At 43.4% G+C, this 72,089-nt stretch overlaps 1 protein-coding gene across 1 annotated transcript; it reads right to left on the reverse strand.

Annotated features, from left to right (window-relative positions):
* Positions 1 to 22,850: 22,850 nt before the first annotated feature.
* Pthlh (parathyroid hormone like hormone) lies at positions 22,851 to 34,241 on the reverse strand. The gene is made up of 4 exons (XM_034512379.2): positions 33,780 to 34,241; positions 33,465 to 33,590; positions 27,771 to 28,187; positions 22,851 to 23,346 (listed from the first exon to the last, which is right to left on the reverse strand). The coding sequence occupies exons 2-4, from the start codon at positions 33,563 to 33,565 to the stop codon at positions 23,337 to 23,339; spliced, it is 528 nt and encodes a 175-aa protein (XP_034368270.1). The 5' UTR covers positions 33,566 to 33,590; positions 33,780 to 34,241; the 3' UTR covers positions 22,851 to 23,336.
* Positions 34,242 to 72,089: the final 37,848 nt, after the last annotated feature.

The following is a 72,089-nucleotide window of genomic DNA, read 5'->3' on the forward strand; positions in this document are numbered from 1 at the left end:
AAATATTATTTGAACTTTACTTCAAGCCAAAACAAGTTTCATGGGGGAAAAAATCCTTTCTTCAGCCATGGGCAATAAATTTGGCCAGGAGGATCTGGAAGCAAGAAATCCAACAAGCTAAATTCTAAGTGGGCATTCATGCCAGTGGACGCCTTGATGCAGGGCCTGCTCTTCTGTTTCTTTAAGTGAGAAACGTTCTTTAAAAAAACCCTCTTAATTCTTGTTTATCAATATTTTTCTGAGCATGTAGTGCTCTCTCTCTCTCTCTCTCTCTCTCTCTCTTTCTCTCTCTCTCTGTAATCAGTAGTTAATGAAAAAAACCACTCGCTGGATAACTTACCCACTGTTTCTCATTTTTGGTGGAAAGAAGAAAGACACAGGAAGCTAACAATCCACTTGGAATCCACACGTCTCCCACATCCAAGGTTTCTCACTCCTGATGGGGTAGGTGCCGTGTCTCTCTGGGTGTAGGATTGAATATTAGCTAACCAGTTTTACTTCCTTTCCTGTAACTGAGATTTCTTTATGTTTCCGTATTGCTTCCCATGGCAATGAACCAAGACCTTGAGGTAGAAGAAAGGATCCCAGAAGATTCTTTTCCACCAAGGAGAGTACTTACCTTTGATTTAGTAATTGCTTAGGTCAGTGGAGAGGGGACAGCAGAGGTATGTCAACAAGAAAAAGAGAGCAAGAACAAGAACGTGGGAAGGTGAAGGGGTCCCTTGGTCTCCCTACAGCCAACCCAGTGACTGAGCTGACACGATGTCAGCTCAGAAGCTAGAGAAGAAAATAAAGTTACTCTGTTCTCGGTGAACACAGCCTGGGGTAAGGACATAGCTGAGCTTCAGCCTGGTTTCTTCCTGGGTGAACTTGGTCAAGGCGCTGAGCATCCTTGAAACTATGGTATACTGACCAACAGCTGTGTGACTCTTCCTAATCCCAATCTAATTACAATTCTCCAGCATATGGCCACTCAGAAGTTGTATGGGCCATGTGCTTCATTGAGAAGCACGTTTCCCTCTACTAGCAACAAAGATGGGTCAGCATTTCAGTCTTAGAGCTGAAGATGAGCTAGGATAAACTTTTTAAAAATCTTTAGGGGGCTGAAGAGATGGCTTTGCAGTTGAGAGTACTGGCTGGTCTCCTGGAGGACCCAGGTTCGATTCCCAGCACCCACATGACAGCTCACAATCACCTATCACTCCAGTAGCAGAGTGTTCAGTGCCATCTTTGGCCTTCCTGAGAACCAGGCATGCAAGTTCACAGGCACACTTGTAGGCAAATGCACAAACAAAAAGGTCTGCATTTCCATGGGGTGCAAATCTGGTTGCATAAAGCTCTGCACTTTACCATGGTCAAAAACTGTTAGCAATCAGCTGCCCACTTTCAATTAATATTTGTCATTTAGTAAAAGACAAACAATTATCTTGAGCAAATGAAATAGTTTACTACATATGTATTCTTTCAGTCAATAAGTATAAAAACTTACTATAAGATAGACAAGTTTTTGTCTCATGAAGGTTACACTGTAGGTATGTTTTAAAGGAGTATCTGGAATGTGTGTGTATGTGTGTGTTCGTATGTATGTGTATGTGTCTTTAATCTGTAAAGATTGTGCTACTCTTACGTATGGTGAAATTTGATAAGAATGAGTTCTTATGGGTCGTACCTACATAAACTTGTGTATAGATGTGAGTTGGCATTTAACTGAATACATATCTATGGTTAGTACATGCAAGGAAAGAGCAAGGACATTCTCAGGTACCAAAAGGCGGCAACCATGTGCTTCAGATTCTCTCATGGTAGGAATATCCACCAGATTAGTTGCTTCCAAAGAGATCTCCTCAGGGAAGGCATTGCTGCCACTCTCATCTCTGAATGCAGTGTATCTGGGTCCATCCTCTATTGGCAACTGAGCATTTCCTAGTCAAGAGCCAGGATCTGCCTTCCGTCTTCCTCTCTGTCCTCTCTTATTCCCGTTTTGTTCAGATAGCTAACAATGAGTCAGATAACGGAGTGCAGAGGATGAATTCTCGGTGCTAAAATCCACCTCCTGGGGTCAGGATGCTGTTCAGCTAAACAACAGCCTAGCAACCGAACAATCCCACCCCAGATTGTCATCCTGCCCCAGGAAATCCCAGCTATTGAGGGGGATGAGGTGGAGGGGAGGAGGCGTGGTGCTCTCAGAGATGGAGATGTGTCAGAAAACCTGTAAATTATTTCCTTTCTATTCTATATAGAATCAGGAATAAAATCTCTAATTAAATATTGTCAAGAGACAACTTCCTATAATTTCCTTTTTACTTTTGTGTGGTCTATTTTTGGAGCATGGGTGTGGTCCCATGATCCTGTTTGTGACCTTTCCAATTCTGTTTTCTGTCTCAGTTCATCAGAGCTACTATAACAAAGAACCACAGGCCGGGTGACTTATAAACAGCTTAGACTAGGGTTTTTTGTTTGTTTGTTTGCTTGCTTGCTTGCTTTTCCCAGTTCTGGATTCAAGATGTTAGTACTTTGTTGTTTGGTGAGAACATGCTTCCTGGTTCATTGATGGTGTTCTCTCACTGTGTCCCCCAGGGGTAAGGGAGCTCTCTGGGGTCTTTATTTGGACACTAATAAAACTTAACCCTTATGAGCAACTGTCTCTTAAAAGCTCCACCTCCTCATGCATCAGGTTGGCTGTTAGAGTTTAGGAAGAGCGTGAGTATTCAGTTTGTAGTCTTCTAAAACTCTCCGGTTTTTTATTTTTGAGAACTTTATGCATGAATATTGTATTTATATTATTTCTCTCTACCTTAGTTACTTTTCTATTCAAGTGATAAAACACCATGACCAAGGCAATTTGTAAGAGAAAGTGCTTAGTTTGGTTTATGGTTTTAGAGAGTTAGAGTCCATGATGGCAGAGGGAAGAAACAGCAGAGAACTCACATCTTGATCCACAACCATGAGGCAAACAGAAAATGGTGTGGTCTTTGGAAACCTCAAAGCTTGTCCTTAGTGACATACTTCTTCCAACAAGGCCACAACCCCTAATCCTTCCCAAAACATTTCTATCAGCTGGGGACCACTTGGCTTTTGGATACTTATTCAAATACATGAGATGTTATAGGGTGTTCTACAAACCACCTCACCATTTTTCCTTCTTCCCCTTTACAACTCCTTCTGTGACCCCTACTCATTCAAATTCATTCTCTTATTTTAAAATTATTATCAGTGCGCGCACACGCGCACACACACACATACACACATATACATTTGTAAATGACAACCTCTTGAGTTCATTTAGTTTGTGTGTGTTGTGTATGTGTATGGCTGTTTGTGTTTATGTTTGTGTGTGTAAGTATGTGTGTGACTGAATATGAATGCCTGTAAGTATTTATTGTGTGTGTAAGCCTGTGAGTGTTTGTGTTTATTTGTGTGTGTATATGACAGCGAGTGTTAGTGTTTATTTGTGTGTGTGTTTGTATGACTGTGTTTGTGTTTATTTGTGTGTGTGTGTGTATGCCTGTGAGTATTTCTTTGTGTGTGTTCAGGACTGATTGATTAGGATAGGAGAACATATCAGAGGTTTTGTCACTAGAGAAGACTGATTCTTCCCTTTTCAAGTTTCTTTAATTGTCTGTAGTTCTTTAGTTAGGGGTGAGACTCTACGAGATTTACCCCATCCGCACTTGTGTTGTCACAGCTTGTGATGTCATTGTGCAGGCCTTGTGTAGGTAACCGTAGTGTTGGCATTTCATGAGTACACAGCTTTCCTGTCAGGTGTAGAAGACCTTCCTCTCTGCAGGTGTGTTGGTCCTCTGCTCTGACAACCTTTTGCCCTCTCTTGCATGATGTCACCTGAGCCTTAGGTGTAGGGATTATATTGTCTCAACTGGGGATGGGTTCTTCATGAACAGTTGTGTATTTCTGTGATCATCTCTGCTACAAAAGAAGCTCATTTCATGAGTGGTAAGAGCTACATTTATCTGCGAGTATAAAGATAAATATTCAGAATGAAGTTAGAAATTATACTTGCTTAATAAAGTGGCAGCGGTAGATGCCTCTCTAGGGTCTATGGACCTCTCCAGTCATGTGTCATCGGCTGAATTTATAGTCAGGCACGGTTGCTTTATTATTGAATGGGCCTTAATTCCAATAGAGCTGTTGGTTATCCTAAGAATGTTACTGCTTTTGCACACTTGGGTATATCTGGTGTGGTGGTCCTTGTTGTTATTAGGCCTCACCTCTGTGTAGGACTATTGATAGATTCTCTCTCTTGGCAGCTTGCATAGCAACTTCAGATGAAAACTAGTTTTCAGAGAGGAGGAGGAGTCCAGGTCAGTCCCAGCTCAATTCCTCCAAACCCTCTGTCCAGAATATGTGGTATTCTGCAAGTCTTACCATATTTCCCTCTGGACACCAAAGAGAGAAAATGGACATGTTAAACTGCAGGAAATGGATGAGTACAGCTAATTAACTAATTGCTTTGTCTGGTTACTCTAAGTGTTTATCTAGCACAGGGCAGGTGAGTATCATCCTAGTTACAATAGATGAAGTAATATTGAAGGGTTGAGTCACTTGTCTGAACTGTCCGGCTGCTGAGTATCAGTCCAAGTCCTGACAGAACGCCATATTCTCAGCCATTCTACCATTCCACTTTGGATGTTTCTCCTCCTCCCTGGCACCATAGTGGTTTTTTTTTCCTTCTGTCCCATTCCCCAGTTTTGTTCCTTCCTCTCCATCAGATAATTATAGAAACCAAAAGGTAACGTTTCATTAAACTCTACCAGCTAAAAAGGTAAAAGCTAAGAATACCGACAGCACTAATGTCTTCTTCTCTCTCATGTGTTTGGAAACGGCCGTGTCAGTTTTATGACGGCTCAAGAACTGAGCCAGCGCTCTCCCTTAGGCATTTTGCACAAGGCCTCCTCCAGGTTTAAATAGTGACAATATTTCTTGGACATCCTCAAAGATTCCAGGCATGGCAGAGAGCTTGCATTTTATTAGAGAGCGGGTTCCTAATGGCTCGCCGCCTGCCAACAACAGCACCATCGGTGGTCCTCGGCAGCTGCAGCGGCAGGGCTTCTCGTTGCTGCCCCTCCCCCAATGACAGAGAGCAAGTGTCCAGAGATGTCCACGACCGGGACTGTTCAGCAAACAGTGATGAATGCCAAGGCGTTTGTAGAAGTAGATGGAACAGGTCTAATATCACCGAAAGGAAGGGGGCAAAGCGTCTTGTGTGTGTAAATCATGTTCTCAGTGCTCTGTCAAGCATTGCTTCCGTGGAGGGAGGTGGAGTGCTTCAGCTGGTTCTCCTGGGTCAGGGTGGTCTGTGGAAGAGAAGGGCCTCCAAGTTTCAAAGCTACATGGCTGTGTGAAGCGCATGGCTCTGGTTGAGGGACCGGGCAAAAGCAACACAAATTTACAATGCGCTAATCCCACCTACAGACCTTTCCCTGATGCCAGGCCTGTGTTAAATTAGGTTGGAAAATTCTGACCCGTTCAGTTCACTGCAACTCTTCTGTGTGGGGCATTTACAGTACACGCCTGGCAGATGTGTTGGGGCTGTTACTAGGGGTTTTCTTGAATATATAATCTCTATCTAAAATACTAATATTTAACCTTTTCCCCAGCAATATACTGGAAAAGTACCACTCACCAAGCAAGAGTTGAGCCCAGTGTTTTACCTTCTAGAAGCTTCTTCTCTACAGGAGTGGGTAGAGGCCTCCCATACGCCGCAGCCTCCAGACTCCACCTCAGGTGTCAGCTCTTTCCTGTTGCCTCTTTGCTTTGCCAGCTCTGGTTTGGATTCTTGCATTGGTTTCCACGTTGGGACAACTGTGTAGGGTTTAGTGCTGCTGCCGAACCCCTTTAAAGAGGTCATTGTGAGCTTGGATGTAGCTCAGTAGTAGAAGGTATCAGGCCCTGGCTTCAATTCACAATGCAAAATAAATTAAGAAAAAAATATAAATGATACATAAATAAATTCTGGTTGTTCTTTTCTGTGTGCCTCACAGTTAGAGTTAATCCTGCCTCTTTCCAAGACCAACTCTGGGACTTCCTTAGATGTATGTGTCTGTGGGTGGGTATGCCACATGTGTGCAGGGACCTTGAGAAGCCAGGAGAGGATGGCCAATGTCTTGGGGCTGGAGTTACAGGTAGTTCGTAAGCCTTTGTGTGGGTGCTGGGAATGAAACTCAAGTCCTCCACAAGAGCAACACATTCATTCTTAGCCACAGAACCACCTCCCCAGTTCTTAAAAGCATTTCCAAAAGCAAACTTCATTAAAGCATTTAAGGGCCTTGCAGAATACAGGGTTACTGAAACAGATAACATGCTCAGAAATCAACAAAAGGCGATTGCATGAGAAAAAGGTTAGTTTACTTATTTATTTATTTTTTAAAAAGCAAGCAAGTGAACTTACATAACAAACAGTGCAGGCTTAGCCATTTCTCAATATTCAAGAGAATGAGTCTGAACCCTGACTTCACGCTATATGCAAAATGAACCCAAAATGGCCTTAACATACTCATAAGAGGTAAAAGGCTGAAACCACTAAAAGAAAAGGTAGTGGGTGTGTTCCTGCTGTCTTGCATTAGGCAATGGTTTCTCTGAAATGACATAAACACCTGGAAAAAAAGCTAAATTGCTCTTCATAAAAAATGGGAAACATATTCCATTTTACCACTGCCTTTTTCATATTAAACAAGCTGATTTTCATGACAAATTTGATACGGATTTTTATACAGCAAACTCTGGCTCATGGAATAAAACGTCAAGAACAAGTGTAAAATGACCTAAGAGGCACATGGTTTGTAAAGGAGAGCAAAAACTGTCCTTGATCTCAGGTCAAGAGATAGAAATGGAAGCTCAGATAGAGGGAAGATTTTAGTTGCCTTTGTCAAGGCATTATCTTTTCTTCACAGAAGCAGGAAGAGAAACCAAGGCAGTAACTAAACCACATCACACAAAGATGAACTGTCACAGAGGAAACATAAGTGCACACTTCAAAGCCAATCAAAAGGCAACAATTGGATAAATTTAACAGTATGATATTCCAGAAGAGACTCAATCCCAGAGACAGTGAAAGGATTCTTGCTTTTCTTGATGAGGAGGTAAAGATGAAGTTCGGCCTGAGAAACTACCCTTGGGTGACTCTTGGGACACACAGAACTAAACACCAATGATGGCTGATAATGCGGACTGTAGACTCTGCCTCGATGAGGCTACATCACTGCGGTTTCATTACGTGTGACACACACCGTACTGCGGTGGGGTGGAGGACGCTAGTAAAGGCAGAGGCTACTTATGTACATGACAGGCATACGGAAAATCCTTGTGACTGCTCAATTCTGTGGTGAGCCCAAGATTTCTCTGAGGACATAAAGCCTACTAAAAATAAATCTTCCTGGTCAGATGCATCTGGGAGCTCATACAAAAGGCTCTGAAAAGACCAGCAAAAGATCCAGCGTGGGTCCACCTCGAGCACACAACCTTTCTGCATCACCGGTTATTCCCATGGAACTGAGACTCCGAGGCATGGGAGGGGTCAGGGGGAGTGGTCTGGCTCATGTCGGGCCTCTATATCTAAGGGAACCCACACACCAGCACCAGTCAACTGGGACCTCGCGATTGATTGTTAAACACTCGAGGCTTCCTCATCGTATAAATAAAAAACAGAAAGATTTTGAGCAGCAGAAACAGGGTCATTCTTCTGTTATCGGAAATTCTTCCCCTTTGAAGGCGGAGGCTCCTGTATGGGATGGACAGCGCTGAGCAGTAGACGGTGCTCTGGTCTGTCTGTTGCACCTGAGGACGGACTGTGCTGAGGGAAGATGGCTCATAGCTCATTTGTCTGTAAATTGCCACTTTTTCTTGGTTTTAACTAGAAACTTTGAACACATAGGGTCTCATCTTCACAACTAAAGCTTAGCATGAAAGAGGAGATAATCTGTAGAGGGCAAAGGATCCTTGTGTATATATGTAGCAAAGGTTAGTTGTTGGTGGTGCCTGCAGGTTTCTGGATGGCAGGAAAATGGTCCACGAAAAGACAAGAAGGAATAAAACTCAGTTCAGCCTAACTTAGAAGCTGATGCTGAGACAAACTTCTAGAGTCTGACACCAGTTTATTTATTTGAGCCATATTTAAGCACAGCACAATTTTGGGGAAAAAAGTTTTGTGATAACAATTAACTCAGTCCCACTTAAGACGTGTTCACATTGAAGCTCTTTGCAAAGTGTACATAGCTTCTTCCATAGAGGTGGGTCCTGCCGACTTAAACACAATGCTCAAGATAAAGGTCTAGGGAGACTGACTAAGGTAACATAATTCCTGGTCCTAAGAGAACACATGAGCCACTTAGGCTGTTGTAAAGTACAGGCGACATATCTCACAAGAACAAGTTTTAAGGCCTTCCTAAAACTTAGATGCTCAGGTTTTAGGAAGAAAGGGTCTGGGATTAACTAACTTAGTATCCTGGAGGATAAGGACAGAGCCTGGTCCAACAGCAGCGAAGAATCGCCATGCCATAACCTACGTTTACCCAGAATTCCAGGGGAAACAGTCAAATATCTGCTCCCTTTGGAGATATCAACTGCGTGTTTACCTGTGTACACAAGACCATTTGCCCCCTCCAACTTCCCATTTCTGATAAAACAGTCACGATTTTACACAGTGGTGGATTTGCAAGTGCCCATTTATGGTTTCACTATACATTTTAAAACAAAATATAGTGAAGAGTAATTTTGCCTCTGACTTGAATTTTCCTGTTATAATTTTATTGGGCTTTGTGATACTAATGTGATGTGAATCCACTTAAAGTGTAATTATAGTTGAACTCAAAAGGCCAGACAGCATTTAAGTGAAGCTTTTGCTGTGTACATTCTATATATTACACATGTATGTATGTATGTATGTATGTATGTATGTATGTATTTATGTATGTATCTACCTACCTACCTACCATCTGCTGTCTTCATGCCTCAGCTCCTGAGTGCTGAGTTATAAGTATGAGCTAACATGCTTGGCCAAGAATGATAACACTATTAATCATTCAACTGTTTAAAGATCACAGCTCCCTATTTGTAGCCAATATTTTGGGTTCCTAATCTAATGTGGTACAGGTACTCATGGGATTGTTTCTCCTCCAGAAGACAAGTTCATTTTATCACAAGGCAAATAATAGGCCAAAACACATTTATCCCGACAAACAGGTAGATCCTCAAGCAGAAAACAGTGAAATTACTAAGCTGAGCTTTCCCTGCATGCATTGATCAGCTAAGGTGTTAGAGGAGAGGGGCCAGCAACAGGCAAGCAAAATGAAGACATTCTGTCTTCAGTGGGCTTCTTCAAGAAAGAAAGTGAAAGTGGAAAGAAATCCAGGCAGATCAAAGAAATCCAGGCATTATCAAAGGATAAAATTATCAGAGTGAACAGACAGCATGAAGATGGGAGATGGCATTTGGAAATCACCTATCTGACAAGGGGCTAATAGTAAGACAAACAAACAAACAAACAAAAAACCAACAAAGAATGCTACAACCCAGGAACAGAAAGATGACTTACCTGATCTAAACATGAACTGAGGAATGGATATTTCCCTAGATGTTATACAAAGGGGTAACAAACATGTGAATAGGTGTGTAATATCTTTTCTGTAATCTTAGAAATACAAATGAAAATTATAGAAATTCATTGTCCCTATTATCAAAAAGTAAAATATAAAGTTGATGAAGACTTGGAGACACTAGAATCCTTGTGCTGTGTTGGTGGGAATGAAAATGGCACAGTTGCAAAGGAAAAGAGTGTGGAGGTTCAAAACAAACAACGACAACAACAACAAAAAAGAAAACCCTGACTGTGACACCACAAAGCTGAGATGGTTATCTGTAATTATCAAGTTCATACAACTTAGGGTCATCTGGAAAAGAGTCTCAATTAGCGATTGTCTTTATTGAGTTGGCCTGTGAGCATGTCTATGGGGGTTGTCTTGATTATGCTAACTGAGATGGTCAAGACTCAGCCCACCATGGGTGGCATCATTCTCTAGTCAGGGTACCCAAACTGTAGGAGTAGAAAAACAGCTGAGTGCAAGCAAGCAAGCAAGCAAGCAAGCAAGCATGTGTGCACTTGTTTCTCTGCATTCCTGATTATGAATGTGATGTGACCAGCTTCCTAAAGTTCCTGTCTTGGTTTCCCCCCAATGGTGAACTGTAACTTGGAGATATAAGCCAAATAAGCCCTTTCTTCCCTGAGTTGCTTTTTTGACTAAAGTGTTTTATCACAGCAACAGAAAGAAAACAAAAATGACAGTGTACACACACACACACACACACACACACACACACACACACGCGCGCGCGTACATACAGGGACTGAAAGTGTGGTAGAAAGCTATTGGCATACCCAGGGTCACAGCAGCAGCACTAGTCACCATAGACAGCAGGGAGAAGCAACATAGTTGTTCACTGATTGATGAGCAAATAAACAAAATATAGCAGTTGGATACAATGTTTATTCCTAAAGTGGAAGGAAACCCTGACACTGCTATAGCCTGGAGGACCTGAATGTGTTACATAAAGTGAGCCAGTCACAAAAGACAAATGCTGCATGACTCTGCATGTTTGAGGAACCTAGAGTCATCAGAATCACACAGAGTGGAATGGGATTGCCAGGCTCAGGGGCAAGTGTGATGGATGGAAGAGTTTGAGGGCTGTCAGATTTACCTGTTCTGGAATTTTTACACAGAAACAATGAATAGGTTGCATACTTAGAAATGGGTGAGATAGTTAAAAAGTGTTACATGTTCACTACAGTTACCAACTAAAAAAATACCTAGAGAGGTCAGACCGATACAAATTGAGTGCTTTTGAATGCAATGTGAGAAGAAGGTGCTAAAAAACAGAAGGCTGGAAGGGTCCATCAAATCGCACTGGGGGGGGGGTGGGGCGGGGCACAGAGAAACCTTAGGGAGGCAAGGTAGAACTCACTTGTAAAGGTCTGCCTGACAGCAGTGCTGGAAGGATCAGAAACAAATTTTATGTCTGTTATAACTAGGAAAAATACATAGGAAAAACTACAGGGAACAAGCACATGAGGGGTTTTTATCCTCACTTAAACATTTTCTTGTTTTTGTCTTCTCTAAGTTTCCTTAGTGCATGGCTAGTAAGAGTAGGCACAGAAATCTACCATGGTTGGGTCTTTCCAGGCTGGCTGACTCCAGTGCTGCCACCTACTGGTCACTCTCAGGCCGTCATGGATTTAAGCTTGCCCAAACCATTCATGCCAAATATTACACTTTCAGAATATGACTGAAATTATTAAGCAATTAATAATTATCAAATTACCTAAAGATGTATCTCTCAGAAACTGGCCCTGGTGGACTCTGCCTGTAAGCCTGGCTGCCCCAGAGGCTGAGATGGGATGACTGAATGTTCATCACTTGGCCTGGACAATAGAGAGGGTAAGGCCAGCCTGGGCAACTTTGCCAGAGTCTGTCTCAAAACTATAAGTAAAAATGGAGCTGCTGGTGTAGGGCAGAGGTGGAAGACTTGCAAACATGTGGAAGGCCCTGACTTGCTGGGTTTTGTTTTTATATCTAGGTAACATGTAAATCCAAAAAAAGCAGAGAAATGTATAAATGGACGTCTGCACCCCAGAACCACCTTCTTAGAATAAGAAGATTACAGAGCAGAAGCATCGTCCATGGCTTGGATTCTGACAGGGGTCCTTTGACACATTGACAGGGAACAGAATGGAGAAAAACCTCGGGGGTGGGGTTGACTTAAATTAGTTTGGAAAGTACTGGGTTTTAAAAAGTAAGGCAAGGTCATTTTCTGCAGAATTCCTCAGGAATTTCCCCAACTGAACACAAGGCCTTTGCACCAGGCCATGCCTTTTAGGAACATGTGTCAGTTAAGACATTTTTGGGAACACAGACACTGATTCACGTCATCCTGCCTGAACTGCAGAAAAATACCAGTAAGTTTTATGTCATTTCACGAGGGCAGATTAACCCCAAATATTAGGTAAAAAAAAAAAAAAAGGGATCAATAATTGTAGTGGCAAATTGATTGGAGCCAATGGGCGTTTCAACTTCAATAAGCATGAAATCGTCTGGATGGATTATGCATATGCTAATTTTCTCCATAATATTGCTGTGTGACTCTGGCCACGGTTTTCTTGATCTTGGCCATTTTCAATTGTATTGTGGCTGTGTTGTTGCGATCTCTCGTGGATTCCAGAAGGAACAAGGCAGAGAATAAACCTATTTAATCTCGAGTGAACTGCTCTTAACAGTTTGCAGTGCTGACCCAGTAACTATTGGCCATTTCTTTTGGTTCTTTCTCAAAGTTAACATTGATTAATTCTGAGATTAGGCGTTTAGTATTGACGTAAGCCAGAAATTGAACTACAGCCACCCCATATTTATAAGTCCAGTCATTTCAAGGCTGTCCTGTGGTACAAGGCTGGGTCGGTGATGATGTGATGGATTGGAAGATGGGAGGGAAAAAACGTTTTGAAGCAGCTGGACCTTGAGCGTGATTCAGAGGAGAAGGCTGTGGTTGGGTTGTTTTTCCAGAGATATGGAAGAAACTGAGCAAGGGCCCAGAGCCAGGAGATGAAGAACCCAGAGCAAAAGGAGCCACACAACAGCAAATTTAGCTGGTCTGGGAGATGAAGGCCAGGACAGAGGGGGATATGAAGGCAGCCAGAAAGAATTTTGAAAGAAAGACTCGGATATGTGGGCTTGGCTGGAGGTGTAGTCACATAAAGCTCCAGGTCATTAGAGGATAAGGTCGAAGTGATAAACATGGGAAAACAGAGAGAAAAAGAGAAAGATAATGGCTGTGTAAGTATACAGTCCTTCAAACACAGTGAGCACTAATACATTTATAGTAGACTTGAAATTGGGTAAGTGGGTATTTGTTGCATGTGTGCACAGGAATGGGTGAGGATTGACCAAATAACGGAGAATTACAGAATTAGTTATAAGAACCTATAATCAACCCAGAGTCTGTCAGAGACTTCCTGGGGGAGACCCAAGGGGAATGACAGTAATTGCAAACACACGTGTGGGAATGAGGTAAGTGCAATGCCAGCCACTCCTGTGATGAAGTCACAGCAAAAGAGAGAGTGCACATAAGATCCTTGCTTAGAAAGAGGGAAATGTATAACAAATCCCTACTGCGTGCCATGCTATTGTAAAGATACAGTTCCTGAAAAATGTGCAATCTCTCGTGATATGGAAATGGGGGAAACAGCCAGCAGTTAACAGTGCAGGAGAACACCTGTGGAGAAAACCAATGCAGAGCCAGCCTAGATGGATGGCAGTATGCCCAGTAGAGAACAGTCCTCAGGGAGAGGTGAGCCACAACATATGCAGTGAGGTAGGCATGCCTAGTAAGTAATATCCAGGGCTGGAGAGATGGCTCAGCAGTTAAGAGCACCAATTGCTCTTCTGGAGGTCCTGAGTTCAAATCCCAGCAACCATATGGTGGGTCACGACACTCTGTAATGAGATGTCTGAATACAGCTACTGTGTACTTACATATAATAAATAAATAAAAACCTTAAAAAAAGAAGTAGTATCCAATCACATCGGAGAACCCTGGCTCTTTCTCTAAGGAAGGCTGGTTTTCTTCATGGCTTTTCTTTAGCACAAGTCTGTTGCCAGAGGCTAACTGGTAACTGATCTGGAAGAGAACAGAGCTCCTGATGGCCCCAGAGTTTCCCCCTCTTTACTTCCCCCATGTCGAACGCTTGCTTGCAGATTACTGATTTGAGGAACACCAGTAGTTGGTGCATTTATATTTTAGAATATTTTCATGACAATTATATGTTTTCTTGGGGAGGTCAGAGGATAACTTGTGAAGGTCGATTTTCTCCTTCCATCACGGGGATCAAATCTCAAGAGAGTGGCATCTCATCAGCCACTCCCCACTCGATGTCTGTGGTGGACACATCATTCTCAGAATACAGAGTCCTCTTCTTCCTCTAGCTCCTATGTTCTTCCCACTGTCTTTTCCATGATGTTCCTTCAGCCTTGAAAGGGGATAACAGAGAGATCCTACACGGCTAAGAACTCAACAGTCCAGTCGCTTCTCAGCACTTTAGTCCGTGATGAATTTCTGTAATAACCACCCGCTCCCCAGCGTTTCTTATCAGAATACTGTCAGCAGCATTGAGAGTGGGTGCTTTTGATCATGTGACCATCCCTAAGCCAATTACTGTGGTTGGGCATAAAGCTCTTCCTTCTGTGACTAAGGTCAGCCCATTTCTTACTCTGTAGCCTAGAAGGTTTTATGGAATGAAAGGTTTGTTATCTGACTTTGAAAAGTGTATGGAATGAGAAACAGGTAGATCCTTTGAGGGGAAAGTATTAATTAAAAAAGTAAATCATATCCTATACTGACATATAAATGGACCTGTGTTAAAGATTTATCTTACTCAATAACCAGTGAAGGACGCAGGTGTTCACAAATGAGAAACTAACTAAAGATATTGAAATGAATATTTAAATGAAGGTGCAATGTTTTTCCTCTCTCTCTCTCTCTCTCTCTCTCTCTCTCTCTCTCTCTCTCTCTCTCTCTGTGTGTGTGTGTCTATTGAACTTTGCCAGGCAGGAAATAATGTGGCAAGAATCATCTACAAGTTGCAGAATTGTGGGATAGCCTGCATCATCTGATCATTCTGGCAGTTTTCCTGCAGAGCCCAGGTACACCAGCAGACACACACCGCACATTCATTAAACAAGAGACCCAGCTTTTGGAGGAGAAATAATTCTTTCCTAACTCTAGGAGGCACCAGCAGACAGTACACAGCACATGTAAATTTGGGTGCCACCGTGAATCTACTGGTGCTTGAAGTCATATCAGCGCATCCGGAGCTTTCTTGAGCCCTGTGGGCCTTCCACATGAGAAATGCTTGTTAAAAGCTCAAGATGCCTGCTGTCACATCAGACACCTGCTATGTGTACCTTTTCTACAACAGCAAGGGACAGCCTTACCTTTGTGTTGCTTGTACATGATGCGGAACACTTTACCCTCAGCTACAGAGAAAGACCACAAGCTTTCAAAAAGGAGATTTATGTATCTGTCTATGTATGTATGTATGTATGTATGTATGTATGTATGTATGTATGTATCTATCTATCTATCTATCTATCTTTCTATCTATCTAGTGTATGTGTGTGCCTGAGTGTACTTATGTGTACTACATACATGCATTGCCCTTAGAGGTCATTGGATACCTTGGAACTGGACTTACAGGCAGCTGCCCAGTGTGAGTGCTGGACAGCAAACATGGGTCTTCTGGAATTAACCCCTGAGTCATCTCTTTGCCCACAAAACTTACTGCTAAAAAATAAATTGCCAAGGGCTAGAATGATGGGTGGAGAGAGCTAAAGTGCAAAGTGCATGCCACTATGACCAACAACTTGAGTTTGATCCTCAGAACCCACATGGTAGAAGGAAAGAGCTACCTACTACTCCCACAAGTTTTCCTCTGATTTCCACACATGCACTGGACTTCTAACACACACACACACACACACACACACACACACACACACACACACACACACACAGAGAGAGAGAGAGAGAGAGACAGAGAGAGAGAGAGACAGACAGACACACACACACACTCTCTCTCTATCACACATACACAGAGACTCTAAATAAATTTATTTTTTAAAAATTTGTGTTGCCTGTCCACAGCATGTAAGATATTGAATATTTGGATTTTTATTATGAATTTCTTAGGCTAACTTTAGTTCTACATAAACATGTGTCTGAGGTGCTTGGCTACACTTACACCGAACATAAATGCTGGGGTTACAATTACAACTTCTTGTTACTACATAATGACAACATGTCACATTGTTCCTATGGTAAAAGCAACAAAAAGTAAAGAATGAGGGAAGCGGAGATTTGTAACACATTAGGCTCAGCCTGGTTAAGATGCAGCCAACTCCCAGTTCTAATGAGCAGGGCAATGGCTGTTCATAGGACAGCAAGCTGCTGTGGAGCATCTCCCTAAACCAGCCATTAATGCAAGAGTAAGTCATGGCTGGAAAGGCACAGACAACAAGAATAGATAGATATTTGTTTATTCAGTGTAGTAGAAAAACCAAGTGTTAGCTTTGGAGTATCTACTCATCAAGCAAGCTGAGCAGACCTGCTCGAACCTCTGATGTCCTGGAATTCCATCTGGATGCAGTGAAGACACAGTGTCAGAGGCTTATCAATTTACTCTCTCCCCCACCCCTCTTCTAATATCTCAACGCCCGTAATCAGCTTGAAGAAGTTAATGAAGAGTCGGCATCTCTATTCCCTGGGCTTGGGGACTAAGGTGGTTAATATTGGGCTGTCTTTCTAGGGAAAAGTAGTGGTTTGTTGGAACAGAGAGGATTAGCTAGGATTTATTGCATAGCCATAACCTATTGGTAGAAATCTGTATAATTATTATCAAGATGAAGTTATAATTTCTTAAATAGTACAAAATTTACTTTGATTTCAAATTAAAAAAAAAAACGAAAAAAAAAAAAAAAAGAAAGAAAGATCAAGTGTTATGCAGATTGTGCTCCAGGAATCAAATAATGGTGGGCAAGACACGTGAGTTTCATTTAATCCACATTGACATTGCTTTGTACACCATGGGCTGTTGCCAGTGACACTGTAAGAGGGTGTGATATGGCAATGTGGGAAGACCACAGGAGCAGCAGGAGCCTTGTTGGCTTTAGTCTCACAGGTTTCCTGATTCAGCAGGTAGACTGTTGTGACTCTTGAGCAAAAAGAACTGTGACAAAGACAAGCTTGTCTGATGGGTGCTATTGTTTCCCGTGGTTAGAAGCACACACATCTCCCCCATGTAGTCAATACAAGCCTAATCCTCCATTTTCACAAGTCTCTGGGGCAGTGGCATCTATGTGGGCCATCCTTTTAGGGCCACTTAGTGTAAACTGGGAAGACAGACAGCTTTGTACAGCTCGAGTCCTTACTGTACATGGGGAGTGTGCCACGATTTTAGAGCTGGGAGTTTTAGGTTTTCCCAGGAAAATCTGGAATGATTCAATCAACTCTTCTACCACAGGACACTTTCAGAAACAGAGTCCAGTGTTATCTGATCCCTGGCTGATCTCCAAAAGGAAAAATGTCCACTCCCCCCCTCCCACCCTGATGACAGAAGGTGGCCTTTCCCCTAAATCAAGTAGATCTGAATGGAAAACTTTCACCTTAATTGAATGATGCCTGGGGACACCAGGGGTAAGAGTGTTTTCTACAGAGGTGGACAGACAATACAATAGTAACCAACACCTTTCACTCTCTTTTCTGTATCTTGTAGAAGTAAGTCATCCAAAGCCAATTCAAAAGTAGAAATCCAGCAAAAAAGAATGTTTGATCTCATGGTCATTGTTTGTCCCTGTGTGGCCATGGGCACACACATCAGTTGTGTGTGGAAAGAGTGATGGCCAGCAGCATTTCTAAGTGTCCGCAGAGGAGTGAAAGGGCTCTGCAAGAAGCTGAGTGTTCAACAGAAAACCAGCCTGCCAGGGGAGGAGGGGGCAGGGAGAGCCGGCCTTGGAAAAACTGAATACTGAAGTTTTGGAGCAGGTTGAGAGGTAACAGGAGGGGAACGGTCTCCTCTCCAAGGTGGTCCCATTTTAAATATGTTTTAACCTTCTTACAAAAAGTGGCTCTCTGTGTATGCTTACATACCGCCTGCCAGCCAGCGAGCGCTCCCGCCCGCCCTTGCCACCTCCCTAGGGCAATAGCTGCTCATTCCTGGGTTCTGTAGACACCTGGGCTTCCTGGCTCTCTGTCTCTCTGTCTCTCTCTGTCTCTCTGTCTCTCTGTCTCTCTCTCTCTCTCTCTCTCTCTCTCTCTCTCTCTCTCTGTGTGTGTGTGTGTGTGTTGTAGGGAAAGACACACAAACAAAGTCAGAAAAAGAAAGAAAATGAGAGAAAGACACAGAAACACATATAGAGACTGAGATAGTGGTAGAAAGACAGGGAGAAATAAACAGTGAGACAGACATGAGAGACAGAGACAAACAAAGAGACCTTTAGAGACAGAAGGAGTAAAAGCAAAGTAGAGACAGAGGAAATCAAAAAGAGAATGAAAAAGATAAAGATAAAGATACACATATACAGACACACTCACACATGTACACACATACACAAGTACATACACATGTACACACAGACATATACACACATGTACACACATGTACAGATACTCTCATACACAGAAAAAGAGAGACAGAGAGAGACAGAAAGAGAGCAAACCTTGGAAGAGGGGTCCCCTCAGGCCAAAGAAGCTGGTCGGACAGAGCCCTGGGGAGCAGGAAGCAGGGAAGTAACTAGAAGTATAGTTCTTAGAACCCAGAATTTCCTTGAATGCACTGACAAGCAAGCAGCACTCAGCTTTCCTGTGACACTGGTGAGCTTTGCTAATATGCTAGTGTCGGGTAGAGCTTGCTGTGAACACTTTTTATCTTCTCTGACTGGGCAAGCTCTCGTCTAAGGCAGAATTGTGTAGCCTGCAAAACAGACTAAGAATCCCATTTCTGTGGATGTTACACATATGCTGAGGGATTACAAGTCAAGCTAGTATGTACACACACACACACACACACACACACACACACACACACACACACACAGCAGGTGCCCAGAAAACAATGAATATTCAGTCCACAACTAGGATACTTTGTTCTTTTTGACACAGTAGTTTTTGTAATGTTGCAAAATGCTACAAAGTATAACTTTAATTCTAGAATAAGATGACAGCTATGGGTAAGTCAGCTCACTCTCTTCTTTCATGTTTAGGGCTAGTCAGGCTACTGCGCTCCAGTACTTGCAGTTGGTGTTGACACCTGGTTTCACCAGTCCTTGGGATGAGTGAAAGGAAGACAGATGGGAGCTTGGAGCTAAGTGCGTGGGGCTTGGCTTGTTATTGTTTTGCATTTATTTTGTACAACATGGACCTCAACAGAACCACTTCCCAGCAGTTTTTTAATGACAACTTGGTGATCCGTGACCACCACTTATCTTACTCAAATGGAAGATGGCTGGACTATTTTTCTTTTCAGACCCCCAAAGCTGTGTGTACTCGGCAGGGAGTAGGAGTCTCTGTAGTAGCCTCTAGCTAACAATCCATTTTTCAAGAGTGACATACCTCGTGTTTATTCCAATTTATAAATGTCCTCCAGCTCTTAGGAAGATGTTTTGAAGTTTAATTAAAATGCAATTTAAAAACATAACACATCCCCATCGCACTCGTGTTAGGAACTTACACAGAGACGTGAATGTTCGCATCCTGATGCCGGTGGGTCTGGTTAGGAACTCTGTACATTAATCTTCTGTCAAAAGAGCAGCATGGCTTGTCTGCACACTGGGCCCTGTGGGTAACTTCTATGCCGTGTATTCACGGGAAGAGAACCTGATATTTTAAATTCTCCTCCCTTCCTGTGGGAGGTTGCTGTACCCTCAACACAAACCCTTACTTCTTATGCTTATGGAGCTGGAGAAGTCCCTGTGAAATCAGAGGCTGAGGAACAGAGGGCACTCTGGTGCACAGTGGAGAGCATGGTGTTACTCCCCAAGCTTCCTGTTACTGGAACGGGGGAAGGGCTCGAGGTGGGAGTCAGAATCCCCTTCTGTCTCCAGAGGCCTTGTTTAATCTTCTCCATATTTTGAAATCTCAAGGAGAATTTGTCCAACACCTATTAGACAGGCAGCTTCTGTGATAAGGCTGCAGCGTGGTGTTGGGCATTGGACATAGGCATCTACAAGGTGAATAGGGAGGCAGCAAGGGTTAGCTGTTTCTCTTGAGGAGTGAGCCCTGTCACATAAAGGCAGAATCTATTGGAAGAACACGTTAGCCCCTGGCACTTAGAGTTTTCATTTTGCCTTTGAAGAGCTCACTTGAGACTTCACGAGTAAGATGGAACCTGGCAACTGTATAGTAGACTCTTTCGTGGTAGTCTTGTATGTAAAACCTTCTGGGTCAAGAAAGGAAGGGAAGCAGGAAGGATCGGCACTTGAGATGACCTTCATCCTTAGTTTCAGGAAGTGTTTTAGGAACACTTCCTAGTTCAAGTTCCCAATACAATCTCCAGCACTTACAGAAGATAAAGGTCCTGCTGGCTTGGCTTCTGTCCATAGTGAGTTCTGAATTACAATAAACTTTGTGGGCAGAGGGGAAAGTAGCAACTAAGCTATCAGGAAGCTGCTCTAGAACTCAACTGTAGATTATGCAACTGTAACAGCTTGGGATGAATAAGAATTCTATCTAGAATAAGGTCAGACATGTGAAGGCTGGTTGGACGCCAGTGATGGACAGTTCATTGTTTAGTTAATGAACAAATACAGCATAGAAATTAAAGTCACACTTGACTCTTGTCTTCCTCTTGGTCCCATTACATAGTGTGTTAGAGCAACTTGGACTTGAAAACATTGGCTCTTTTTGTCCTTGTGTGAAGTAGGCATCTAGTGCTTGAGGGGTCTTTAAGTTGCTTTGTGTAGTCAGCACACCCTAACCATCACTGTATGCAGTTATGCCTTTTCAAAAAATGTTTAATTTCTTTACATTTTCAATTTAATATGGCCAGTAAGCCAAACTAGCATCTGTAATGAGGAAGGAAGATGCCAGTGTTGACATTTAACTTTCAAAAAGATGATACTGTTAACCTGAGGCTTTGCTGATAATGTAGCTCAGAATATCTGAACTGCGCTACAAAGTCATGTTTCACAATGATGGCTAAGACAGCATAAGTAAAGTATTATAGTTTTATATACAAGTGTCATTATGTATGTGCCCCTTGGAACTAACTCCACATTTATAAATATATTAGGTGTTTAATTAACACAAGATCTCTGTATGAATAAAGATTAAGTGGCCCGCTGGCAGATTTAGCTTCTTTTGATTAATTTCTGAGTATTCAGGCCAATTCATCTTATTTAAATTGCTATTGCTTGGGGAACATTGTCTAAATCTGTTGCAATATAGGATATTATTTGCTACATTTCTGTATGTTGATTTTTTGCTTTAATTTTATATTTGTGTTTTTCTGAAGGTTGTCTTGTTTCCTTCATATTCCTATTACATCATACTACAGTCCTTTTTGCACCACTGCCAGGGAAGACAGGGAGTGTCTAAAGTTAATGATAGGATCAAGAATGTTTTGGTAAGAATTGGTGACAGAAGGTCACACAGTTCATTTTTCCTACTCCTAGCATTGGGCTACTTAGAAAGATAAGCTTAAAGATGGCTTGCACTTAAAAGATCAAGCATGCCTCCCATTATCTGAGTTTTTTTTTTTTTTTTTTTTTAGAGACATTAAGACAGGGTTCCTCTAGGTAGCCCTGGATATCCTAAAATTCACTTATGTAGAATAGGCTGCCTTCAAACTCATGGAGATAAATTGGTCTTTAACTTCCAAATGCTATAATCAGAGGCAAGTGCTACCACACCTGACGTAGAAACATATCTTTCATGGGAACAACTTATAAAGCTTGGATACAGTCTTTCCAAGGTTTAGACTTTCAGATGGAGTTTTACATAACAAGCTGTAGCGGTTTTTTGAGGTGCTCCAAAGTACTTGAGTATACAAGTCTAGATTATGTATGGTACCTTAGCTTCTGAATATTCCTTAGCTATGAAAACCATCTCTACAAATCCATAAGAAGAAGTAAGAACAATGTCTCATATTTACCTGTCAATCTGAAGGTCGAGACCCAAGAGACAATGCTTATAATGTCAGTCCATGCCTGTCTTCTCCCTGCATTTCTTCCTTGTTCTTTTTAAAAATACACACGCGTCTTGCATCATTTCATAGTTTCATGTAGACACTGTTGTGTTGGTTCATGTAATCTGCATGTTGGTGTGGAAGAACCCTGGAGGAAGTTACTGCATTTTCTTCCTAAGTGCTTCCAATAATCTGATAGGCATCAGATAGGGTGCTGAGTATTGACAGAACATTCCTGAGCATGGGTGTGCTTGACTCGTAGGGTTTGGGTTGTACTGTTGTGTCTTATGCCGAACACACTTAAAGAACACAATTTCAAGTCAGGAGGAGGTGGGGGTGGCGCGCCCCTTTAACCCCAGCACTTAGGAGGCAGAGGCAGGTGGATCTCTGATTTTAAGGCCAGCCTGTTTTACACAGTGAGTCCCAGGACTCCACAGAGAAACCCTATCTTGGAAAGCCACGAAACAAAACAAAACAAAACAAAACACAATTTCATCAGAAGGTTGACAAAGAGTGTGAAGTTCACAATGGAGATGGGGTTCCCTGTGGTGCTAAGAGTGTGCTGTTGTTGACATTAGAGCCCCTGCAACTGAGATGCAGCCAAGTGACCCTCCTCTGTCAACCTTTTGACTTTTCCTGCAGCTTCTAAACCTTTCTCTCTTCTTCCTCTAGGATGAAACCATAACCAGCAGAATTCCTGAGCAGATCTTTTATTATTGTTATGAATGAGAGCAAGCACTTGCAAACTAAACTTTACATTGGCAAAATTTATTCAGAGTCAAAGTCTTGGGTCCAACTCTCCCTCTGGGTTTTAACTCTGGACAACCCTCTTTGACCCTTTCTCCTGACTTCTCTGCTTATTTTATTTATTTTTTTCTTTACTTTTCTTGTCTTTATTTCAACTTGAAGTACAGGCTGTTCAGCCATTCTATTGACTTGAACTAAAATATTGGAAAAAATATTTTTAAGTGGTTTTTAACTAAAAGGTAATGTGGACACATTGGAGTAGATGTCCATATAAACATATTAAGCTTAGGATTATATTCAAGTAGAATTAAAAAAAAGGTATTGTGTTTCTCTGATTAGAAACTTTAAAGAATAAAGTTCACATTGTGAGTCGTGGTGTAATTAGACTATATTTTATTAGACATTCTTTACAAATTTAAAATACTGCCATTTTTACATGCACAGAAGGAAATCGGTCTAGATAATTATATTTCAGAACTCATTAAAATGAACCACAAAATAGAGACACTTTTCTGTGTTAAATTTATCAACATACTTGATATGTAGACCTAAAGTGCGTTATGTTACAAAAAAAAAAAAAAAAAAAAAAAAAAAACCAGTCAGCAGCACCAAGATACATTTACAAATAAATACATCAGTTGACAAAATAAATTATGGTAACAGTGATAGTAATAACTGGATTAGCCTTGGCAAAAAAGGAAAAATATTCACATGACCCATGTGCAGTTTCCTGGGGAGACAGTTTGACCGTAATGCATTTACAGTATGTACAGGCAATAAATATGTCTAATACTCTCCATATGTTTACTGTTACAAAATCCCGTAACGTGTCCTTGGAAGATCTTCGATGAAAATTTCAATGCGTCCTGTGAAGACAAAGGAGGGGAAAAAAGAGATTAATCTCTCTTGCGGAAAGGACAACAGGCAATAAAGATGTGAAAGAGACAGGCAGGATCTCAGTGGGAAGAGATGGCGGGGACTCAAGCTGTACTTATGAAAAGTACCTCTTGGTTGTCCACCCATCTCAGGAACCTCAGCTACGGCGGGAGTTCTTGATCCAACTGAGAGGTCAGAGTGGCACAGACAGATAAGAGGGCCTGGATAGCCAACCATGGTCAGCTAGGAAAAGAAGAACCAGGCTGCCTGCTAGTGACATGTCAGGAAAACAGCAGGGTGCAGGATCTGGAGGATGAGGCAAGGTCAGGGCCTCAGACATCAGTGTTCCTCACTTAGAAGTTTATTTCTCGGCATATCTGATGTGAGTGGTCCAAAGTTTGTTTATTCTGCTTGGGTGCTCATTTAGCTGTGGACTGTGATGCTGGGGGGGGGGGGGTCCGGGATGCTGGACACACATTGGAAGAGGGGTTGTTAAACAGAACATGCTGTGTTCATGTGACGAGGCCTGTCATGTTTTTAAGCTGTCTTTGCACACTCATCATGAGGCTGATACTGGCCTTTAACTTCTCAGACAAAAGCAAGAATTATTTCTCTCTCCTAGTTTGGTTTGAATGGATCTTTTAAAGAGAAGCAAAAAACGTTCTCTTAAAAGAAAGACTCTCACTGGATAGCCCAGACCAGTCTCAAACTTGCAATCCTCCTGTTTCAGTAAAAAGTCTGTTTTTAAATGACCAGACACCTAGGAATAAACTGAGCTACCGTTGCTCTGTCTGTGTGATTACTCAGAGGTTGTGCTGGGGTGGAGACTGTAGTGATAGGGCCAGGGCACTGAGAGCTCCCTGACTCTTCTCTTTGTAAAATCTATTTCAGTGAAAACACACTCATTTATAAGGAAATTGGAGTAGGAATTGACTGTGTCATTGAATTAACAGTCGGATGTGTGGGTGGAGCCTTATGCTGCAGACATGTGTGGGTGTGGGAGTCAGAAAGTCTCGACCACTTTGGCGTGTCACATGCAACTTAAAGAAAAGTTGCTAACATGTAAGGAGTCTCCCGAAGCTGACTCTTGCAGTAGTTTTGATTGGGTTGGAATACTGAAAGAGCCCTAACTGCAGAGAAAAGGAGAGCTTAAGATGAATATTTGAGATAGATAGATGTTAGCAGTAAAGCAAAGTAATAATAATTCACTAATTTGTGAACTGCATCTACTAAAATGTGTCTTTCTAAGTGGCACTTATTAGATTGAGTTCAAGATAACAAAAGTGGAAATTAATAGCATTTTGAACAATTATTTTTCTCAGAAAGAAAGGAATAAATTTTCACCCTATCTAGGCTTTACTTGGCTCTTTCTGAATTTGTCTTTATTAAAAGGTACATACTAGAAAAGCCAAGTAAAATGTATCAAGTAGCTAGCATGAAGGGAGGTGTGTGTGTGTGGTATGCAGTGTGTGGTGTGTGTGGTGTATGTGTATGGTATGTGTGGTGTGCAGTGTGTGTGTGTGTGTGTGTTTGGCATGTGTCTGTGTATGGTGTGTGTGTGTGTTTGGTGTTTGTATGTGTGTGGTATGTGTATGGTGTGTGTGTGTGTTTGGTGTGTGTATGTGTGTGGTATGTGTATGTGTGATGTGTGTGTAGTATGTGGTGTGTGTTTGGTGTGCGTATGAGTAGTGTGTATGTGTGTACATGTGTGGTGTGTGTGGTATGTGTATTATTTGCGCCTGTGTGTGATAATACTTAAGAGTTTTAGGTTTTTTGGCCACTGAAAGGCTTTCATATTTTTCTAACTCAGTATTTTCTAAGCCAAAACACAATTTTTAGAAATGACTCCCTAGATGATTCGAGCTTCTTATAACAAGCATCACATTTTTTAATGCAATCATAAGGCTAAAAGTTATATATATTTCCTTTGATCATTTTATAGGAGAGGAAACAGGTAAATTTCCCTGTTCGTTTTCCTTAAGAAACTATATAATAATGTATACTAAAGCTCACACCTGCCACTTAGTTAGACTTCTGAAATCATTAGATAGCTCAGACGTAGAGAAATGATGTTCTTAAAAGGGCTGGTCACTTACAAACCTTTAAGATCTTTAATCTAAAGATTCCACTTGGGCTTCTCAGTCTGCATGTCTTAGCACATTGTGAGCAGCACACTCCTGGATCTCACCCTTCGTGATGACTTTCAGCCTGTGCCTGTCTTTGCTTAGGACACTGCCTCATTGTTTTTGCTAGATGCATTTTAATGGAGGCTTAGCACCAGACATAAGAATTGGTGAATGTTGATTATCAATATTTTTCAGACACCTCAAGACGAGTACAAACTTTAGAGGAAAGAAGTGTTTGTGAAAATTACTTATGCTTCTGTTTTTATAGTTCTAATGTAGACATATGTATACTGTAAGATAATTGATAAAGCAGGACTTAGCAGGAGCTTTTGCACTAGCTATAGATATATACATTGTATTTACCTCTTAAAGTACCCTTGGTATGTCAGTGAGTCAGGTCTGGTTAACTAGTTGCAGAATAGAGCACTGCTGTTCTTGGGAGTTCTCAAATGCAGTTGCACATTGAGTAAGGAATCTATAATGTATTCAATGTAACTTCTGTTTTATTTACTGTTTCTTAACAAATTGAGAGAGGGGGGATGAAGTATTGCCGCTTTGGACTCCCCCTTTGAGCTCTATAAACCTGTCTGTATCAAGTCAAAGAGCTGGAACAGCCATGGGGACTTTAAATAATGAGAATCATGAATTGCATACGATGTGTTCTTGTGTGGCTTTCCTCCTTCTTTCAAACCTCACACAAGTTCCATACTGAGAAGTAAAATGCCAAACAAAGCAGCAGATCCTATCAGTGGGTGTACATGGAGAAGTCTGTGCCAATGCAGCACTGGCCTGAGCACCAGGGAAAGAGGAACAAACCTAGCCGGGGTGGGGGTGCACAGTCCAATTCCATGAACTGACTCAGGTTCTCCAGTTGTGAGGTGTTTTGGTTTTATTTGTGGTAAAATGAAATTAATATCTGTCCCCCTTTTGCCTCATAGAAACTTGGCCACTTGCCATATAAAATACATAGCGAACACATACATGTATATGAAGTGAACAGAACCAAGTCTCTAGACGCCACAGCAAAGGCTTGAAATCATGTAATTGCATGTAATGTTCTCTTAACTCCCTGAGCTTGGTACTTTGTCACAGAAGACAAAAGCAAGTCTGACTCTTCATTTGCTTAAGGTGGTGGATGTTAATCTTAGACCCAAGACCTGAATCTGAGTTACTGAACTCTGTTACCTGTGAGTGCTCTGAGCCTCTGCTTATGTGAGAGAAGGGTAAACCAGCTGCAAGATATGACATCTCCTTATTTCTTACTGTATCAGTAGGGGAAACTGGTGCCAGCTTGTTATGCAAAAGTATATGAGAAAAACTGAAATCTAAACTAAGACTGAAAAATGTCAGAAACAGTTGCTTTTGGGGGGGGGTGGTTGGTAGAAACCAGCTCAGTTAATTAAATGAAATTGAAAACAAAATAAGTACAAAGCATGTGTTTCAAAAAAAAAAAACCCTTAATTTCTTTACATTAAAATAAGATGGAAGTGTAATAAAATACACTTAATTGAATAATGTGTGAATGTCTCAGAAATTCTTATGTGAGATACTGCCTGGCCATGTTGGTGGGGATTACCAAGGCCTTCTGAGTTCCTCTTTGAAAATAAGGAATGAAAAGCAAGAAATAAAAAAAAAACCTATCAGGAAAGTCTTCCAAGATGTTGACCTGAGGAACAAGTATAATTTCCCAGCAAACCATGGTGAGGCTCACCAGGTTCAGAAGCTCAGGTAAGGATTGAAATTACTAACTCTGTTGGTAGGAAATGCTTATAATTCCAGCATTTGAGAGGCTAAGGCAGGAGGATTGCTTTGAGTTCACAGTCAGCCTAGGCTATGAAGAAGACCCTTTGTGTGTCTGTGTCTGTCTGTCTGTCTGTCTGTCTGTCTGTCTGTCTCTCTCTCTCTCTCTCTTTGTGTGTGTGTGTATAGGAGTGAGGAAGACAGAAAGGGGAGTGTAAGGAGGAGAGGAGGGAGGTAAGGGAGGAAGGAGGAGGGGGAGAGGATGGGGAGGAACAGAGGAAGGAAGGAAGGAAGGAAGGAAGGAAGGAAGGAAGGAAGGAAGGAAGGAAGGAAGGAAAAACAAAGGTAGGTAGGTTGGTTGATTGGGCTGGCGGGAGGGAGGTAGGGAAATTAAATTGTTTAGCGGAATAATAAGGACTAGGACCCGGAGTGCGGCCTATACTGGTTTTAAATCATGTAGTCACAGATCAAGATACAGAAGATTCTGGGTCTCTGGGACCAAGGCAGAGGGAGCAAGGGGAGCCCTGCAGAGCACAGTGGACCAATACCTTGAGCTGGGCTCCAGTGAGGTCCTGGAAGTGTGAGGCAGGGGGTCCTCAAGCAGGCCACTCTCAGTTGTGCCTGGCCAGGCAGACCGAGTCCTTCGCTTCTTTTTCTCCTGCTCTCTGCGTTTCCCCGGCTTGCCTTTCTTCTTCTTCCCAGGTGTCTTGAGCGGCTGTTCTTTATATGTCTCTACCTTGTTGGTTTCCTGAGTTAGGTATCTGCCCTCATCGTCTGACCCAAACCGCACGGGGTGGTTTTTGGTGTTGGGAGCAGGTTTGGAGTTGGGGGACACCTCCGAGGTAGCTCTGATTTCGGCTGTGTGGATCTCAGCAATCAGATGGTGGAGGAAGAAACGGCGGCGCAAGTCTTGGATGGACTTGCCCTTGTCATGTAGTAGCTGATGTTCAGACACTGCACGTTTGCTGTCAGGGGAGAAGACAGTTGTCAGCAGAGGGTTCCTTGAAGGAATAAGCTGGTGAGTAGCTGGCTTCTAGAGTAGGGAGGGGAGAGAGGAACTGGAGACCTAGGAACCAGTCCCCAAGTCTCGCCATGGTGGGAACAGGAAAATTCTTGGGGCTTCATTTGTATAAAGTAAAGGGGTCATCGCACTCAGCTCCCATGCTTGCTGACAACATGATTCAGTTATGCTCAGAAATTAGGTTCAGTCACAAAACCCTAGCTCAGTTCAGTCTGCAGCACTGAAAATATATAATAAAGAATAAAATAAAAAATAAGTTGCCCTTAGGTCTTGCTGCAGAAAATCTAGCTAGGAGATGGACCCTCACTATGAACATTCTGTCACAGTTTCCAGAGTTCTGTTAGAGGAACAAACTCAGCCGTCCAGCTCCCAGGAAATGCAAATGAAGTTGTTCCAAGCTTACACACACACACACACACACACACACACACACACACACACACACACACACGGTGAGACCATGATAACACAAACAGCTGAAATAGAAAGTAAAGCAAGAAGACTGAGGGAGGACTGAAGGGAAGGGAAGGCAATTTAGGGAAACATCTGACCAAGATGCAAGAATGTAACATCTATGAATACTACTCCTCGGGAACCCTTTGTGAAGGCGGAGGGAGAGGCGGCCAAATAGGTAAATTTTCCCCTAAAGTAGTAGCAGCAGATGGTTTATTTCTGAACTCTGCCTTAATGAGATCTCCCAATTCCTCTTAATGTTTTCTTTTCAATTAAAAAATCTGAGAGGGACATAGGAAGATGGTGAGCACCCAGAATTTCAGTACTTAGAAAGCTGAGGCATGTGGATTGCTTTGAGTTTCAGAGCGTCTATGTTTTACACCAGTCACTACCCGTTACACCAACCATTGGGCTTGCTTCAACTCATACTTTCTCTTCTCCTTCCTCCCCCATCTCTTTATCTCTCTTTCATTTTTTTCTGTCCTTGTTTTTAGATTCCCAAGTACTGGGATCATAGGTGTGCACCACCATCTAAAGCTTTTAATTAAGTTTAGACCAAATTCCAGTTTTCACCAGTAGACCTAGCCATTTGAAATGGTTTCTCTTCAGAAGTATCTGAGTGTATTTCACAGGCCCACTTCCTGAGTGTTCTTATTTTATTTTACAAGACTGTCTGGGGCCCTTTAAATAGAACTTTGCCAACTCCTCAGAGAAACAAGAGAATAATGAACAATATCATCAGGCCCATTTTAAAGATGGGGAAAAGAGGGATGTTGATGAGATGACTTTTCCTAGTTTATATGAGGAAAGTCCAGAAAGCAAGGTTCTGATTCTCAAAAGTCCCCAACATCTTCTCAAACCCAGGTAAGGCAGAAGTGAGTGCCACAGCAAGGGGACAAGAAACAGCAAAGTATAGTGAGCCCATGATGATGGACCGACCAACTTCACCCAAAGTTGTTTTCCGCAGCAGAATGAGGAGGCAGGATTCTCAGAGCTCGGTTTACTGTGGGCATGGGGTGAGGTCAGAATGCCAGTCTCCTTGTAGTAGTCTGGTATGAGGACTGACTTTAAGCCATATAGCTGTTTTTTTTTTTTTTTTTTTTTTTTTAAGACATGACTTCATGAAAAGGAATTTAACAGGAGCCTGGTTTAAATGAGGCATGAAGGAGTCGCTCTTCCTTTCTGAAGGTGCCACATGTGAATAGATTAAAATTCTCTTACTCTGGTAACAGTTAGTAATCTGGAAACTTTTAATAATCTACAAATTTGAGGTTTGGGTACAATGTATTTATATCCTCTAATAACATTTTAAAGGACACAATTACTCTAATGGTGGCTTTCAGGGCACCACAGTTTAGAATATTTTACCAAAATATCCCATTTGAAAGAAACTTTTGCTGATAATTAATTGTCCTAGGGACTTCTATTTCCTTCCCAATTTCTGGCTGATGTACTTCTTGTCTTCAAGTTAATTTTCAATTCTATCTGAACCTGGAGCCAAACTTTTAATGGGTGGTCTATTTGAATCAAGTCACCATCGCCCCTGCCTCTGTCACTGGCATGGGTGTCTGTCATGTTGTCCAGCCCGTCACTATGAGTCATGGCACCCTCTTAGAAGCATCACAGCTTAGAAGCTGTACTTTCCCAAGATGATTCTCATGAAAAATGCAACAATAGTTTATCCTTGTGTTTTATAAAATACAAGTAGCATGGTGTTTGGTACCTCTCCAGTGGGGTACATGGTTCCTATCTTATGTACTCTTAAGACAAATTACTTAGTATCTTTAGGACGATTGCCTTTAAACTACTGTGGAGAACACATATATGTTTGGGAAATTGCATTAAAGGACTGGAAGAACACAATGATATCTTTATAATCAGTGGGAAATAAGCTTCATGAAATTATCCAAAATATTATAAGAGATGGTAGAGAAAATTGGATATTAGGGTTTGCCGGTAACTTAACATGAGCAAACAGGATAGATCTTGGTTGTGAGAAATAAATGAAGGGATTTTTCAACATAGATAACGCTGAAACATTTTAGCTGCAAATATGGCAACAATCATTATCTGTAAACATTTCCTAGCACAGTAGTTCACAAGGATCTTATTACAAACCAAAGTGCCAGTATGGAAAAAAATAATAAGGGCATTAATGCTTTATTGTCTTCTTTGATTATTGTAAAAAAAGAAAAAAGAAAAAGAAAAAGAAAAAGAAAAAATGGTCGAAAGTTTAACAGAGATAACTTGGACTTCAGTTAAAACATAGTTGTTCTGCTAGGAAGAGAAACATTCTCAAGGGAGCTTTCAAGGAGGAAAATGAAGTATCTCAGGAGCTGTCAAGGAAAGGGCAACAGCAGCCATGGAAAGTTCTCTGCCCGAGTTTGTGTGTGCTGATGTGAGGCTCGGGGGACACACTAGGAGTTTGGGAAAAGCTCTGTGGTCCACAGAGGAGACAGGGTTAGGGTGTTAGAGTTAGCATGACTCACAAAGCTGCCTTCCAACCCCCATGACTCAGTAGAAAGTTATTCCTTCATTATGTGGAATAGACCCAATCCGGTCTCAGCAAGACAGCCAATGGTGCCTCGGGCTTCTCCATCATTCGGGGTTCCCTTGCTATGGCAAACATGGAGAGCCTCTAGCCACTGTGTTTGTCTACACAGCAGCATCTACCCACCCCAACTTTCCAGTAGGCAATTGGATCATGACCTTAGTCATTACCATTCACCTTCCGATGGCTTAGGAAGCACACTTACTGTCTCTAAAAAAGGTAGCAGTCTCTAGCTTTAAAAAAATCAATACATCTTAAGCAGTGTCCCTAAAATTGCATATTAGGGTTTGTCGGTAAGTTAGAATTTCTTTTAAGGAGCTAGCCTCGTCTTGGGAAGTAGTCCATAAATGTTTTGTTCAGCACGTGTGCAAAAATAATGAGTTAAACAAACAAACAAACAAACTTCCATTTGGCTATGATAATTTAGACTCCCTCTAAAAACCACAGTTATTAGCCATTAGGTATGGGAGTGAGCATCTCTTAGTGTTATAACCATAGCCAAGTGTGAGCATTTTAACTACACTATTGTATTTCATCTACACACAGAGCTAGAACGGAGTCCCTAGCTACCAAATGGTTTCTGAGGAGTAGTTCTGTAAGATGCAACAAAGAAAGAGTTAAAAACAGCTGTAAGGACAGCTTAGTGCTATTTTATGCCGTCACTGTAGACTCAAGCACGGTTCATTTACTCTCTCTCAAAAGAGAAAATAGGTATTAAGCAACTTTAAAGAAAAAGTTGGCTCTGTTCCAAGACAGAAATTCTTATCCAAATAAATACAGTATGTAAGTGTGCTTTTTAAAAAAAAAAAAAATTCAGCTCATCTGTATTTATATTTGGATGTTAGGTAATTGAATTTCACACAAGTCTCGAAAATGAGCAAAAAGTCTGAAGACAATTTTGAGAAGTGAGCCAGCAGTACACTCACTCTTGGGACAATGCTGCCTTATCTCCAGTACAATGCTCTACACAACTTGCCTTAGGAGATTCATAATAGAGTTTCATTTTGGTGCCAAGATCCAGACATGTCTAAAGTAATTTCATTTAAAGATTTTTCTGCCGAACTAATAAGAATAGACCAGAAGCAGGCGCTGAACAGTTGCCTTTTTGTATACCCTCGGGAGTTTACAAGAAGCACCAGGAACCTGACTATAAATATTAGGTAGATATTGCTGCTTCTATTGTGAGGTGAGCAAGTTCTCCTAATGCCTTCTCCAGAGCCAAACGGCTCAGTTCTTAAACTTCATGGTTTTCCCATCGACCAGAGTCTGTGCTAAGAGAGCGGTCCTAGACGGTATTACTTCTACATTGACGAACATTAATAGTCTATCAAGACAGCAAGAGCCAAGCATGCCTACTACTTCCCAAAGACAGCAGCTGGTGTACTTAGATGTATGCTTATCTCAAAGTCAAAATTACTCTTATTAAAGAAATAAAAAAAAAAAAAAAAAGCAAAACAAAGACCAAACCACCAGCTGAGAATGCCTAACTCCAATCTTTCAGTCTACAATGCAAATATTTCGAGTCTGGATTAAAGAACCGTTAGCAATAATTCCAGGAAAAAGAAAGTTTCCACGCCTAAAGTCCATTTTGGAGGCAAGCACACCCGCCTTCCTGAATGGTATCGATACTAAAGTTGGACGTTTGCCACTAAAAAGTTGTTACTACTAAATTATATAATATGCTTTGTTATGTAACGCAGTCATGTTTTATATGCTTAAAATTATGTCATTCATAATAAAACTAGACAATTTTTGCTTTTCACACACAAACTGCCACCCACATTTAGACATGTGTGCGCGCGCGAACACACACACACACACACACACACACAAACACACACACAAGTGCACAGACAGTTCCTGAATTCCTCAGTTTCCTGCTGAGTTTCAAAACCTCCCGGTGGGTAAAGTAACTTTGGTGGTTCCCTCCAGGCAGATATCTTGCCAGTGGAGATTCTGAGAAAGACTGCCTCTTACAGAAAGGCACATCAAACTTGTCTCTTGCCTGTCTATTTTGGGGTCTCACTAGTTCTCTAGATGGCTCTCCTGGGCTCAGCTCCTTGCTAGCAGGTACCCCGTGACAGTGTCTAACTTAGGTTGGTAGCATCAGGGAAGGCTCTGCGCCCTAGGCTTCCTGGGCATCTGCCGCCTCAGCTTGGCCACCTCTGGCGCTGGTCTTCCCCACCCCTGACCCTAGGAGGAAGACCCGGTACTTACAGCCTGCGGCCAAGCCCCTCCACCGAGCGCCCGCGGGAGGGCACGGAGTAGCTGAGCAGGAACACCAGGACGCTCCACTGCTGAACCAGCCTCCGCAGCATCGTGCCGCTCGCTGGCTCTGGGGACCTGCAAGAGTGGAACCCGAGAGTCAGTCTTGGTTCTCCATCTCTTCCTCGTACTGCCCCGTTCCCTTTTTTGGAACCCCGTGGCTTCCCAGCAGCCACTCCAATGTCGAGGGCATCTCACAAGTTACGAGGAAAAAAGAAAACAAGAAAAAGAAAGCAAAAAAGTGTCTCCGAGCCCCTGAGCACTTACTTTTGTAGGAATCAGCGCCTCCAACTGTGCCTCTCTCAAACCGCACAGGCAAAAAGGGACCCGAGAGGGGAAAAGCAATCAGAGAGCTTCCTCTGAAAGAAGAGCGAAAACCGAGCGTTTTACATAGGCGTCGGGGATGCGTGGCGCGTTGCTGTGGCTCCCATAGCAGTGTCTAATTCGTCTTGGCGGCAGCGCTCTGGGTCCTGGGGCAGGGCAAACTTCTCTTCAAACGCGAGTGTCCCGCAGGAGTCAGCTGTCCTGCGCACCGGGCCTCTGGGTGCACAGCCACTTGCGGCAGAGCGCGTATATATACATAGCTGTTGGTCTACCTCCTCCGGTGGGCTGGTTGCTTCCGGAAAGTTGATTCCACAACGCCCTTGAACAAGTTGCAGGCGCGCGTGTCGTGGATGCGAGGGCCAGGTGGCCGCGAGGGCGGGTTCCGGCGGCGGGGCGGAGCGGCCCAGCTGGGGCGGCGCAGGTTGGAGACGAGCTGTGAGCCCAGCCCTGGAAGGTTCACACGCTCCGGGGCCAACCTGCTGAGAAGTGAGCGAGTCGCAAAGAGGTGGCGCCCGAGGAACGCGCGCCGGCGGAGCAGGCAGGGGTGAGCCGGCCGGCGGGGGCGGGGAGCACAGGGGAGCCGAGAGCCACGGAGCCCCACCCCAGTCCCAGTCCGCGTGGGCCGATCTGACGTTCTTCTCCTTCTGAACCGGCCTGCTGCCGCCTGAGTCGCAGGTCCAGGAGCCCGGTCCCCACGGGCGGCAAGGAGGAACCCCGGGTGGCCTGCGAATCCCAAGAGTCCCAAGCTCTCTTGCAAGCTCGCACTGCTGCGAGCCAGCCTTCCTGCCTGGTGTGGCCTTCTCCTGGGGAGGGGACTAACCCTAAAACCCAGGAGAGCAAAGGCGATTTTTGGCCTTACTGTTTAGGGAGGACTAGGGACATCACATCTGGAGCAGATCCTAGAAAGGGTGTGTGAGCAAGGATGAAGACCCACTCTGTGATCACAGAGGACTTGGAGCGCACAAAGTCCTTCTAACTCACCCTTCCTCTGATAACCTACTCTCTGTCCTGCTATAGATTGACTGAGTGAGCTTATCCCAGTTGCTTCAGTTTCTCAGCGCTGCTGGGCGGGGTGGGGAGAAAGTTGTGAGTTACTGGTTCTTATACAGGAAAGGGAATAGAGGTGTGTGTGTGTGTGTGTGTGTGTGTGTGTGTGTGTGTGTGTGTACGGGTTCCCCCAGGTTCTAGATCCCGCTGAAATGAACATGGGAACCATTCAAGTTTGCCTTCTAGACAATCCTGCTGGAATTTTTCATCTGTCTCTCTAGGAGGCTAGTGTCACTCAAAGACCTTTGTCAGGCCTGGGCTGTCGCCCTGATGCTCTACAGACTTCTGGGGGTGGGTACAGCTAGGACTTCTCACTCCTCCCCTTCTGAAGCCTTGCTGCTGGCCAGCAGTTAAGCTTTCAGCTGTCTTGGGCGGGGTCCCCTCTCATCAGAAGCCCTTGTCTCCTTCCCTTGATTACTTTAAACTTCATACTTGTTTTAAAAAAAAAAAATTGGCTTCTTCCCACCTTAAAAAGAAACCCGGGAATTTCCATAACGTCCTTTAAGCGGTTAAGAATTTGCAACTGTTTGACTTGTTTGCATGGCACGAAAAGACAACGTTTGAACCTGTGACACTGTGATAACCCTTCCCCAAAGATGCTGGGACCCTAATTGATCTGAAGTAGGGAACCCTGTAAGAGGAAAAGAAGGGACTCGCAAAGCAACCATTCTGCTGTGTTCCCTGAGACTTGTTTAACATTAAAAATGATATTTGCTTCACCACCAAAAAAAAAAAAAAAATTCCAAAGGTACTTTGCCAAGTCTCAAATTACTCTGACTTAAAAAGAAAATAATCCCCCAATAAAAGGTTGAAACAAAAACTAGACACACTATTCGTTAAAAGCTGGAATTTATACACTACTTTGATTTATGTTGCTATTTTCCTAATTAGACAAAATTGACCCTCTTCTCTTTCCTTCCTTTCTCTACCCCATCACTCACCATCTTTTCTGAGGCTAATGGAAAAACATTATCCATTTTAAAAGAATTTCCTCTCCTGGAAACACAAAGAGAAACTATAGAGAAAATGTAGAGAATGAGGAATAAGTAGCTTTATCTCCTCAGAATTAAACACTTTCTCATGCTCTGTTGCTTTACTTTTTCCTTGAGTTACAAACTCCTCCATGTTCTGGCCAAGGAAGGGACATCCTGACAGTCTCATTCAGAAATATTTGTTTTGTAAAATCAAGTCTTTAATGAATAAAAAGCTTTGTGTAAGTGGTCTTTTCCATTATGAGGAAGCAGGCCCTGCTCCAAGGGGACTGTGTTCCTTAATGTAGAAATTACCTTTAGTGTCTATCTACCCAGCCCCTGATTCTTTGCCTTGACTGCAAAGGGTGTTTTATGACATCATAATCTAAGTTCTGATCTTGCTAAGGTCACAAGGCAGCAAGGAAACAGAGAGGGAACCCAACCCCCAGATTTATGAACAGGTCACATGCTTGATCAGGTGACAAGTTTGCTTAGGCTTTCTGTCACACAAGTGCGCCTTGGCAAACATGAGGTTCTGAAGGTCTGTCCCTGCCAGTCCACATTCATGGAAACACTGAACTCAAGAACAGTGTCTAGGCTCCCTGCTCTGTAAGTGACAGTTTTCCAAATCCAGCTTTCAAGGAGGGGCCCCGCACGCACAAGTTCATGGTGGTCACCAGTTTATAGGTGTTACCTGGGTGTTTCCTCTTTGGAGAGAAGCTAATGGAAAACTCAAAGTTGTCCTTGTATTCTGTACTTTCTCTGTCTTCCTTTTGGGTCAAATGATAAGCAAAGAAATAAACATTTGATTTATGTGTCCAAGTCCTACTTAGGATTAGCTACCAATTCTCACGTCTGCCAGTAGCTCTAGGTCAAGTCTCCAAAATCCCACAAAACCAAACAAATGTCATCGTCCTTTGTCTCCTCTGGCCACTTTGTCATTGATAAAAGTTACCCCTTCGAGTAGTGTCCACGCTTGATTCCGTGGGATCACAGCTCCGATGACTCGCCCACTGGGACAGGAGGAGAAGGCGAGGGCCCTCAAAGACTGCCCAGAGGAAAGGGAACATGAGGCTTGAGCATCCACAGAGGAGGAGTCACCTGTGAGGATAAAACTCTGCTAATACCTGGAATGCCACTCCAGGGAGCGGCTGAAGAGTGTGCCAGGCTGATGAGATCCTCCTGTGATCAGAAAAATGGACCCCACACTTTTTCTCATCCATTAAAACCCTGGAAATGCTCTGCTTTCTTCAAACATGACCGGAAGACCATCTAGTAGACGCCTTTCAGAGCCCAACATGATGCAAGCTACCACAGTCTTAGGAAGATGGGGTTTCAAGGTCCCACACCTGTGTACCCTCACACCCATGGCTAGCAAGAAATATCTGAGGAGAGGGAGGGAAGGAGGGAAGGAGGGAAGGAGGGAAGGAGGGAAGGAGGGAAGGAGGGAAGGAGGGAAAGAAACAGCATCATTTGGGCTGCTGCTCTTTAGAAGCCTTTTGCTGAGTCAAGTTCTTGGCTCCCTCGAGCAGACAGCTCTGGACTTGCATGTGACCACAAATGGGATTCAAAGACACCCCCTGTTCAAAGGACAGTCTCTTGCCATGTTGCAGAAAGTTCTAGCTGTAGTCCAGTTCCATGTGAACCTGGCAGGCTGCCTAGAAGGCCTCATCCCCAGGTGAGGCTGGACCTTGGAGCATTTGCTTCCTTGTCCCCATTGTCTCCCCAGTCCCCAGGTAAAACCAGGCACTTTGCAGTCTCTCCTTGGGGCAGCCCGTACACTATGTACCTGCCTTCTCAGTCAGAAAGACTTCTGGACACGGGAGGGTTGGTGAGGATTTGCATGTTTTGTTTTGAGCAGCTCGCTGTATGGTTCTGGGACCCGCCTGCTTTTTCAGGCTGTCAGAACTAAGGCCATGACAGAGCACAGCCTCCTTTTAGGATCTCTTTGGCTTTGTGGGCCAGAGACAGCAAGAAGAGGCCCAGGGTACTTGGGAGAGCACCCAGGATTGGGAGGTCATTACAGCAGCAGAGTGGCCGAGTACTTACATCCCCATTTACAGGGAAGGGGTGAGTTTGGCTTTCCTGGAGCTCAGACTAAATGGAAGCTTTAGGAGCCCGGGTCCTCTTGCCTTCATTCACCCAATGTTCCCGGGCTTCCTTGGCTATGTCCCCTAAGCTTCTAGACTCCCCACGGCCAAAGATTTGCTCAGAGCAGAAGAATTGAGGCACTCTTCCTCATTGCATCATGTAAAGGGATGAGAAATATTGGGTGCCTGGTGATGGTACGGCTCTTAAACAGAGTCACTAACCTAATGCATGGGTGGCCCTCTGTTTCTCCCAGAGAAGACTCGGGGAACATGTGACCCAGGGACAGGGGTTCAGGATATTCTCCAAATCCTCTGAGATGGGCTGTCTTGCTCCAAGTTAGAAGTGTAATAAACCCCAGGGATATGATGAAGAAAAATTCTCGACAGACTGGGGCTGAGAAAAGGGTGGGTGGACTGCTCCCCTTATCCCAGTCCAGGGAGTACTACTTCCTGCTACCCTCCCCAGTTCCTTAAAGCTCACCATCGCCAGAGGTCCAGGGCCGCCTGCTTTATGTCGATTAACACACACTGTGCAGCCAAGGCAGAGTGAGGGGCTGCGAGGGAGAGGAGAGGAAATGAAGGAGTGGTTGGAGATTCTCTGTGCCAGAGGTCTTCATATGATGCTTAAAAACCAGTGACTCTAGAAAAGATCACATTTCAGGCAAGGATTTGGTTACTTAGTCCTGCTGCCTACCCCACACTTATGCTGCTTGCCTGGCGCTGGTGCGGATCACAGAAGGGTGCAGAGTGAGGAACACACTGCGGGTGACTCCTTTGGAGTTTGTGAGCGCGCAAAGCTGGCTGGGGCAGCAGTGAGCTGTCCATGGTGGTTAGGACGACTTGATGTGCGTGCAGGCGATCCCAGACAGCCCTTAGCCCCAGAGCACAGCCTGGGACATTGCCAGCACCTGCATCGGCTGCATGCATGCATGCATGCATGCATATGGGCAGCTTCAGCGAGAGTTCTCACTCAGACTCTATTACTCGGGCACATGGTCAAACTTCTCCTGTCCAAATTGTGGAGTCTCTGCCCAGTTCCTTCCTGAAGCTGACTGCCACCCCCTACCCCCACCTTCCAGGCAGCACCTCACAATTTTTAGACAACCGTGGGTACCTTATCACCCTCTTTCTCTCTGACCCACCCTTAGCTGAAGAATGAGACCTATGTCAATGATCTTGTCATGGTGGGAAGCAGAGAAATGGGTCCACAGCTCTCCCTTTTAGAGAGGTGGAAACTGAGTCCCAGAGTTGGTTAGAAAGCACTGGGGTTTCAGTCTGGTCATTTCCTGCAGATGATAGATGCAGTAGACCTTAACCAGAGGATCATTTTCTTTACTTATCCGAGCCTTCAAGGCTCTGTTTTTTTCTCCTAACAATAGAGGGAATACATTACTACAGGAGATTGCTCTTAGGTCCATTTTGCACTGTGTTCCAAGAGACCTTTAAGTCAAACCCAAAATAAATTCTTATACACTGTAAAGCAAGGAATACATTGACTTTTAATAATTGCCACATTTCACTTTTCCATCTTTTTTTCATATCGCTGTTGAGGATTCATTCCCATCTGAATAATAAATTGTGTATTGCAAAAACCCTACACACCACTGTAGATATTGGTTACTATGTTCATAGTTTGCAGCTTCGTCTATAGAATGTACACATGAACATCCAGTTTATGAGAGACCTTCCACACATGACATGTGCACAGAACACACGTTTTAATGCGTTTCTTTCCTTTCTAGTCATGATATAGGGCCACTGAGACAGCTCTTGGAGAAAGGTACTTGCTGCCAAGTCTGAGGACCTGAGTTTCATCTCCTAGATGTAGCAGAAAGAGTGAAGCAAACACAGCATATTTTATTATTGTTTTGTAATTTAGAGGGTTGATTTTCTCCTGGGAATTCCTTTTGATTTTCATTTTTGAAGTCTCTGTGAACATTTGTGTGTGTGTACCCATGCACTTTTTTGTCTGTGTGAGTGTAGGACTGTGCATATCACAGTGTGCATAGTCAGAACACAGCCTCATTGTTGGCTCCCACCCTTGTACCATCGCTGGACACAGGGCTGCTGCTGTGCTGTGCACACTGCACTAGCTGGCCTTGAAGCTTCTGGGCATTCTTCTGTCTGCCTTCCAATCTTCTCACAAAAGCCCTAGGATTACAGGAGTGTGCCAGTGGGTCCAGCTTTCCTTGTGTTCTGAATATCCAGACTGGGGTTCTCATCTTTGCATAGCAAATGTTTTACTTACTGAGACATCTCCCCCATATGCATTCTTTTTTCTATGGACATGTGTGCACAGGAATACCACTTTCCTCTTCAGAGGCAAGATCAGTAGAATGATAAAACAAATCCATCACTCTTGGCTTTCTAGGTGGGTGCTGGGGATTGAACTCAGGCCCCAGTGCTTGCAAGACTCACGTTTTAAAGACTGAGCCAAATCTCTAGTCCCTGCTCTGTGAATTTCTTGGCACTTTTTCCCAATGGAAAAAAAAGATTGAATGATATATACTAGCTTTCACCATCTTATACTTTATGTTCATACAATTTAGGGTGTTCTTTTTTAATGTGTGTGTGCATGCATATGCCAATGTATATGTGTATGCATACATGTATGCATGTGTGTACATGTGTGGTCAATGCATTTGGAAGCTAGTGGTCACCTTTAGGTGTTGTTCCTTAGAGGCCATTATTCTGTTTTTGCAATAGGGTCTCTGACTGAGGCCTAGGACTTGCAGATTAGGCCAGGATGGCTACCAGCCTCAGGATAGGGATAGGCCTGTCTTCCTGGAACTGCAGGTATTCTGCTATGGCTGACTTTTTGGGTGGATGATGGGGAATCTGAACTCTTTATGCCTGAAGTCTTCATGCTTACACAGCAAGTGTTTTACCAACTGAGCTATCTTCCCAGCTCCTGTTTTTGCTTCTATACCCTGTCTTGTTAATTTTCCACTGCCCTTTCTCCTGTGATGATGTTAAGTCAGTTTTCCATTGTGTTTTCCTTAATTGCTTCGCTTTCTATACTTTTGGCAGCTGGGGATCTCAGGTCTCATTCATGCTAAGAACATGCCTGCCCCTGAGCTATGCTCTAAGATACTGGTCTATTTCTTTCTAAAAAAGGTTATTCCTAATAAGCTGTTAATTTGGTTTTGAGGTCTTTTATCTATTAAATTAAAATTTATTACCTATGCCTTTATCTATTAAATTAAACCCACACTTACTAGAGAGCTTGACTACATGCCATCAGCAGCTTGTCCTGTCCCCTGCTCCGAAGAAAGAAACCGTGCAACTGTATTTCCCACGGACTAAAGCAAACACGTAAAGGGGAAGTGCCCACCCTCTCGAGCTCTGCTCTCATTCTCAGTGTGCCCACTGCACTTGTTCAGTGTAGGCTCTCTGGGGGGCATTTGTGGAATCAACTTGATTCACTATTCTGTGTTCTCTCCCTACTCACCTTTGAGAGACGAAAACACACTTAAAGTTATATGACACATTGTCCCAAATTCATAGGCAATGCTCTTTGATCTGCTCCTAGGAGGTGTTCAGAAGCATGTTCTTTTAAAAACTTATGGCATGGGGTTGGGGTGATGTCTCCATGGCTAAAGCCTTGGAACATGAACAACAAGCATGAAGACCAGAGCTTGCTTCTTCAGCACCCGTGTAAATGCCCACTGGGTACAGTGGCCCCTTGAAGACTAGCATTTGAAAGGGTGAGTCAGGGTTACTTGAGTAAGCTAGCTAGATAGACTGTCTGTCTTGGTGATCTCTGAGATCAGCTGAGAGGGCCTGACTAGATAGACTGTCTGTCTTGATGATCTCTGGGATCAACTGAGAGAGCCTGACTAGATAGATTTTCTATCTTAGTGATCTCTGAGATCAACTGAGAGAGCCTGACTAGATAGATTGTCTATCTTAGTGATCTCTGAGATCAACTGAGAGGGCCTGACTAGTAAATATGTTAGAAAGTGAGAAAGTGAGAAAAGTCAGTCTTGTATTCATGCACACATATGCACACATACACATGTACACACACACACACATACACACACATGCTAAATGCTTGGAATTTCAGTCCTTTTTCATCTCATCTGTGTTTCTATCCCTAAAGACTGGCAATTGGGAAGTAGTTATTTGAACTCATGATTTCTTAGAGTATATTGGGGCTGGGGATGTCACTAGGAGGTTCGAGTGTCAGCCTTGCACATTTAAGTGTTTTATCCTTAGCATCAGAAGAAAGAAAAAACAACAAAACAGTTATTAGGTGGAAATATTTGTGTTTAAAATTTTCAACCAGACTTAGCAGAGTTCTGTCACACATTGCTTTTACCACTCATCCTGATGATCTAATAATTAACAAAGGCCCACCAAGGAACACTTTGTGGTTAAAAGAGGAAACTGGCTTTTGTAAAAAGGATTTTTAAAAACTTCTTTCTGCTCTTGTTGTTGCAAAGCAGTTTTCAGAATAGGTAAAAGTGTATGTGTCGGTGGTGGTTATATTGATCTTTGAAAGACTGTGATGGCCTTACACAGAACCAGAACTCCAGTGTGGTTGACAGGGTTCCAAAAACCCCATGTCTCAAAAAGAGTTTCCCTGTCAAGTACACCGGGATGTGCTTCTCGGTCTCTAACACACAGGCTGGGCATCACAGTCTTTCCCTCATCTCATTCCAACCCCTGTGTGGTAAAACCAAAGAGCCTCTGGACCAGGGGAGGATGGAATGGACCAAGGAGCTCTCTAAGATCCTCCTCAGCCTTCGAGACAGTTGAGAGGCTGCCTGTCTGCTAAGTAGTGCAAAGTGTCTCAAGGGCTGTCTTTGGGGCTGTGGACATAATTTATGATTTCATCTAGAGGCTGAAAGAAGGTTCTTGTGTCCTTCTGGCATGGGCAGACCGTGTTCAGATCCAAGCTCTAATACTTAGGGTTGATTTTTAGCTAACAACACCGTAGGTCCTCTTGTTACACACCCAAAACACGAACGGCAAATATTATATTAGACTGCAATACTGCCAAACTGTGAGGAGGTTGGTACATCCTAAGTATATAAACAGCCACTATTATCTAAAGACAGATTGCATCTGAGAACCGAGCTGTTATTCAGGTCAAACTGAGAGAACGAAAACCGTAAAACATCCCCCTCCCCCTTGACTCAACTCTTTAAAATATCACGATTTTCCATTCAGACCTTATATGCAAAAAAAGTTTTTTTTTTTTTTTTGGTTCTGTCTTATACAACGAGATTAATGGCAATCCTTGAAAGTTAATTATGGTACTGAAAGACTTCAGTCACATTTCTGCTAAAAATAAACTGGAGACAGAATAGTGCCCTGGATTCTCAATTGCTTACATCTGGTTCCTATTTCTGAGAGACACGTTTGGTTCTTAGACAGTTCATTCACAGCCATTGGAGGTCCTGTTTCCTGTCCCCGATGGGGAGAGCTTGTGATAACCAGCAGGTTGTGATGGTTCGGTTGTGAACTTATCCTCTTCTAGCCGAGCTGTCTCTCAGGCCAGATCCATGGGTTTTTATTTTTCATGTGAACGCTGCAGTTTTCTGCACAAGGAGACGAGAAACACTTCATCAGCGAATCCAAGCATTCACAGGACCGGGCCATGTGGTGATAGTGCGTCACAACCAGGTTCAGAGGAGCCACTGGCGAGTAATAGCATAGAAGCCACTCCAGCTCAGACTTCTTTAAAACAAGGTAACAAAGAAAAAAGAGGAAAACGAAGAGGAAGATGAGATGGAGGAAGAGAGGTGAGACATGGAAGAAAGAAAATAATAGAAGGGATTGTTTTGACAGCAAGGAGTCATCTGGCCCCTCACCACACTGCTCATTACACAATGGAAATTGTTCTTAAAAAACCACATTAATGCCAGACTACGAAGACAAAGAGTTAAGCTGTATGAGCCACTGGCTGAAAACAATTTGGGGAATTCCTCCTCATTCGTGGAGAGGCCAGGGCGTGGCAACGTGGCGACAAGTGAAGTAGTGATGTGGTGACGTGATGGGTGACGTGGTGACGTGGTGACGTGATGACCTGATGACGTGATGACGTGATGACGTGGTGATGTAGGACTTGAGCACTTGCTGATATGGACAGATGTATCAGCGTAACCCTAATTCATGAAGCATCTTCTTCCCCTATCTAGACTCTAAAGCTGCTCTCCGTGTAAGCGACATATAACCGTTTTCCAATGTACAGCGGTTCTATTAGAAGATCCTATAGGCAGGTGTGATTGACAAGTGTCTGGAATCACAACAATTGGGAGGCTGGAACAGGAGGAGGTTCAGGAATTAGTTGGAGGCCAGCCTGGACTACACAGTGGAGCCCTGTCTCAATCCAAAACAAATGAATTAGCAAACAAATAAATAAATGATAGCTATCCTCTATAGATGATACTCCAATCTCCTGATATCTGTATTTTTAGCCTAATACAGGATTTTTTATAATTTTCCCTACTAAAATTCCAGTAGTCAAGGATGTAAAATATTTCAGATATGTGTGCCTTGCACAATGATATCTTCAAAATAGCATTACTTCACTCTTTACTTTCCCCAGCTAGGTAAGTAACTAATAGTGAGAATTTGAATTCACTTTTCTCTGGTATCATTTTTTTAGACAGTCTCCTTGTGAAGTTCAGGCTGTTGGAACCTTATAATCCTTTTGCTCACAACTCCCAAGTGTTGGGGTGGTAGGTGTGTGTCACCATGCCTAGCTTTGCATTGCCTGTTAAGGACAATTCAGGGTTTTCTGGCCTTGATTTGGCTCATTTGCTTGGGTAACCAACTGGTTCTCTCCCTCTCCCCCTCCCCCTCCCCTTCCCCCCTCTCTCCCTCTGCCTCTCTTCCTGTCTCTCCCTCTCCCTCTCTCTCTCTCCCTCTCTCCCTTCCCCTCTCCCCTACCTCCTCTCCCCCCCTCTTCCTCTCTCTCACTCTCTCTCTCTCTCATCCTCTTCCTCTGCCTCTCCTTTTTCGTCTTTCTCTCTCTTCCATCACTGTGGGCTCTTGAAAGCTAAGCCTTTAGTTGAAAGTGATCAAGAAGAACCATTTTTGATGATGTTGAACTCTGCTGCTGGGAGATTTCTCACAGAGCGCTCTAATTTTACAGAGTGAAACAAGAAGAATCTCTTTCCTGCTGGTTACACAGCCTTATTATCATTCCATAATTGACTTGAGAGGTAACTTGACTTTGAAGGTCTTAGAATTCATTTGACGCCAAGCCGTACACTCAGGACTTTAAAGAAAGACATGGACTTTTGAGGGAGACCCTGGGCCCATGGATAGACTTAATGAGAATAAACTTCACAGCTCTTTCAAAAACACATTTATATCTGCCCATCACCTACTCCTATTAGAGGATATATAGTACATTTCTGAAAAAGTTGATAATACGTGGAAAACAACACATACTATTTTCTGAGAAGCTGATATCCGATATACTTTCTCTGAAGCTGTTGGCTTACCCGAGGTCTGTGTTAAAGAGGAAAGAAAAGACCATACACTGAAGTGACATTTCTTTCTTTGTGGCTTGGCAACATTCTCTACAACTGGCGACATCATAAGATCCCTTTTAGGGAAAGGCAGATGTGGAAGGGAAACATGGTAAGTGGGGGTGGAAGGTAGGGTGTGGGGGTGAATATGGAGTGGGGGTGGTATGGGGGTTGGGGTGAAAATATGGGTGTAGGGTGGGTATTGAGAGACAGCATCTGGCTCTTTGTAGAAAGCACAGTCTGGCTGTTCGTTCACGTAGTCATTCGAATGATAGGTAAAATAAATGCCTCTTGCATTTCTTGGGTCTAGGCACTGCTCAGTCCTGGGGTTCTAATGACAGCCCCTTTATACCTGTGTATTTTTATGTTTGCGCTTTTTAATATACTTAGTTAATATTAAAAGTATAAATCTTTGAATATTAGCATAATAATGTTCCTGTCACATTACTTTATTGTCTATCTTTCCTACTGAAATAAACAGAAATGCCCTTTATCCACGCTGCTTTAGCTCTGGCACTCAGCCAGCAAACAACTCAAGGAGCTAAAGAGCAAATGAAGGTTAGGTGGTGCCGACGTCTCTATACGCGTGTCTTGGTGAATGTACGCGCACATATTTCTTCGATAAGACATATTTTTTACCCTTCATGATTCCTGTGTCCTTATTATTATCTTGTGTCAATAAACTTGAGAATTATTGATAAAATAGAAATGTCAGGTTAAATATGCTTTCTTAAAAAAAACATTCTCTATGTCATGAAATTGACTTGCCCAAGAATAAACTACATTTACCATCAAAGGCAAGTTTCTTCTGTGCATTCATCTTACTTTCTAAATACAGCACAATTAGCCTGGGTTTGGTCATCAAGTGCTGTGGCCAGAGTGGAGAGTCATTGTTCTCAACCTCAGTAGTTCTAATTCCTGTAAATTAGGAAAACGTCTATTGTCTTTCAGGCAAAACCGACCCAGCTGAAGCATTAACGGCAGCCTCACACTCGCTGAATTTTTTCCCTTGCGTTAAATAAACAGGTTCCTTTGTCATGGTGGATGAGCTGGGCAGAGCGGAATCATGTCTGAGTCAGAGCTTCACCCCTTTCTCTCACTGCCACACTTAACTATATAATAATGCTCACAAATGCAGTTTCAGTAATTTTTCAAAACCACAGTTTCCCCTCACAGAACCTATCATAGCTGTGGTTTAAACCCTACGTTCTCCTTACAATAGCTCTGAGCTACACCCTTCCAGTTCACCCTGGAGTTATGTGCATGGTATAGAAGCACGCTGGCTCAGGGAAATGAAGACATATACCGGAAACCTAAAACAAATCTGAGCTAAAATTCCTTCAGTTTGTAAGTCTCTATATTGCCGTTTGTTTGAGGCCTCAGACATCTCTGGATGCATGAGACCCTATCGATCCTGCCAAGAAAGGTCATTGCAAAGCCAATTCGAAGTTGAAACCTCACACGATCCAGTATTACTGTTAAAAACATGTCATTGACTAGGACTTGAAAATCACAGTTGCTGTCCTGCGCAGTCATCCAAGATCTTGGCTCGGAGTTCTTGGCACAGAGAGTGTTTGAATGGGGCCTATCTCAAGCTCTAACGGACACACTTGAAGAAGAAATATTGGCAATGTTTTTGGCCAAGGACCAAGAGTAGTGGGTACTTTCATCTTACAAATTGGACACAACAGAGCAGTGTGCCCCAGGAGTTGCCTTGAAAGAGGACAGCAGCCTTTGTTTAAAGGGGCCACACTCTTCATGGAGGGGTGGGATCCCAATCAGTTCAGCGAGGACCAAAGTGGGTGGATAAAGGTACAGGTGAGGATGAGTGGAAGAGTTTAACCTAGCAGGAGAGCCCTCCCTCTGCTCCCTCAGCCAAGCGAGCAGGGTACCCTGCACTTCTCAGATCTCACTGGACACATTCCTTCTTCATCACAATGTCCCAAGTCTTGTGACATTTCATCCTGAGCCAAAGAGAAGTGACAAGAAAAGCCAAGCCACAGATTCATATACAGGAAGCAGCAGCTAAATTATAGGCAACTGGCTTCCCATTTTGTAGGTGACAAGGTCTGCCGTTTTAGGCATTGTGAACAGAGGTGTGGTGGTTTAAATGAGGATGTCCCCCATTGCCTCATGGATAGGAACACTTGTTTCCTGATAGTGGCACTGTTTGAGAAGGCCCTGGAGCTTTGCTGGAGGAAACGTGTCACTGGGGGCCAGCTTTGAAGATTCATCTCTTGGCCCTACTTCCTGCTCTTTTTCCGTTTCCTGTGTGTGGATAAAATGTAATCAGCCAGCCTCCTGATCCTGCTACCTTGCCGTGCTGGACATGAGGGCTCTAACCCACTGGAACCATATGCCCAAATTACCCTTTTTCTTTCCTCAGTTGCTTTTGGTTATGGAATTTTATCACGGCAACAGAAAATCAACGGAGAGAGTTAGGACCTTGAATTTAGAGCTGAGATTTCTTTCTTTTACCAACTACTTGTATAAAGCTGCAAATGACACACAACCCCTCGCACTAAAGTTATTCACTTCTAAAATGGGGATGGAATTTACACTCCCTAGAGCTATGATAATGACCAAACAAAATTATCCTTGAAGAAATGTTTCACAGGCTGTGAAGTTTTAACTCTGTTCACAGATCGCAACTCACCACTGTTCTATGTAGATACAGGTAGCACAGTCTTGTGTCTGCCCCCTGGCTTGCATTTAGATTCATGCTTAGATAATTGGACAATGGAAAGATCCCCAAGACACAAGATTTTTGTTTCTCTTCTCACTCTTCCAGTATTTTTCCTTCCTTTTCGTGACAAGTCAATATTAGCACATGTAAATCAGGTCAGGAAATACCAAGCTACCTGATAGCCAGTGTGAACATCAGGCTGAATAGCATTCAACGAGGGATAGCAAATTGATTTGTAACAGGGTGTTATCTTTCACAATGACTGCTAGTTTCTAAACATCTTTGTTTGGACAGCTAGTGCAGCTGTAGCTATTACAATTCCTGTGGTATCCAATCGTCAGCAATATTCAGTTTTGGGGAGGGTCAGTTTGACCCTCTGAGTAACCATGGTAACTAAGGACTTTTCAGGCACAACAACTGACTCTGAAGCTGGAGTCAGAGTGCAGAGATGAGGAAAGGCCCTGAAGGGAGATGAAACAGGGAACTAATTAAAACATTCCGTAAATATACTTTAACATAGGAGAAGGGAAAACACTTAAAAGACTTTTACAGGGGAGATTAAAGGAGAGAACAAGGAGCTTATCAAATCCACTCCCCAAATCTTGTGTGAACTTTGTGCGCTTGACTTCTGAACATGACCAAATTCTTGATTCTTGATACTCTGGGGTCTTTAGGTCTGTAGATGCTTAGGCGTGTCCCTCCATCTAAATGGGAGAAGCTAGGAGCAGAGACGATCTTGTTAAGACTAGACTTTCTCTAGATTATTCTTGTCTGACTTGGGTCTGTGTTTTTCTCTCACTTTTGCCCCTCCCATGACATTAAAGCATATCAGAATCACAGTCATAGTGTTGCTGATACTGGGTATCAGATGCCACTGATATTCTGACTTTGACTATAGAAGGCATCCAGAGCCATGGGCCTCTGCAGATGAAGATGACATCCTAAAGGCCAATAACTTTGAAGAAAAACCTTTGCCAATGAATGCTGCCAGGACACGGTCCACTTCTAGCTTGGAGCCTCAATTCTTGCCACCATAAAAGTTTATATCAGGCCTGGAAGAAATTAATGAGGTTCGTAACCCAACCCATCATCTAATTATAGCACTGAGCTGCACAGGACACATAAACATGAAAAGGGCATTTTTTTTTCTCTTCCGTTAGAGGGAGGGAGAGTTCACAGGTTTTCGTGTTTGAGAGTCATTAAGCTTATATAAAATAATCAAACTTCCCACTTTGATTCCTTCCTTGAGTAAAATTAAATGTCAGTGGAGAGGAATTGAATCTTGGGTTGCTGTTTATCTCCAGTTAAAAAGCACTTGGAAAAGCTTTTTGCTACTTGTATTGGCTCCAGATCTCCCAGGGACAGAAGACAGCACCAAAGCAGATTCTTGAAGAAGAAATCTCTGCTTTTCAATCAGTGGTGGTTAGAACATCCATTCACGAAGAAAAGCTGGCATTTTAGGGAGGTTCCGTAGAAGGTCGTCTAATGTCTTTTCTCACACACTCTTCCTCCTCCTTAATAAGACTGTGCTCTGTTAAGAGATATTCACCCAAGTAAGAGATAGCACTTTTCAGGGGGAGCAGGCTCCACCCCTGACTTCAGCCTCTATGGCAGTTTAAACCAACCATACCCTTTGGATCCTTGTGTCAGTGATTGCTTCAGCATAGGCATATCGTCTGATTCTACAAATAGTCTTGAGTGATGAGGCACTACTGCTGGGAGGTTCTGGAAGATTCTCTGGTCTTCCCTTCCTGCTATAGACGCTGCTGTGTCACACATGGCAGATTCACTGGTGGCCGTCTTTCAGCTGAGCATGACCAAGGAAGAAAGATCTAAGAATATCGTTTGGAAGCAGAGTCAAGGTCAGTTATCAGACACACAGAGAGTGCCTAATCCTGAGTTTTTTGTTTTGAAATAATAAACGTCTTTGGCTGTTTCACTGTCAACTTGACACAAACTAGAGTCACCCAGGATGAGGAAACCACAATTAGGAAGTTGTCTCTATTGGATTGGACTGTGGGCATGTTTGTTGAGCATTTTCTTGATTAGCGATTAATATGGGAGAGCCCTGCCCCATGTGGACTGTGCCACTCCTGGGTAGAGGGACATGGGGGTATAAAGAAGCAATCCATGCAGAGTCAGCCAGTAAGAAATGTCCTTCCATGACCTGTTCTTCAGATCCTGCCCTCAGGTTTCTCCCTTGAGTTGCTGCCCTGACTTCCTACCCAACTGTAGAAATACTAGGATATAAATGTGCCCTACCATATCCAGTTTTATGTGAGTTCTGGGCACCCAAACTCAGGACCACATACTCCATTAGTTGCCTCAGAGCTTGGGAAACTGTGGATGAACACCTTTCTGCATCATCTCTTAAGTCAGTTGTCTGATTTGATGCAGGTTTAGGCTCTGTCCTTTAGGCCCTCTCCACCTCCCCTCTTCCATCCTCTGAGAGAATTGAAGGTTTGGGAGTTAGAAGGAAGGCTGGAAAGCATGCTAGCACTTGCCAGTTTTTAATAATCACATGAATGTCGCCATGACAACCTTGTCTACTTTTTCCCTTTTGGCCCTCAAACCATAATGCTTTCATGCAATAAAAATGGAGTGAAGCTCCCCTCTGATGGGAATGGACTTCAGTTAGGAGTAGACCTAACCCCGGAAGAGCTCAATCTCATTGATTTTCTTTCAAACTGGAGTTTCTAAGAGGATAGAGTGATTGACTAGACGCTGTGGCTCGGGGCTCTGTACCTTGTTCTCTATAATTTTCCAACTGCACAGTCTGTACTATGAACTACTATTTACCTTGTATTCATCTTGCTTATGTGCAGTTCTCTGGGGTTCTAGATGGCTGGTTTTCACCATCTTTCTGTGGTGGTTAATATTGTCAACATGGCAAAATCTAGAATCTCCTAGGAGACAAGTCTCCAGGGCATGCCTTCTAAGAGAGTATCTAGATTAGGTTATCTGATCTAGGAAGATCCATCTTAACTGTGGTTAGAACCAATCTGTGAGCTTCGTCTTAAACTGAATAATATGACAGCAGACTTTAGCACTGGAAGTCATCATCTACCTCCCTGTGTCCTGACTGTAGATCTGTTGTGATTGATGTTGTGTAGATGGATGTTGTGTAGATGTGTTGTGATTGTTGTAATCTGATTGTAGATCTCTAGATTCTGCTGTCCTGACTTTCCCACTGTGACAGACTCTACCCTCGAGCTGTGAGCCCAAATAAACCCTCCATTCCTTAAGACGAAATTGCTAGGTATTTCATTACAACAGCAGGGCAAGTAGCTAATGTTTTTCATCTCCTTTAGAAGTGGCTATATTCATTTATTTGGTTTATGTGAGGCGCACACATCCACACAGTGGAGGCCAGAGTTCTCAGCTTCCATTGTGTTGTGGCTCATGAGTTCAGCTTGTTGGGCTTGGTAGGAAGTATCCTTATTATATCCTGCCCCATCCTTCTCTTTTGACACTCAAACAAGTGCTTGAGAACCCAACCCAAAGCATGGGACACTGAAAGGAGCCAATGGACATTTGGTTTTATTTTGATGTGTTCAGAGTCAGTGGGCCTTTGTGAGTTACACAGCTGCTACAGCTCTTGAGGTTAAGCCCTACATAAGGACATGTGGATTAGAGAGTGTAGACACTGTTCTTAGTAGATCGGTATCCCAGCAAGGCCCCTTCTGCAGAAAAATCACCCTAAGAAAAATCTCTCTCTAGTCTTTGGACCAGGCAGCCATGCCATACTTAAAGGCCTTTTGACTCTCACCTTCATCAACTGCAAACTGAGGAGGGAACTGCTGAACTCAACACCTTTTTGGAAATAAAAACACTCAGCAAAGTATGGAAGGAGTTTATCTCAGTATGACAAAGGCTTTTGAAGAAAACACTATGTCTAATGTAGTAGTAAACACAGAAAACCTGAAAGCTTTTTCACGGAATCAGGGACAAGGCCAAGCTGCCCATGCTCACCACTCAAATCAGCTTCACTTGGAACAGCTGGACAGGAATAGACAGGCTCTGTGTGAGGAGAGAGACAGATCTTCTCCTACATGTAGCAAACTCTTCCGGTCACCCTCCCCATCCTTGGTAAAGCTGACATGGTTCAGCAAAGTTGTAGTGCATGAAACTAACTTACTGAATTAGCAACGTGAACACACACTAATACTACTACCCAAAAATAAACTATGAAAATAAAATCTGTATTAACATCAAAAAGTTAAAATGCTCAGAAATACCTAAACTGAGGAGGTTAAAGACTGAAACTTTAAAACATTAGTGAAGAAAGGTAAGTGGAAAGATCCTCGATGTTCATGGACTGGAAGACAGAAGATTATTAAAATAAATAAATTACCCCAGATGCAAACTACAGATACAGTAGTCTCTGTGATGATCCCAAAGGTATTCCTGTTTATAGAAACAGAAAAATGGACCCTAAATTTATATGGGACCACAAATGATTCAGAACAACCATCATGGTTTTAAGAGAATCAATGCTGGAGCCATCACACTTCCCAGTGCCAGAATATATGACGAAGCTATGATAATCAAAACTGTATGCCAGAATATATAACAAAGCTGTGGTAAACAAAAATGCATACCACTGAGACTGAGTGGACTCTCAGATCAGCAGAACAGAATGGAACCCAGAAACAAATCGATGCATTTAGTCATCTGGCCTTGAACAAGGTGCTAATCATACACAATGGGGGAAAGATAACATCTTTAACAGATGGTATCAGGAAGCCTGAAATAATTGGCCCACAATCATACATACCAACCTAAGGTAGAGAGGATTAAAGGTTTAAGTGGCAAACCTGGGGCAGAATAAGAAAATGTTGTGACACTGCTTGGCAATGTTTTCTTGGCTGTCAGCTAGAAAGCACAAACAACAAAACCAAAAACAGAGATGGGGCAGTGTCACGTGAAAACCCTCGGTGCATAAGAAAAGCAACTCAGAGAGAGGCAGACAACATTTGCCGGACACAAAGAGGTTGCTTTCCAGACTGTCTTAAAACTCTTTCAACTCAATTACATCAAAGCAAACACAGTTTTAGAAGCAGTCAAAGGACCTGAACAGAAACTTCCCCAAAGAAAACAAATACATAACCAGCATTTTTGTCAAGATGTGCAGTTTTACTAAATATTGGCAAAATGCAAATTAAAGCCACAGTGAGCTGTTTCTTCATACCCGTGACTGTCACAAAGAGCAAAAGGTAACAAATGTTGGTGAAATTTTTGAGAGGTTGGGATGTAAAATGGAAAGTTTCAGGCACTAAGAAAAAAATAGTATGAGTGTGCAGATTTCACCAAAAAATATAAACACAGCCTTTTGATCTAGATCTAGCCATCCTGCCTCAGGTCTGTATATCAGAAAGACTCAATATCAGAATCTCCAGGAGGCACCAGCACCCACGTGCAGCTTTATTTCTGACAGCCACGGATGGAAGCCAAACGGAGGCTCACTGTTGAAGGTCAGATTTTTTAAAATGTGGCATGGCAGGGACCCCTGTGGTTGAATTAGGGCAAGACTGGAAGAAGCTGAGGAGGAGGGTGACCCTGTAGGAGGACCAGCAGTCTCAACTGATCTGGACCCCCTAGATCTGAGCCACCAACCAGGTAGCATACACCAGCTGGTCTGAGGCCACTGACACATATACAGCAGAGGACTGCCTGGTCTGGCCCCAGTGAGAGAAGAGGCCCCAGGGAGTGGGGAGGTCTGGTGGGGTTGGGGTGGGATGGGAACATTCTCTTGGAGATGTGGGAGGAGGAATGGGATGAGGAACTGCTGGAAGGTAGACCAGGAGGGGGATAACGGCTGGACTGTAAAAAAAGAGAGAGAGAGAATAAAAAAAATTAAAAACGTGGCATGAACTTTAAACTAGAATATTTTTGAGCCTTTTCCTAAAGAAAGAACGGTGTTGTATTTGGCAGCAGGATATTTTGTCAATCGAAATGAGCCAGATCCAGGAAGTCAAATGCTGCCTGATTGACTTGAACAAGGCATTCATGACACCCAGATTCATAGAAGCAGAGAAGCGCAGGGTGTGGGGTGGGGAGGGGGCTGGGAGACATTGGAAGCAGGGAGTTGTTCCCTGTGTTTGTAGCTTGGTCTATTTGAGATGAATGTTTTCTAGAAGTTTCCAGTGCAGCTTGGAGCCACAGTTAACAATACTGTTTTGTGCACTTAGTATATTATCAGTCTGGTACATCTTGCCACAACAATTCCAAAAAAATCAGAAGACAGACTTTTCACACCTTACTCTTTAAGGTTGTCATGAGAACCCAATGCTATAATTCCCATTAAATCTTTGAGAAATGACCCACACCATGATATGACTTGTTTGTTGTTGTTGCTCTTCCATTCTGTCTCCTACTGACGGACAACTTACGTGGTGTTTCAAAAATCTCCTGGTGCTGGTCAAGTCCTTGCCATGCTGAGGTTCAGTCAGCATGACATAACCATTCAGGAAGACAGTATAACACGTTTATTGCCATTATCCAATCAAGCAAGCATTTGTTTCTGCTTGTCCATCGTGTTATAGACACCGTGAGAAACATGTTAACTGGATGTTAGCAGTTACATCCTGTCTCTTAGCAGTTGGACAACTTAGGAAAACTAAGCAGATCATGTGCCTCTGGGTGCACAGCATTGTGCCAAACAATTCCTGCTTCTCAGGGCCTGCTTCTCCTCAGGGCCTGCTTCTCCTCAGAGCCTGCTTCTCCTCAGGGCCCGCTTCTCAGGGCCTGCTTCTCAGGGCCTGGCAGCACTTGAAGATGAGTGCATCCTGTGTGCCTGAAAGTTCCACAGACTCTTCCTGGCAAACTTGTGCTTGGAGGATCATAATGCTGACCAACAGGGAAAGATGACAGCCATTTTATGTGGTCCTTCTGTGGTGGATTGCGCCAGGTCACCATGTAAAACCTCCCCATATTATAAGAGTTCTTTGTATTTAATTCTCAGTTGTCAGAAGGTGTGTGGTTTCAAAGCATGATTCCTTCCCTAGCCCCAAAAGGAGTTTCTCTGTATGTGCTGCCTCCTGGGTCTGGCTTGCTGGTAGCCTTGGTCCTTGTCAGGTTGCAGGCTCTCTGTAGGTAGCATTCGGCAGCCAGCAAAGTTTCTGACAGGAAGTAGGAGTCAGAGCTCTACCTTCTGCTATGCTTTTTGAAGTGGCACAGTTCCTCAAAGATTCACCAGTGATACACACCAATCTGCAGCCAGATTAATTAATTGGCATCCTCATCTCTCAAGTTTTCCCCTTCAAAAGTTCTGTAACCACGTAGTCTGTGGTCAACCTACACTACTCCAAAGGTGTTGGTTAAAACTGTGTATTCCTGAGGTTGGAGAGATGGCTCAGCAGTCAAGAGTACTTGCTGTTCTTCCAGAGGGCCTAAGTGACGTTCTAAGCATCCACTAGGGTGTCTCATAATTGCCTGTAACTCCAATTTCAGGTCACCTAACCCCTCTTCTGGCCTCTGTGGGCACACACACATGTGGTTTGTGCATACACAGAGGCATGCACATGTACACATAAGTTATGTTTAAAAATTCTTTAAAAATGAAACATGTGGGTTCTAGAGAACGTATAAGTCTCTGGAATAAGAGCCTTTGGGTGCGTGCATGCGTGTGTGTGCGCATGTGCGTGTGCACGTGTGCGTGTGTGTTATTAAAAAACATGTTTATAGTGCCTGATGATTGATGGGCATTAGTGGTTGGTGAGTCATGGTGCCTAATGTTTGATGAACACCTGACACAGGAGCATTTTTCAAGTTTTAATATGTATATAAAAGGCCTGGAGAATCTTACTAAACTGGGATTCTGCGTCTGGAATAAGGGCTTCAGTTTAGCATTTCTGATATGTCCTCAGACAATACTAATATGCTAGACCATGGACCACCATGTGTAGCAAGGGCCTAGGTAAAATGTGTTTAATTATTAAGTTGTTTCATCCTTGATTAAAATAATCTTTTACATATCTTATAGATGATCAAATAAATAATTACTTATTAAATAATCTTGTGGGTTTATCTTATTTTTTTGCTGCAGGCATCACTATGTGGTCCAGATTGGCCTTGAACTCAGGATCTTCCTGATCAGCTCTGCATCAGCCCTTCTGAGTGCTGGGTTGCAGGCGTGAGCCATCAGCGCTTACATCAGATAAACTAGTTTAGGATTAAGGCTCTGCTATGAAGGAGTATGGCTCCACTAGGCTATTGTACAGGGTAAATATTTTCAGAACTTAAAGTTAAGTGAAAAATATTCCCAACAATGTCAGAGAGGGAACAGGTGGGAAGTCGGTGAACATGTGACTCAGGCACTGGCCTCAGCCGGTGGCCAGGGTGACAAGTTGAGGGACATATGGGCTGGGATAGAGGGAATTCTCTTATCAGCAACACAGGCAGTAAGGAAGCCATGTCTGTGGCCCTGTAAATCCAAGGTATTAGGTGTGATAAATAGGTAATGAGAAGCAGATCATTACACACACACACACACACAGATACACACACACATACACACACACACAGATACACACACACAGATACACACACACACCGATGTAGATATAGATGCACATATTCACACATGCATACATATACACACACTCACATGCATGTGGTTCTGGGTCCTGCCTCTTTTCACCAGCTTTGAGAGGACAAGGAAAAGTCCAGAAAGGGTGGGGTCTGCAGTCTGCCTCTTCCAGACTCCCGGTGCATGCCAGGCCAGGAGGCATAAAGCAGAATCTGGGAGGAATGGGGTCTGCAGAACTGTGGTCCAGCTGGGAATGTCGAAATAGTGTTACAGCTCTTAGAAAAGGAGTAGAGGCTCAGAAGGCTGGTGCAGGGTCGGGATCCAGGGGCCCTGTGGTTCTGGGTCTGCTGCTTTCTCCCTCTCAGTGTGTCCAGATGCTGCTGCACACTGGGCTGGAAAAAATGAAGCAGTCTGGATTGGGCAGGATCTCTGTCCAGTTGGGGGTCAGTACCGGTGGTGGTGGTGTTAGTGTTGTTGTTGTTGTTGGTGGTGGTGGTGGTGGTGGTGGTAGAAGGCCTTCTCTGAAGATCTGAGTGTTACAGCTTTTTAGGCAAGGGCCTTCTTTGACGATCTTTAATTGACGCAGCTCTCTGAGACAATCTTAGTATGTTCTCATTTCTTTATTTGGGGTGGTTTTGAATCCATACAGTTTATTCAAAGTAAACCAAGGGTATATAGTTTTGGGGAAGAGCATAAGAATATCCAAGGAGAGAAAAAGTCATTGGCTGACGTGTGTGTGTGTGTGTGTGTGTGTGTGTGTGTGTATGAATATCCACTCATGTGCATATAGATGCACGTGGGTAGACACACACATGCAAGCATGCACACACACACACACACACACACACACACACACAGAGAGAGAGACATGCACACAAAGATTTTCTTCTCTCCAGATTAAAGCTTTTCAGTAGCTTCTCACAAAAGTAGAGTTTCATTCAAACTTCTTCCTTGTTTGCTTATTGAGTCATGGTCTGGTTTAGTCCAGGTTGCCCTCAGTGTGTCCAAAAATGATTGTGTACCCACAGTCCTCCTGTCCTACTTCTGGGGTGCTGGGATTACAGGTCTGTGCAGGGGTACAGGTCTTGGCTCTCAGACATCTCATCACCTCAGAAGACCCGGGTCTACCATTATCATTTACTCTATTATGTCTCTTTCCACACTGTTTCTCACGGATGCTGACTCATGCTCTCAGTGTTGCCGTAAAGTCTTCTGGGAAGGTTGGTAGCTCTCCATTCCTTCAGAGCTGAGCATGAACACAGGCTGTCCCTATTTTCCTCCATTCTACCCCAAGTGTGGAGTCTATCACGCCGTGTCAGCGGGCTTTGTCTTCCTGCGTGAACTTACTGTTTGAATCCCTGTTTATCACTAACATTTTACTTCCTAACCTATGTATTTCTAAGGAGGCCACATGAGAATATAGGACTGACTTGTGTTCACAGCCCAGTGTCTCAAACTCCCTGGGGGATGTAGATAACCACTGACTATGGTAAAGAAAGGGACTGCAGTCAGTAAAGAAATCCAGAGAGGGGGCATAAGAAACTGCTGTTTATTTACTCAGAATGCTCATTCTTGCATCCCACCCTCAGAATTTGTTCCAGTTAGAGAACAAATGGGGAGGATTCTGTAGACTCCAGTTTAAGAAACAGAGTTAAAAAATATGTGCTTCTTTTTTAACTGGCTGGAATGTGTAGTCGGAAAATCCATAGATAGAGGACATTGTCTGGAAAGGTGCATTTTGCAGTCACAGTCCATCTTTTACGTTCATTATAGGATACGTGGATGTTGGCTTCGCTCTCCAATCGTGAGCTTGTGTTTCTCCTTGTCTGAAACAACATTTCTGCACATTTGTGTCAACCATCTCCATGTTTTAAAAGACCTCCAAGTGACCCCGATAAGTATCCAATTCTGTGCACCTCCAGGCCGTGCGGGACTGATTATCAGGACGGCTGGGAAATGCAGCAAACGGGATGTGTGTTCTTCAGTCATCTATGCAATGCCCGTGAAGAAGAAGCCGTATCTGATGGAGATGCTTTTGAGCAAGCAACAACAATAATGAAAGTTTGATTGATGGTAGATTAAACAATAGGGGGCTTTTTTTGCCTTGCGTAACAAGAAGCCCGACTTAGCTGTTTGCTGGCATCGGTTCAACTGCAGAGCCATCAGGAACTATGCTTTATCTTCACCGTCCTCCTATGGATGCTTTCTTCCTCTTACCTACAACCTCCCGCTTTCATAAAGCCAGCATGGCCTCAGGCATCATATTCTCACTCAAGACAACATGAAGAGTGAAGGACTCATCTTTTCATCTGGGCAGAGACTCCCATTAGCTTTCTGGGAGACTTTTAGGTTTTTTTTTTCTTGGCTAGAACTCACCATCCTACCCACCTGTGAGGAAGTGTGAGACATGAATAGACAGTTCTCTTAGTAGGTGTCTGTGAGAGGGTAAGTGTGGTCTCTCACATCTTCCACATGGTCCACTGGACCCTGCCAGGCTGTGATGACATCTCAGAGGGTAACACATGCACCCTCTGTTCCATTCAGTCCTTTTCTTTTAAGGGTTAGTTTCTTCCCTGTGTAGAGTGCTTCCCCAAAGTGACCTGCTCCTGCTTCCAAAGTGGTCGTATGTCTTTGCTGATGACAGCAGTTTATTAGACCCTCGGCACCCTTTATTAACCACAGAAATGCTCATCTGATTGCTGCAGCCAACATTCTCAGTGCATATTGTTGTTGTTCCCAGTGAACAGGCAAGGAAGCTTAGGCACAGAGAAGTTAAGTAGCTGGGCCAATGGTACCCAGCTTAGTGAGGTGCAGATGAGGATCAAAAACAAGATAGTTGGTTCTAGAGTTCAGGCCCTGAGCACAGTGCCCTGAGCACAGTACCCTGAGCACAGTACCCTGAGCACAGTGCCCTGAGCACAGTGCCCTGAGCACAGTACCCTGAGCACAGTACCCTGAGCACAGTGCCCTGAGCACAGTGCCCTGAGCACAGTGCCCTGAGCACAGTGTCCTGAGCACAGTACCCTGAGCACAGTACCCTGAGCACAGTGTCCTGAGCACTGAGCACAGTACCCTGAGCACAGTGTCCTGAGCACAGTACCCTGAGCACACTGTCCTGAGCACAGCGCCCTGAGCACAGTGCCCTGAGCACAGCGCCCTGAGCACAGTACCCTGAGCACAGCGCCCTGAGCACAGTACCCTGAGCACAGCGCCCTGAGCACAGTACCCTGAGCACAGCGCCCTGAGCACAGTACCCTGAGCACAGCGTCCTGAGCACAGTACCCTGAGCACAGCGCCCTGAGCACAGTACCCTGAGCACAGTGTCCTGAGCACAGTACCCTGAGCACAGTACCCTTGAGCACAGTGCCCTGAGCACAGTACCCTGAGCACAGTACCCTGAGCACAGTACCCTGAGCACAGTGCCCTGAGCACAGTTCCCTGGTCTACTTCTGTCCACATTACACTTGGATGCAAAGCCCACTGATGGAAGTATTGTAATTTAGCTAATCACATTCAGGCTTCATTTGTTGTTGTGGAAAGAACATTCACATGGGAGGAGGAGTAAGGGTTGTGGAGCTGTCTTCCAGGCAGGATTTGTCCATAGCCTCTCAAACCATGAAGAGCTCCTCAGGAATATATATATATATGATAATATATACACATATATATGCACATTACACACACATATATATATACACACACACACATATATATACGCACACACATATATATGTGTGTGTATGTGTGTGTATGCATGCCCCCTGACACACCACACACACACACACACACACACACACACACACAGAGTTAGCTTTCTGGGAGTGAGATAATTTTTCTTCAGCGATGTAACTGCTTACCCATGCTCCTGTAAGTAACTCCTTACCTGTTTCCTGTAAGAAACACCAATGAAACTCATGGATCCACTAAGCTATGCTTGGGTGGGATCTCTTCTTTGTTCTCTGTGGTGTTACCCAGTCTGGGACAGATAGATGTTTGTTCCTCTTTCCAGGAAAGGTTCACTCAACAGTAAGACATCGCAGGAAAGAAAATGAAGAGGCTAACAAGATGGCTTAGTGGTTAAGAGTGGATCTTGCTCTTGCAGAGGACCAGAGTTTGATTTCTAACACCCACATTGGGCAGCTCAGTTATCTATAACTCAGCTCCAGAGGATACAATGCCTTCTTCTGGCCATCACAAGAACCACACTCTGCACATACACATATACCTAAACACATAATTAAAAATAAAAATTATTCTCTAAATAAGTAACAGAAACCAAGGAAGAATATTTGGAGGGTTCTTTGAGATGGAGTTAATCACATATGGTGGTTTAAGCAGAGATAGCTCAGACTAGCAAGGTAGATTCCTTTCTGGAAAGTTGGTGACCTTCTCCTGAGAGTCCATGATTCCTGTGTGCTCATGTGCAGCACCTATGCTGGGTCCAAGCAGGCTGGTGTTAAGAGAGTTTCAACTTAGTTTACTGTTATATTTGGCATCATTTACCTGTTGTGTGAGTTGTGCCTTCCTGAAAATTATGACTTACATTTCATCTCTGGGGTCCCACCTCATGAACTAGCCAACTGCAAAGTGGCACTCTGTTTATGGTCATTCTTTAGCCTAACTGGAAGGCTGGAGAAGGCTGGATCTGGAACCAACTTTTAACTGATTGCTATCTCTCGGCAGATGTGATTTTCTTTGTTGAAATTTTTTCTTTTCTTTTTTTTTTTGTGAATTCTTCTAGAGTGAGTATAGCTCTGTAACAATTCACATTTAGTGACCATGACACAGGAATACAGGACCAGAATATCTGTAAAACATGGCTTAGGTCCATTAAGTCACCATCCTACTTAGATAACCAAATACATGGTCCATTGGTATGCTAGGTAGTTCCAATAGGTCAGTATCTGGATAGAAAAATCTTATTTTCAACAATTACTGGCAGTAAGGATGCCAGGAGTGTGTGATCAAAGGGTAAGAGTATCCACTCCACTATTAACTAAGAATTCTGAATGAACAGAGGATAGAGATAACCACCAGGATTAAAAACCCGGAGATGTGAAGACAAGCCTCTGACTAGTAGTTCTGGGCATCTAAACATCTAACGCCATCTATTTCACAGAATGTTTTTCTTTTGGATCAAACAACCATCAAGATGTCCACTCTGTCGTGAGGAATGCCCAGAGAGACAAAGGCAGTGCTCTCTCTGTATTTATTCTTTCTGGTATTAGTGGTCCTCTACTGGAGTTCTATATTGTTTCTGTCCAGAAACTGTTTTCTGAATACCTCAGTCAGCCTCTTCAGGGTGGATGGCTGTCTTGGAAGGAGAGCGGAACTCCTCAGTACCAAGAAGTAGCTGAGTTCACATTCTGTGTACCGAAGGTCAGAATTACCTCAGCACAAACACACAACTGCCTATTTGAATATACAACATAAAAGGGCAAGCCGTCCTTGATTTCCTCTTAAGCGCTCTTGCACCTGCAGACTTCCTGGAGCTTCCTCCCCCTGTCTGCCCCCTCCCCAGGAGCAGCAGCTTGGAAGCACCTGGAGGCCAACCACTGCAGCTGTCTGCCTGAAGGCAAAGATTTGATCAGGTTTATGGAACCCGTGTGGTATGTCCTAACAAAACAATCCTCCACAGAGATTACAAAGCTCGAAGTGTTTTTAATTCTGAAGATATGCAAACCGTATGCCTACAAAAGTGAAGGGAGATTCCACAACAGTTGAACGGGATGGTTTCCAAGTGTGTTCGCTCCGGAGCTGGAGTGGGGTTGGCATTTAAGGTTGGCCATATTAATTATAAATTGTTTGAAGCAGCAAGAGACGCTGTGGTCCTGGATGCAGATTGGGAAAGCAGAAAATAATGTGTGTGTTTAGTTTTATTTAAATTGCCACACATTCATTAGAAGGAGGATTCTAATTGTTTTCTTTGAAATTGAACAAAGCACTAGGTTTTCAAAAATAAAATAGAAGCTCTAAAAGCCCCTGCTAAAAGCTTTTTGACTACGTAAAGCACAGTGAAGAACAATTTTGCTGTAAATCAGAGTTAATAAAGTAAATCTCCCTTGACTGATGGATTGTTTTCCATGTAGGACAAAGGACAAAAGCAAAACTGTTTCCTCTGGAAATCAGCTATACTGTCCTGAGAGCTGCTGAGCTGACTGCCCAGTCACCCCTTCCTGACTTGCAAGGCAGCCTACATTGTTGCCCATAGACCTGACCATTTTGCTAAATTGCTGAGGTCACACAGTTTCCAGTTGGAATCTTTATAGTTACAATGTAAAAATAAATAAATAGATAGATAGATAGATAGATAGATAGATAGATAAATAAATAAATAAATAAAGAATCGTTTACCAGACTTAGTCACTCCCCGGAATTGTAAAAGTTCTTAAGTCTCAGTCAAGTTAAACAAGTTTGTTCTTGACTGACACTTTCTCTCCAAAACTACCAGAAGGTGTTTGTTTGCTCTCAGAATGGTGTATACCTCCCTCTCTCTAGAGCCATGAGGCAGAGGCAGACAGACTCGGTGTTGCTGGTTGCCCACCCACCTGCCATTGCTGGAGTTGCGTTGGGGACTTCTGTTGAACCGGATTTCAAAACATAGCTCTTGTGAACATGTACTGAGTTCTGACGTTCGCGTCTCAGATTTGTTCTTGGATATAACAAGAGCTACGAGGTTCAAACTCTCCACGCTCCTGCACGGCTTCCTGTGGGCAAAGGTAGGTGTCAAAGCTCCTTCCAGGCAGGTTTGGACACTCCAGGTGCAAGTCTCAGGCGTTCCTGGATTTAGGGTTATCCTCGTGAATCTCCTGACTCACATTACAGGGTCTTAAGACTTACTTACTGGAAAAAAATCTCCTAAAGTTTGAGCTATCGCATAATTTCCACATTTATTATAACCCAGAAGCGATGGCTTTGTTCATTCTAGCGCACTGGTGAGATCGCCTCTTATTTAGTCTCAGAAGAATGAAGGGGACTCTCACACGGAAAGAAACAAAACCTTTTGTGTGGTTGTGTTTGCATATGTGTGTGTACACAAGCCCGGCAAGTGCACAAAGAACAGAGGAGGACATGAGGGATCCTGTGCTGCCACTGTTTACCTGTCGTGAGACAGGGTCCCTCCCTGGATCTGGAGCTCACAGCTTTTACATTAAGCTGGTTGCTAGTAAGCCCAGTTACCCTTCTCTCCCTCTCTCCCTCCCTCCTACCCTCCCTCGTACCCTCCCTCCCTCCCTCCCTTCCTTCCTTCCTTCCTTCCTTCCTTCCTTCCTTCCTTCCTTCCTTCCTCCCTCCCCAGCCCTGGGGGTATGGCATGCATAGCCACATCTGGCCTTTTATGTGGGTCTTGGGGACCCCACCTCAGGTCCTTATATTTGTACAGAAAGCACCTTTACCCACTGAGACATCTTTACAGCCCTGGAAGAAACAATTGCTCAATTTCCCTGCCCCGCACCCTATTTCTGGATCTTGCATTACACAACCTGAGCCCACTGCATCTTGGAACTTCTTGGCACTGCCAGAGAATGAATACATGTGCACTCAACAAAGAACATTTTCAGAAAGGACCTTATTTTCAAGGAGGATTTTAAAAGTTCAGAATTATCTAAAAGTCTGTAAACGGTTCTAGCAACAATCTCAAAGATGAAGATTATTCAATAATGTTGGCAGATTGATTTTCTCAGCAATCCTGCACGAATCTAAAACAAAACAACAACAAAAAGACTCAAGAGCTAATTGCACTCAATCCATAGAATCAACGAGGTCGACTGAGCAGTTGTTGATGGGCTGAGGAGAGAATTCCGCCAGACTTGTCTTGAGAAGACCACAGGGAGCTCTTACATAAGGTGGGTTCCAGTGTATTTTTGACATTCTTTTCAATGGCCAGCAGCTATTTAAGATGGATGTCAGAGAACCGGTGCCTCCCAAAACCACGTGTAGGTAAAGACCCAACTCTTCACAGTGCACCGGTCAGCGCTAACGTCTCAACCTCTCAGTGTGTTTTAGTATAACATGTCAGTGTTCTGTGTTTCACGCTTCATGTGTTTAGTGGATCTCTTTGTAGATGGCAAGCCTATTCCCTCCATTCTCATTAAACAGGTAACAGAAGCTTCTCATTATCTGTTTCTGTTTGATGCTTCCAGATTCTTCTCTTTGCCCACCTTGCCCTCAGCCCCTAAGCTTTTCTCTGCCTCTTACCCACAGTGACACTTCTGTGTGACTCTTTCCATCAGACGCCCTCCCCCGCAGTCTGCATGCCTCAGTCAGCGGCTCCTCTGACAAGTCTGCCCCTTGTCTCAGCTTTCCCCATTTTTACTCATGAACAAAAGAATGCCCCCTCCCACCTTGAGGTTGCCACACATTTCCCACCATTTGCCCGTCTTGCCCTGTCGTGTTATGGAGTATTTGATGAAAACACTCTCATCGTTTCTCATCTTTCTGCTCACAGTGTGCTTTGCAGATGTGAGAACATCACACTGCTTAAACACTGAATTTTAGAGTATTCGTCGAACACTGCGTGTTTGGGCAGGACTTGGGACAGATGTGTGTGATAATGGTTTTAAAACACTGACCTACTTATTGTTGGTTCTCATTACTTCTTCTGCCAGAGTGGTACTTCCAATATAAATATGGTGTAAGTCATATATAAAATTAAAATATTCCCAGTAGTTACATTGTAAGAAGCAAAAACAAAATCCCAGAAACTGGTAACATTAATTTTAAAAATTATTTTATTTAGCCCATTGTATACAAAATGCTATCATTTCAACATGTATTAGCCTTAAAACATGATTAAAGAGATGACTTACATGTTTTGTTTGTTTCTTTGATTAGAAGTTCTTGAGATCGCCTACATAGCTTTCTTTCTTGTGTCCGTCTGGACATGTATTTCTCAGCCTTGTCTACCTCATGTCTATCCCACTAGATGCAACAGTTGTAGAGAATTCTGCCTCTCCCTGCACTGTGGTAAAGAGAGAGATGACAGACATGAAAGAGAAGAATGAGGACTGTTTCCTGGCTTTGGAAAGCCTAGGTTCTTGGTGTTTGGGAGGCAAAGGAACACTTCACACAGAACAAACCAAGTAGTTTCAAGAGAAAGCTTGTTTCAAAAACGCTCCCCACAGGGACTTTTCACCCACCTGTCACGGATGCACACAGGGGTCACCACTGACTCATGAATGTGCGGCTATGCTCAGCACAGATCCCCTTGACTGAGTAGGGGACGTTGCAAGGGCTTCAGTGAAGTGATGTGGTCCTGAGAGAGAGAGGCTCATACTTCTCTCTCAGGCTTAAAGTTCCAGGCTGACTAAATGTGTGCCTCAGTCCAGGTTGATGGACCTGTGACAGATTCATGACTGCACTCAAGTCCCAAAGCTCTATAGAGACTGTGACCTAGGAAGCAGCTAACACATGGGACAATTTATAACCATCCTTGGTTCCCTACAGCCTGCCCTTTGTAAGAGAGGCCAAAAGAGAGAAAAGCACAGCTAACACCAGACAGGAGAACAGACAGGCAGGTGACAGAGCAACACAGACGGCCCTTGTGGTTGGGAAGAAGGGACAATAGAAGAGTGAGCTATGTAGACAAGGGATCAACAGGCAGAAATATAATAGACAGCTGGAGAGATGTCACCATGGATGGGGAACTTCCTCAAAGTGACACCCCTCAGGCTTTGTATTACATGACTCTGGAGATTAGCTCCACTCCAGTGGGAGCAGCTGGACCACACTAACAGGCTCAGCTTTGGCAGAAACTTGAAGACTTTTAAAATCAATTTTAGTTGTAGAAAAATGAAGCCATCCCGTCCGTGTACATCCAACTTTGAAGGCCAAGAGGGATGAGCACCATCTGATGGTTGTTTGGGACCCACAGTGGCTGTGGCGAATATTTTTAATGGTCTTACGATCATCCTTATTTTTAAATTATTATTTAAGAAGGCCTTAAAGTCACAAACACAACCTGAGAATATTTGAAGTTGAACATCACAATTAACCATCATTAACTAAATTACTATTGGATTCAGAAAACCCCAAAACAAGGTAGATACTTCACTCTGTAGTCAAGGAATGGATGGAGACCAAAACATAGGCAGTGTTGAATGTTGAGAAATGCCAGGTCAGTGAATGTAACTATCACGTCCGCAAGGTCTTAGAAAGGGACAGTCATGCACGGACACTATCTTTCTGTACTATGGCAGTGTATTCAACACTCTTGCAGACCTCTCATGAGCAAAGACTAGAGAATAGTAGGCCTAGACTCCATAGGAAGGAAAGTGCCCAATACCTGTCAAGAAAATAGACAAACAAATACAATGCTCTGTCTAACCCTTGTGGATGTTTGAAGCTTAGTGGGTTGTGAAAGAATGCAGGTAAATTATGTCTGCATTAACAATAAAATCTCGGGGACTAAGATTTGATGAGGTAAGGAGTAAGCACAAAAGTTGCCAACGGTAGCTTTCCTAGGTTTACTAATGACACAAGTGTGGAGGAGAGAAATGAGGAGAGAAAGAAAGGCTGAAAACTGATTGGTTGCAGGATGAAGATCTTCAACTGTGGCCTCTAGAAGACCCAATGTTCTACTTGTTCTAGAAGTCTACCTGAGCCAATGATCAAGCTCAAAGCTTCCATCAAGCTTTGAAAAATGCCAGAGAACATAGAGGATCGTGCTAAGAGAACTTATGTGAAATTACATGCCCTCTTGGGGGAGTTATTACTCCCTGTGTATATAATTGCACATGTGGAGGTCAAAGGAGACAGCCTTAAGTGCTATTTCTCAGGTGTCCATCTTGTGTCTTGAGGTAGGTTTTTTCATTGTCCTGAAATTTATCAAATTGGCCTGGCTGGTTGGCCAGTGAGCCCCAGATGTATGTATGACTGCCCTCCTGTTCCCAGCGCTCAGGTTACACATGTTTTGAAATTGAGTTCTTGGGAATCAAACTCAGGAGGTCATGTCTGCAAGGTAAGCAGTTTATCAAGCCAGCCATCCCCACCACCTGAATTTATTTTTAATCTAGAAAAAGGAATCACCAAAAAAAGCATTGTGTTCGGATAACAGGGTACATACGCTCCTGTGCTCATATTCCAGCTTCAGGAAATGCTTGGAGATAATTCTGAGCACAGGAATGGAACCACTGCCCCTTGTTGGCCTCTTCTTTCTTCTCCACCATCCCCTTTTCTCTGTCCATTTCTCTGATTGAGAAGTATGCCTAAGGATACTGAGGGCTTTGCTGTCTTTATCCATCTTTATTCAGTCTAATGCTATTAACATGGAAGCTTTTGTCTTTGTGAGGATGAATGAGACACTTCCTGCTACCCAAAGAAAGGAAAGAGCAGGCAGCATTACCTGACACACCCTCAGATCTGTGTTTGAATGGGTTTGCTTTCAGGACACCACTCAGGGAGGTGGCTGGCTACCTGCCCCCTGTGCAGAGGGACAGATAGACCCCTGTATATTACCTTTGCAGGGAGGTCTTTTTCTACAACAGGATGAGCCTGTCTTGTCTGTGGGTAGGTACCCTGAAAGGTGCCTAGGCTTCTTGAAGTGCTTGTAAGCAGGTGAGAGCTTTCAGGTGTGCGGACACGCAAGAAAAAAATGTATTAGTTTTCCCACAGGAGATTTTAAAATGCAGTCCCCTCTGCCTGCCTGTTTGGTGCTAGCAATCAAACTCAGAGCTTCTTGCCTGCCAGGTAAGCACTCGGCTGCTGAGCTGTGTCAGCAACCCTGGGTGGAAGCTCTTTGCTTTAAGTAGACTGGCTCATATTTTAAGCTGAGTGCCAACCTTGACACCCAGGTGTCTCGTAGGGCCACCCAGAAGGATGGTAGTGGACTCTTGTTAAATCTCATGATTCTTGTTTTAAGTCGAGAATAAGTTTGGAGACACAAGTCTATAATCAGAGTGCTTGTTTCCCATTTGCTTCAGTCTCAGAGAGTAAAGACAAACCTTCCTTTCTTTGGGTAGCAGGAAGTGTCTCATTCATCCTCATGAAGGCAAACTCTTCCATGTTAATAACGCTGGACTGAATAGAGATGGATAAAGATAGCAAAGCTTCATAATCAGGGATTATTACACTGGCAATTAGTTAGGAAACAAGTACTTTGTAATCTTAGACCACAGTGAGAATAATTTTCCCTTCTTTTTACATAGATGTGATGAACATGCTTTGTATTTGTTTGTCTGCCTGCTAATTGTGTGAGCCGATTCCAAGGACAGTTTCCTGGTCTCTCTCTGTGTGTCTTGGATAGACTCTCTCAATGTGAATATTGAACCAGCTGTACTGTAATTACCCAGGGGAGTGATTCAGAGTGTTTGTCCATAACCCAACACTCCTAAGTCTAAAGAAATCCAAATCTGTATACACATGCATATGTACATATATATGTATATGTATATATATATATACATATATACAAGTGATGTGCATACAAAGATAAGTTTACGTTGGTGTATATTCATGTGTAAAGCCTATGTGTATGTGTATCTATGGAGTAAAGCATATACCAATTTTTATCAATCGTTGAATATTTATCAATCTCCTTTATTTTCTCTCTCCCTCTTTCATGCCCTCTCCCACCCTTTCTATCTGTCCTTAGGTAAATCTCTTACAAACTGGGGTTTCAGAGGCCCAGAAGTTCATTTAAAATGACTCATCTCTGAGGAGAGTAATGGTGTTGGAAGGGTAGGAGGAGGAGGCCTTTACTCTGTTGGGTGGAGGAAGGAAAACAGACTTGCACAAAGGGTCAGAGGGATGTCTAGAGTGGGTGAGGGAGAAGGTTACTTGTGAGTTCCCTCAGCAGATGGATCTGTATTTCATTTGTGGGTGGGGTGAGAGCTTGGAAGAGGAGTGTGTGAATCACGGCTCTTTTCTGTAATTTTCTCATTCCTAACTTGGGGTTGAAAACAGCCGATCACTCACCAGCCTACACCACAGTTACCCTCACGGTCCTGCACAGTTGGAATAGAGAGGAAGAGATGAGGGAAACAGGTGCTCCCTGGAAGAACACACTGAAGAGGAAGAGGAGGCAAGGGGCCGTTAGGTCTACAATCCTCTGCCTGTAAACCTCAGTGCTCGAAAGAACGGGCACAGTAAGGCGCTTGGCAGAGCTCTTTGCAGCCTCCATTGTGGACTTTCAGTAGCTTCTCATTTAGAGAGTTTAATTTTGTTATCACTCTGTACCCCAAGTCAGGGCATTTTTCCTCAAGCTACCTCACACCCCACCTTCCGAGAATGTGGGGATGGCAGCACCATTCCCTGGTGCACAGGGTTCAGCCTGTTCTGGGAGTACACTCAGAGCTGTTCTGTCACCAGCAGGATGGCGGTTGGTAAAATAAAGGTGTAAATCTGTGAAACGCACGTTAAACTGCATTTATATAATTCCTCAACCCCTCCCATTGCAGCTTGGAGCTTTTTGTCTGTTTTGGTTTATAATCCCACTAAAAAGAGTAAAGCCACAATGGGAAACTATATTTTCATCTTAACATTATCTTGAAATATAATACATTATTAAATTGGTACATATGCGCTGTTTTATGTGTGGTTTTTTTTCCCCAAGCAGATTATAAACCTAAGGGTAAGCTCTAAACATTTTGAACCAGCTCAGGGGAGCTTCCCTGCATTGGTCGGCTGCAAGACACCGAGATGGCCCTTGGCATGTGAACTGGAGATCAATATGGTTGAGAGGTAACCACACTATCCCACATCCCTACCTATATCTTTTTCAGCATGATGAAACCCTCTTGGTTCACTCAACTGCAATCAGAGAGGCCAGAGTGAAGGTTAGGGAATGAGGCAGGAAGCCCCACAAGGAATCTGGTATATCAGTTCACCCAAAATGTTCCTAAAACCTGCCTCCATCTGCGGGTTTGTGTAGACTATCGTGACTTCACCCTCTTCCTCTTCAGGTATGCAGGACCTTAACTTCTACATATTTCTCAACTTCTACACATATGTTATTGGAAGGAGGAGGCATGAGAGGCAGAAAAGACTGGAGGGCAGTGGGAGATGAGCAGTTCTTTGAGTCAAGGGAAATCCGGATGCGGAGACCTGACCCTCCCAGGTGAATCATTCTGCCTGCTGGTGTCTGCGGTTGGTGGCAGTTCTGGCTTGAGGCAGATTCTTAGTGTGAGACAGTTTGTCTTTGCACTCCGTGTGTGTGTGTTTCCATGTTCTTCCCTCAGAGTTCCCTGCCTCTCTCTTGACAGAGATACCAAGAGGACACACACTCCAACACGATGACATCTCTGTCCACTAACCCCCCTGCCATGTTTTCCAACTCTGTGAGGGGCTTTGCCCACTCGTCTCCCATGTTGTTCAGTGCCTGTACCACAGACCAAAGTAGAACCTGATGTTCAGAAAATGTGTGTTTATGGAGAGCCCTGCTAAGTTTAACCCACGAAGCACAGTCTCTTAGGATGAACTTTCGGTTACTTTAAAACAAAGATGCGAGACATTTTTAAGAAATAGAGCCTTTTGTTTGGCAAGAGTGGTGGTGCTCATCTTTAATACCAGACCCAGGGAAGTAGAAGCAGGTAGATCTCTGTGAATTCTAGGGCATCCTGCTCTACATAGTGAATTACAGACTGGCCAGGGCTGCATCGTGAGCCTGTCTCCCAGTTATGTATTTCTGTCATTATGTGTGGTGGTCTTACAATGAGGAGAGGGAGCAGAAAACCTGAAAACTCTCAGAACTATTAGGATGCCTATAGTGACTAAGATTCTTATGCTGCCATGCTATAACGGTAATAGCCAATAAAAGGTCTAGTTAATAGGTAGAAAATATGTAAAGGCTGTGGCCATTCTAAGCATGTTTGAATTTCTAATTATATATTAAAATACTTTTTGACAACTAAAACTTTCTTAGAATTTGGAGCCAAAGAGATGACATAACAATTCAGAGCACTGCCTACTCATCCAGAACACCTGGATTTGGTTCCCAGCACCCACACGGCAGCTCAGAACTATCTGTAACTGCGGCTGTGGGAGATCTGATGCCCTCTTCTGGCCCCTGTGGGCACTGCATACACAGTCATACTTGTAGACAAAATGCCTATATACATAAAATAAATGCAACAATCTTTCTTAGAATCAGAGCATTGTATGTGTTGACACCCCACCCCTTGTCTGGCTGCATGCTGTTTTTTTGGGAAGAAGGATGTTTCTCTATGGAAGTACTGTCAGGGCTGGCATGTGAATGCAGTTATCTACCATTGACCTATACCTCAGTTTTCTTTTAATTTCTGTATTTTGAGTCAAGGTCTTACTTAGTTGTCCAGACTAGTCCTCAACCTACACTGTTAAGGAAGTCCTTAACTTTGTGATCCTCCTGCCTCAACTTCCTATGTGCTGGGATTGTGCCTGTACCAACCAGGCCAACGTAAAATGTGAACTTTAACAGTGATTTTTCTTTTCAGTTCCAAACTTGAAAATGTTTTTTCAAAGTGTC

Source organism: Arvicanthis niloticus, chromosome 9 (genome assembly GCF_011762505.2).
Source record: "Arvicanthis niloticus isolate mArvNil1 chromosome 9, mArvNil1.pat.X, whole genome shotgun sequence".
Taxonomy (NCBI): Eukaryota; Metazoa; Chordata; class Mammalia; order Rodentia; family Muridae; genus Arvicanthis; species Arvicanthis niloticus.

Excerpts from the sequence above, each read along its gene's own strand:
- Pthlh (XM_034512379.2), bottom strand. The coding sequence starts at position 33,565 with ATGCTGCGGAGGCTGGTTCAGCAGTGGAGCGTCCTGGTGTTCCTGCTC. Across the intron at positions 28,188-33,464 it reads GAGGGGCTTGGCCGCAGGCT|CAAACGTGCAGTGTCTGAAC; the intron begins GTAAGTACCGGG and ends CTCCCCTGACAG.